Genomic DNA, 72,089 nt, shown 5'->3' on the forward strand with positions numbered 1-72,089 from the left:
GTTAGTTGCTCCTTCATTCAAGTATATTATAGAATACTTTAAATGCCAAATCTTGGACACATTACATGAGAATGAAACATAAAGAGGTTATCTGAGCAAGCCATGGGAGAAAAGGTTTATACTAGGCAAGGAGGAAGTCACACTAGGGTTTGGAGAACAAAATAGTTTGAGCTAGAAAATGAACATCATGAACTCACCTTGAGTACTCAAGTCATTGGCTTGAGTTGTTGTCGGTTATGTGCTCTAAGGCAGAAACCATGATTTCTTCAATTCTAAGATTTAAGGTTCTATCGAATAAGTACTTTGATGAAATAAGTTATATATTCAAATATTATTATGTCAAAGGTAAATGTATAGTGTGTTTCGCATAAGGGTTACAAAGGTTTCAAATATGATGATTTGTAAACTGTCATGGATATTCCACTGGACAATTTGTCACAATAGATCTAATAATATTATATTAAAAATATGAGATTCTACACTATTACGTTCTTATTAAACTTTAACATTTGTATATTTAACTGTAATTAGTGCATGCATGCGAATGGAAATTATACAGAAAAGCAGAGAACAACAAAATAATCTCACACACACACATAATGTTGAGAAATGGAAACAATAAATTCCAATTTAATTTGTCCTTGAATTAAACAATGAATTAAATTCGAATTCTATTATCATAGCAATTTAAAATTAGTTAATTAAGTTTATTAAACTTACTTAACTTAGGAAGTTCGAGTTGGAAGTTTTTCTGTTGTCATGTGTATGTTCTCCCTACTTTGTAGGAGTCCAGTATGAGTTAATTGTGAGTTGTAAAATAGAAGACTCAGTTTCATGAGTCAGTTCAATTAAATTAGTTCTAAAATTGATTCAGAGAACTAATGGCGAGTTAACTATCAGTGGTGTCACTAATGAACTCCACCTGTGCTACTCTAGTTTACTAAATATTTACTCATCACAAACTCATGCATTTCAATTATGAGAAAGACCTAGTTGAGACTAGAGTGTAGGGACAGTGTACTATTTGTTTTAGATTTTTCTAAGTTGCACTGATAGTGCGTGCATTCAAGAACTGATCCTTAAGGAATTGCACAATTTGTAGAGGCTTTATTTCCCTTTAAAAACAAGTTATCCTCCATACGAATTACGCATTGGAATAAAGAATTGGAGAGCTTGTGAAGAGGCTAAGATTTGTCCTTGAGCTTGCTTATGAGTTGGAGATTGAATTTTTTGAGTGCTAGGATTGTTCTAGAGAGAACAAGCATTGTAATTTCATCTTGATTTTCTGGATTAATACAAAAAAAATAGTGGGGTTTTGAGTTGTGGCTTTCCCCGGATATTTATTGTGCTATGTGCCTTTGATTCTCTTCCTCTATTGATTATTGTTTGCTCAATGTTTATGGGCTTCTGTTGTAAAGAGTAGAAGTACATTCTTGTCTCTTGCTTTAGCAAATTGCATTATCTTGTGAATCTACAAGATTTTCTACATGGTATTAGAGCTGAGAATAATATACTAAAGGATATTTCGAAGTTTTGAGTTTCTAGGTTACAGGTGAAAGTCGAATTTGCAATGCATACTTCAGGATCGGCAGATGGCATTCCATGGGTAGAGGCTTGAGTGAAGGAAACTCAAATTTCATAGCCTGGAGGGACATGATGGAGGCTATGCTAGAGGACAATGGCTCAAAGGAATTTCTTGAACAAGAAATTCCTAAGCCAACAACTACTGATGCACAAAACTTGGCTGAGTCGAAGAAGTGTGTGGCGAAGGCAAGGCGGATAATCCTTGAGGGAGTTCAAGATCATACTGTCTTGAGTCTCCATGGAAAGGAAACCCCACATGCTATGTGGAAAACATTGACGGACTTGTATCAGAATAACAGTGATCAAAGGAAGTTGGCACTGAAGGATAAACTTCGTAAAATCAAGATGGAGAAAGGCAAGACGATTCTGAAATACTTGACCAAGTTCACTCAATGTCGGGATGAACTAGGAAGTGTTGGAATCACGGTTTCTGAGGAGGATATGGTGAGCCTTTCTCATCTTGGACTCCTAAAGAGTTGGCATAGTTATCAGGACTCTATCAATGGTCAGGAGGAGCTGCCATATTGGGAACGACTATGGTTGGATTTGATGCAGGATGAGTTTAGGAGGAACACCAGGTTTGGCTCTTCATCAAAGACTGATGATGAAGAGAACGGTGCCTTAGCGATTAAGGCGAGGAAGGGGAAAGGTAAAATTTCCCATTACAAATCAGATTCTTGTCATGGAGGTAAGAAGAAGGACATGCCGAAAGTTAAATGCTTTCATTGTCACAAGATGGGACACTTTGCTACAAATTTTCCATTGAAGAAGTCCAAGGAGAAGTCCTCAGGAGGAGTGGCGAGTGAGGCTTTGGCCTCCCAATTCGATTTGGACTTTTCCCTTATTGCATGCATGGTGTCTTCAATGGTGGGAAGTGTCTGGTACTTAAACAATGGAGCTTCATTCCACATGACTGGCGATAAAGAGTTATTCAGGTAACTAGAGGAGAAAGATCTCAAGATGCATATCGACATGGGTGATGATGGTAAGTATAGTGTAACTAGTGTGGGCACTATTACTTTTCAGAGGGAGCATGTGACTCCACTCACCTTGAAGAATTTTATGCATGTGCTCGGACTGACGAAGAACTTGGTGTCTATTTCCATGCTTGAGGATAGAGGATATGATGTGATCTTTTCGAAAGGAAAGGCATTCCTTTGACACATAGCCATGGGTCAAGTAAAGAAGATAGGGACTTGAGTTAAAATCTCTATAGAGGATTGTGCTGCTTTGAGTTCAAAAGCAGAAAAGATGTTGAGCCAAGATGCCGGCGAGTTGTGGCATAGGCGATTGGGCAACTTGCAACATGGGGCTATGAAGATATTGCAGCCAATCTCTACCTGTCTTCCAAAAGGTACGCTTGAGAAAGTTGATACATGCAAGGGTTGTACTTTGGGAAAATACACCAAGTCTTCCTTTGGAGACACAGACAGTTGAGCAGAGTCTATTCTGGAGAGATTCCATTCAGATGTGTGTGGATCATTCTCGACAACTTCCATGACCAAACACAAGTATTATGTTATATTTGTTGATGACTATTCTCGTAAATGCTAGGTATTTTTTATGTAGAAAAAGGATCAAACTTTCACAAAGTTTTGTGAGTTCAAAGCATTGGTAGAGAAAGAGTCTCGAAAGAAGTTTAAATCTCTACAGAGTGATAACAATGGTGAGTATGTCTCCAATGATTTTAAGAACTTCTATGCAGCGGAAGGGATTAAATGAGAGTTGACAACACCCCATAACCCTCAATAGAATGGGGTTTTTGAGAGGGGGATACAAGGGCGATGTTGCATGATCAGGGCCTACTACTACACTTATGGGTTGAGGCATGCAACACAGAAATTTATGTTCAGAACCGTAGCCCAAATCAGATAATTGAGATGAAGACGCCAAAGGAGGCTTATTTTGGTAAGAGGCCAAACGTTGGTCACTTTAGGATTTTTGGGTCATCGGTTTATTTCCATGTGACCAAAGATGCATGGAAGAAGCTTGAGCCAATAACAGAGCTGGGGATCTTTTTGGGGTACATTGATACACCCCACAACTATCGGGTGTACATGCCGACCAGTCGAACGACAATGATTCGCAGTGATATCAAGTTCAATGAGGAGAAGGCCATGCGAGTATCCCTTGAGAGGGAGCTTGAGCTACATGTGGATGAGTAGATTTTAGCTCCTAAGGTTGAGGGGCATCAAATTGATGTGGAGCAACCACATGCAGAGGTTCAGAGAGTGGAGACATCCACTCAGGCAGAGTCTTCCAGAGAGGGAAGAAAGCACACTAGAGAGGTTGAAAGATTATTGAATGATACACGGGAGAATGTGGGAGCACCCTCTTCTCAGCGTAGATAGAGGAGGTCACCAGAAAGCTACACTAGATACATAGCACTTATGGGTGCATGTGCTGTGACAGAGCCATCTTCCTTTCAGGAAACAATGCAGTAGCTAGTTTGGGTTGATGCAATGGTGGAGAAGTATGACTCCATAGTTCGAAACAATGTTTGGGATGTGGTCCCGAGACCAGAGGACAAGTCAGTTGTGAGCTCTCATTGGATTTACAAGGTAAAGAAAGTTGTGGAAGGTAGTGTGGAGAAGCATAAAGCCGGATTTGTGGCCCGTGGCTTTTCACAGGTAGAGGGGATTAACTATGATGAGACCTTTGCTCCTGTTGTAAGGTACTCATCAATCATATATATTTTGGCACTATCAGTAAAGATGGGTTTGAAGATCCATCATATGGATGTGAAGACTGCCTTCCTCAATGGCATGATTAAGGAAGAGGTGTACATAGAGCAGCCCGAAGGTTTTGAGACCTTGGACTATGAGTTTCATGTGTGCCAACTCAACAGAGCGTTGTATGGGCTGAAGCAAGCACCTCGTGCTTGGTACACGAGGATAGATAGATACTTCACTGGGTTGGGCTTCACAAAGAGTGAAGTTGATACGAACCTATATCACATAATGGTGGAAGGTAAGTTGTTGATCATTGTACTTTATGTAGATGAGCTTATACTGACAGGTGATGAGAAGCTCATCAAATATTTCAAGGAGGACCTTGCAAGATAGTTTGAGATGAAGGGTATTTGGCTCATGCATTAATTTCTTGGCATGGAGGTATGACAGGGAGATGGGGAGTTGTTTGTATCTCAGGGGAAGTATGCCAACGAGATACTCAGGGGATTCCACATGGAGAGTAGTAAACCCATGGAGACTCCTCTAGTTGGTAACTGGAGGAAGGAGGATGCTACTTCAAGGGAAGTAGTGGAAGCTATTGTTTACACGCATCTTGTGGGGTTCACTCATGTACTTGGTGAACACATGACCGGATATGTGCTATCCAATTAACCAACTTATTCAAGTGATGGTTAGGCCTACCAAGCTGTATTGGAAGGCAAAAAATCATGCATTGAGATACCTCAAAGGCACTAATCAGTTTGGGTTATGGTACATATGGGCAGAGGGAGTGAAGCTTCAAGGCTTCACCGATGCATATTGGGTCGGGATTCCATCTGATAGGAAGAGAACATCAAGAGGGATATTCAGTTTTGGGTCAACGACAGTTTCTTGGTACAATAGGAAATAGAGAGCGGTTGCATTCAGTTCGACAGAGGCAGAGTACATGGCTGCAAGTCAGGCAACATGTGAGGCTATCTAGATGAGGAAGATCCTGGTTGGTTTGTTTGGTCAGTAAATGGATCCAACCGTGATTTATTGTGATAATCGGAGTTGTATCAAACTCTTTGAAAATCCAGTATTTCATCATCGGTCTAAGCATATTGATATCTAGTATCATCATCTCTGAGATTATGTATTTAGGCGGATCACGCTGTTAGATTACATTCCCATGGAGGAGCAAGATGCTGACATCTTGAAAGAGGCATTGTCAAGATGTAAATTCGAGTTTCACAGAGATAGTATCGGGATAGTTGATAATCCCTTTCCTGTTGAGAGGGAGTGTTGAGAAATGGAAACAAGAAATTCCAATTTAATTTGTCCTTGAATTAAACTATGAATTAAATTCGAATTCTATTCTCATAACAACTTTAAATTAGATTATTAAGTTTATTAAACTTACTTAACTTACAGAATTCAAGTTGGAAGTAATTATGTCGTCATGTGTATGTTCTCCCTACTTTGTAGGAGTCCAATATGAGTTAATTGTGAGTTGTAAAATAGAAGACTTAGTTTTATGAGTTAGTTCAGTTAAATTAATTCTCAAACTTATTGAGAGAACTAATATTGATTTAACTGTTAGCAGTGTCACTAATGAACTCCACTAGTGCTACTCAAGTTAACTGAATATTTAATCATCAGAAACTCATGCATGTCGATTCCAAGAAAGACCCAATTCAAATTAGAGTGCATGGATAGTGTACTATTTGTTTTACATTTTTTTGAGCTGCACTGATAGTGCATGCATTCAGGAACTGATCCTTAAGGGATTGTGCAATTTTTAGAGGCTTTATTTCTCTTTAAATACAAGTTATCCTCCATAGGAATTATGCATTGGAATAGAAACTTTGAGAGTTTGTGAAGAGGCTAAGCTTTGGCCTTGAGATTTCTTATGAGTTAGAGATTGAATTTATTGAGTGTTGGGATTGTTCTAGAGAGAACAAGCACTGTAATTTCATCTTGATTTTCCAGATTAATACAAAAATAGTGGGGTTTTGAGTTGTGGCTTTCCTCATATATTTATTGTGTTATGTTCCTTTGATTCTCTTCCTCTATTAATTATTGTTTGTTCGATGTTTACGGGTTTCCACTGTAAAGAGTAGAAGTAGATTCTTATCTCTTGCTTTAGAGAATTGCATTAGCTTTTGAATCTACATGATTTTCTACACATAAGACACAAGATATGCTCTTTGGGAAACCCTTTCGAGAGAAAACCCAGTTAGAAGGTGAGTTTTCTTCACTCTCTTTCTTTCTCTGGAAATATGGATGTAGGTACAAATAAGTAATGTCTATGGCCCTTGGACTTCTATAGTGCAAATATCCTCTCTATTTTCTCTACCTCCTATCTCTCCTAGCTATATTTTCTTAGCTACGGAATAAAACACTTTCGAAAGAATGGAAATGCCTCTTCCTCCTAGTGGTATGGTTATAACACATCCTGATAACGTATTAGTGTTCACTTTTGACTACATCAACTCTTAACTAGAGTTACAATATAGACACTTCTAGAGTCTCTTACATCATAATCACATGGCAAACCCTTTTTCCAGGAATAATAGGGGCTGAAGTGACATCCTCCCAAACTATAGGTGTGAAAACATGAAGGTCAACTTCTGAGTGGCAAGATTTTGCATCGGACTCTGATTGATGCTCTTCTTGCACTACTAGAAATATCTTTGTTATTCTACGCACAAAATAGGGTATTGTCAGTAAAAACTTTCCCGTGAGATAATTCCTCCACTTTTTCCACCCCAAATGCATCAAGATGGATGAAAAACAATACAATGATCTAATCCAGATAATACCTCCTCATTTTGGGAGGCTTTTGGTCCCTTAAAGCTTCTACTAAATGAGGTGAGGAAATTTTTCCTCCACCTTCTGTCTGGTGTACCATTTAGCATTGCCTCGAAGTTGTCCCTTCAACCCAATATTCCAAAGGTCATGTTACCCCTATCTTGTAGTTCTTGACCTCTTCTACAAAATGGTATCTTTTGTCAACTCTACGTGACCATCTGGTGCCAAATCCTCCATAAAAGGTAGCACATGTTCCTCTTCCTGATATATCATGGAAGTCTCATAGAGTTTCAAATTATCTACATTCACAATAGAGTAAATGTGCATATGCGATGGTAAATTGATTCAATAGGCATTATCACCCACTTTTTATAGTATCTTAAAGGGACCATAAGATTTTCTTACTCGGCCCCTACAGTCTCTCCTTGTTCAACTGTATCCATACTATGTCTTCCACCTTAAACAATTTCTCTTTTTTTTGTTGATCATGCCTGGCCTTATACTTCTCCTGTGAATTCTGTAGTGTTTCTTGTACCTGTATATGGATTTACCTTATCTTCTCAATCAATTTTTCAAACCTCAAAGCATCTCCTGTAATATCTTTCCTCACACCTCCTTGTTTCCCATATGCAATATCCAAAGGTGAAGGTGGAAAATATCCAAAACAAGTCTCAAATGGGGACTTTCCTATATAAGTGTGTACTACTCTGTTTTAAGAATGTTTTATATATACCATATTTTCATCCCAGGTCTTCAGTGCTTCTGGTTTTATTCCCTCAGAAGCTGCACCAAAGTCTTGTTGAATACTTATGTCTGACCATATGTCTATGGATGGAATGTTGTAGATCTCTTCAACTTTGGGTCCATATTATCCCACAATTTAGTTTGGAATACATTGATAAATATTGTATCATTGTCTGAAAATATGCTCCTTGGTATCCCAAATTGCACCCAGACCTATCCAAAGAAAAAGTTTGTTTCTTCTTGCCCACTGATGGTTTTTTTTATAGGGCATCAAAACACACATCTTGTTGAACCTATCAACTTCCATGAACATATAGTCATGTCCCTTCCTGGTTGTCGGTAAACCTCCCACAAATTCCATGGAAATGCTTCCTCGAGGACAAGTAGGTATAAGTAAAGGATGATATATGCCATGTTTCATGTTCCTAGGTTTGATGGTACAACAAAGCATGTATCCGCTTATGAACCTAGCTACCTTCTCTTGCATCTTTAGCCAATACACATACCTCTGCAAGTTAGCCATGGTCTTCCATACATCAAGTTCCCTGCAACCTTGGAGGTGTGAGCATCTCTGATCAACTGAAAATTCTCACCTTTAGGAACACATAGCTTATCCAACCTGTAGAGTAACCCATCCTAGAGATGGTAGTCAACTGTGTTATAGCCATCGTGCACATGAATCCTACTCTGCAACTACTGATACACCTCCTTCAAGTCCTCATCTTATGAATATGCCTCTCTGTAAGCATCATGGGTGAATGGATCCATGTGCATAAGAGTCCCCAAAGCTATGATATTTTATGTAGGTGGCCTTGAAATCATGTCATCCAACTTGTTTGTGCTTCTGTTCTTATACTTGATCACCAAATAAAATTATTGTAAAAACCCCATCCACTTGTAATGATGGTTTGTTGTAGCTTACTATGGGCCTACACGTATTGTAACAGGTGGTGATTTGTGTGGATTGTTGTCTCCTTTCCCATCAGATGGTGCTTCCACTTCTTCATCGCTTTCACCATGGGATAAAACTCCTTGTTGTAGGTAAACTAATTAATAACTTCCCCATGAAATACTTTAGAATGGTAGCATACATGCCTTCCTCCTTGCATCAAGACAAATCCCATATCATACCCACTCACATATGTCTCCACTTCAAAGGGTCATTGCAAGTTTGGTAATGCTAGAACTAGTGCTTGGTGATATTCTTCTTTACCTCTTCGAAATCCCTTTGCTGGCATTTTCCCCACTAGAAACTATTCCCACTTGTTGTTATGGAGTGGATTGGTGTTGTTACTACTAAAAATGAGGCTATGAATTTCCTCAGGTACTATGCTACCCTACCCTAATGAAACTCCTAACCTTAGAAACATTAGTAGGTACTGACCATTTCATGATGGCTTGTATCTTGGAAGGATCTATATTCAGTTCTCCTCCACCAATCACATACCCCAGATACACCAAAGACTGTTGCACAAACTCGCACTTCTTAATATTTGCAGCAGCTGGTTCTTCTTTAATGTTTCCAACACCTACATCAAATGTGACATATGCTCCTCCTAGGTAGCACTATACACCAGTATATCATCCAAATAGACAATAACAAATGAATCCATAAAAGGGTGCAGTACATCATTCATTAATCTCATAAATTTAGTTGGTGCATTACATAGGCCAAATGGCATAACTAACCACTCATACAAACCTTACCTAGTTTTGAAGGAGTTTTCCATGTATCTTCTTCTTTGACTCAAACCTGGTCATATCCACACTTCAAGTCCAGCTTGGTGAAGTACTTTTCTTGCTGCAACTGATCCAACAAATCATCTATCCTAGGCAGGGGGTATCTTTTCTTGAGCGTGATTTTGTTTAATGCCCTGTAATCTATGCACATCTTCCAATTCCCATCCTTCTTTGGCACAATGATATTGGGTGACCCACATGGTGATGTGCCCAGTCAAATGGCACCCTGTTCCAACAACTTTTGTAATTGTTTCTTCACCTCACTTGTTTTTATAACATACTTCCTATATAGCTCGATATTTGGAAATAGGGAATATGGAAATAGATGGATCTAATGCTCCGCCTCTCTTAGGTGGTAACCTTTTAGGCTCTCAGAACACATCCTTGTATGTCTGTAACAACTCCTCCAATTGTTTTTTATATTTGGTAGTATACCCCTCCATGGATTCCTTGCCTTTTATTGACTCCTCTTTAGATTAACTTTCTCTTAAAATAAATAAAACATACTTCTCGCTGGAGCTGATCAATTTCTTAGCTTAGCTGACACTTTCGAGTGAATTTTTACTTTCCTTTGTGCACGTTGATGATGAACGATTTCCATCCTTGAATAGTAAGTATTGGTTGGTTCTCCTCATGGATATTGCATCACACATGTACATGTATGGACTCCAAAACACGACTCCATATGAATCAAGGGGAACCACATCTATATCTACTTCATCAATAAAGTCAACACTAATAGCATATCTATTTTTACATTGTTTTGTTACCTTCAAATCTGCATCCTTATTTACCCATCCCAATGGATATGGATTTGGGTGATCACGAAATTCTAGCCCCAAATTCTTGACCAACTCTACTGCAATGAGATTTTCCTGTGATCCTGATTCATATAGAGCATCAATATTTGTCTTCTTGGCATGTATCTTTACATGGAAGGGTTTGGTCATTTATTTCTATTCCTGTTGTTGAAGGCTAATCATATTCTCCTCCTTCTACAGTTATGTACAAATGATATTCCCATCCACGTCTGAGCTTCTTTCAACTTGGTTGCTCGAATCAGTTTCCATGAGATTCTTCTTCTTGTTATATTTCTTCTTGTTCTTCAGGTTTAGCTCTGGATGCAACTTCCAACACTTCTCCTTTGTATGGCCATTAATGTTGCAGTGGTTCCAGTGGTTGCTAGTATCTTTGTACTAATGTGTTGTGGCTGCCATTTTTTAATCTTTTCCCATTTTTTCTTCTTCCCCTCATTAGAAACATCTTGTTTCTCCTTCTTATTCGAGCCACTTGATTGCACTTTCTTCAAACCTATGTTCTGTAGGTATAGTGCCTGTGCACAAGCGTCGTCCACTGATTTGGGCTTCGACAACAACAATTTCTCACATAGATGGCAGTGCAGACCCGCCAAATACTTGAGTACATATGGGTTCTTTGGAGAGATACCCAACATTATAGCCATCTTGCTGAACTCTGTGGTATACTCTTGCATGCTTTGGCCCGCCTTTTCCTGAAGTAATGCCACCGGATCCACTATTCCTCCACATACCCAATGGGATAAAACTATCTTAATGAGGGTTTTGAAATCCTCCCACTTAGTCACTGTAGGTTCTCTCTCTAACCTCAGGGTTTTCATGTGGCTCTCCCACCAAGTCAATGCATGGCCCTCTAATTTCAGTCATGTGAATGAGATATTTTTCCCTTCCTCAATCTAATGGATGCTGAAATAAATGTCCAATTGCTACAACTAGTGGTTCAACTTCATAGCATTAATTTCACTGTGGCACGAATTGATATCAACATTTTCTTCCATTTCAAATAGGGATTGTGATTGGTTCACGACACTCGAACTAGGTTGATATTTTTCGGGTCCTTTCCTTGGCTGGTTCTTTGTTTCTCCCTTATCTTCTAATCCCAGTTCTAATTTGTCCTTTGCATTCAAACCCCCATCTTCTCCAAAAATCCCCAGCTTTCTATTCAAGGCATCCATGAGGAGGCCTACATTGTGGTTGATATCTATGAATTGTTGTTCCAACCAAGTATAGCTCACCTCTGCAGGATCACAAGGTTCATTTACAATTTCATCGGCCATGATTAGGGTTTTATGATTTCTAGCCTCACTGATCTAGATCCATGCAATCTCCACAAAATACCCAAAGAAACTGGCTCTGATAGCAAATGTTTCATAAACTTCCATGGATATTCCACTAGATAATTCATCACAACAGAGTTGATAATATTACATTAAAAATATGAGATTCTACACTATTATAGTCTTATTAAACTTTAAGATCTATAGATTTAATTGTAATTGGTGCATGCATGCGAATGGAAATTATGAAGAAAAGTAGAGAACGGAAAATTAAGCTCACAAACACACATAAGACACAATATATGTTCTCTGGGGAACCCTTTCAGGAGAAAACCCAATTGGAAGATGAGGCCACTTCGCTCTCTTTATTTGTCTATAAATATGGATGCAGGTACAAAGAAGTAATGCTTGTGTCCTATGCACTGCTAAAGTGCACAAATCCCCTCTGTGTGCTCTACCTCCTATCTATCCTATCTATCTTTTCTCAACTATGGAACAAAATCTCTTGAACGAATGGAGATGGATCTTCCTCCTAGTGGCCCAGTTATAACATAGTTTGGTAGCCTACTAGTGGTTAATTTTGACTACATAGCTAGAGTTATAATATATAATGTTATAGAGTATTTTACATCATAATCATGTGGCTATACCCTTTTCCATGAATAGTGGAGGCTGACGTGGCATCCTCCCGAACTATAGGTGTGAAAAGACGAAGGTCAACTTTTGAGTGGCATAACTTTTGCATATAGACTTTGATTGGCACGCTTCTTGCACTGTTGGAAAGATCCATATGTGTAGAATAGCATGAAATGGTGCTCTGCTAAAGCCACAAATCCACCCCGCCCCACGCCCCCCCAACCGCCCCCCCCCCCAAAGAGAAGTATATCAAAGGGTTTTTCAAAGTGATATAAGATGTAGAAATGACTTCAAAAGAATATGCCAAATAGAAGATGTACATAGTAGGAAGTCTTTGCAATAAGAGAGGTTATTGATAGGGGGAGATTCGCATGATAGGGAGCAAATTCTTATGGGGAAAATCTTCTCACAAGAAGACAAAGTCCATAAGAGGATGTACGAACAATTATGTAGCATGGATTGTTAGTTTTTAGTAGCATCAGAAGTGCTCTAGCCTTGAAAATTGGTGGAGAGGCTAAGGCACATGAGTTCTAAAGAACCCAAAAATCGTTTGGTGAAATTCCACCCGAATTGTATTTTATTAAAATATTTAATATTTTTAATGGAGTTCCTAAGACTAAACTTAGGGAAATTGAAATATTAATGGGTATTAATAAAAATATGGGTGAGAATGATCTAGAAGGAGTATCAAATCTTGTTTTAATCTTAGCCATGATTAAAGACTTAATCTCGGTCATTGAAGACTCAACAGGAAAAGTATAAATAGGAAACACACACAGAGAAAACAAATTGATCTGAAGTTCGATTTCTGGGGCTACAAACATTTAATTAGTGTAGGCTGTAGAAGTAATTTTCTCCAGTATTCAGAACAATATATTGATAATTAAAAAATCAAAATCAAAGTCAAGTAGGTGAAGTAGATTCAGATTGCTGCAGTAGGGGTTCCTTGAGCATAGGAATTTTCACATGGTATCGGAGCATTGATATTGAAACAGCAAGAGCAGATCTAGTGTTGAGTAGTGAGGACGAAAGCTCCACTTGGCAGCAATTTGAATCCCCTTGGAGGGATTGCGTAGTCCTTGCCAGGAAGTAGATTTGAGGAAATCTCTCTCTGAGTGAGACAACGGAGAGGTACTATTTCTAGTTTGTGAGGCAGAGGGAGTGACGCAGAGCATTAGCACGGTGCTTGAAGGGCGTAGTTTCTGTCGGGTCAGAAATCCACTGGAAAAGAATGAAGACATGTAGAAGGGGAATTTCCTCCTCAGAGAATTTTCTGCCAGAAAGTTCGAATTTCTCACTTGCTGAGCAGCTGAGAAGTGCTAAGCAATGACTATAGGAGTCAGTTTGATAGTTGGGTGAGATGGCATTGCATGGGCTCAGAGATCAGGAGATGATCTTTGTTCCCACTCACAATGATCAAAGGAAGAAGTAAAATGCAAGGCAGGGGAAGGAAAAGAGGCTCATTCTCAATGGAGTTCAAGATCATGTGGTCTCACACTTGTAGGGCAAGGATACAACCCGAGAGATGTGGGAAGCCTTGTCGTCTCTGTATGAAGTCTCTTCCGAGCAATGAAAGATGCATTTAGATGGAAGTTGTAGCAGACTTTGATGCAAAAAGGAGAAGGGGTGAACCTCTATCTTCAATGTCTTTAGGACACTAGAGACCAACTTGGTACAGTAGAGTCCACTCCTCACTCAACTGTGATGGTGAGTATAGCCTTTAATGGAGTCTCGGATGAATGGAAAGTCTCCATGCCTTGCCGTTCATTCCGCAGCGCATCTGTGACCTAACGATAATGCCAAAACGCTCCGGTTGCTGAACCAGGTGATCTGTTTTACCCTTGCTTTTGTTACTGCCTCTGCCATCCTTGCTTCTGGTTTTGGTTAAACTCTATCAATTGGAGAAACATAAACTGGGACTGGGTAAAATGCAACTCAATATGCTTATGCCTTCGCTGGTGAAACTCCTGCCTTTGTCCCTTATGCTGTGGGGTATCAATCTCGATTTGTGGTATACGCATCTATTGGTGCTTAGTCTACCACCGGTTCAAGTTTATTGGCTTGGTCACTTCACATTGTTGCCACCCTTACTTCTTTTTGTTGTCTATGCTGCCGCCGCTACTGCTGAGTGTGTAAAAAGCACTGGCTATCTCGCTAGCAGCTGGGCATGGAAAAAGGAATAACGCCATGGGCTCTGCCTCCTTTACAGGCGTTGGTCCGGGGTCAATTGAATCTGCTACGCGGTCATTTTAAAAAGGATATGAAATAGGCTATCGACCTGGAAGGGACACTACTAGCTATCATATTGGGGGAAAGCAAACTGGTTAGGCAAAGACTATCATCATGGGAGGAGATGTGGGCGGCTCTTTAATAGGAGGAGTTAAGGAGGGACCTAGTGAAGGTCAACCTCAATGGCAACAGTGGGAGTGGCACAAAGATGAAGGAGGATGAGGAAAACATAACTCTATCATCGTAGGGATAGTAGAAGCTGAAGTGGAAGAAGGACATTTTGAAGGTGAAATGTTTCAAATGTGGCGAGATGGGTTTCTTTGCATATCAGTGTCCTTTGAAGAAAAATGATAAGGATGAGAAGCATGATCCAAAGGTTGCAACTGTGAAGATAGATGAGGAAGAGTATGCCATGAGTGCCCACGCATCTCTAGGAGGGAGGTGGGAGATATTGAGTTGTAGTTGGGAGGACTACATGTGGGAAGGATCCTTAAGGAGTCCACCTCTTGGATCAATTCCTTGCTATGGGAGCCCAAGATTCATTAGTAGCGAGATGGAATTAGTATCAGATGATGCGGTGGAGTGTTTGGAGAACAGATGCAGTAGCTTGGGACCAAAGACCGATCAATGCAGAGTAAGGTTAGCAGCAATGTATATGGCACAATGCAGAAGATTCAGAGGGTCAGTAGAAGTCAAATTCCAACATTCATTGTATTAGTTGAACAAAATTAAGTTCAATTAATTTTGGATGTTTTTCAGTTGCTTATCTCAGCAACTGAGTTGCATTACGGATGTAGTGTTAATAGCGTTAGTTCTATCATCATAGTAGATGCAGCATTTGAGAGGGAGTTGTGGTATAGATGTAGCAATGGCAGTGGCAGTGTCATGGGAAGTAATACAATAGCAGCACCAACATAATGTTGGTGATAGCAACATTTTAGAAAAGAGGTGCTTCAGAAACAAAGCAGCATGTAGGTGGACATTGTTGCTAGAGCACTTTTCTCGCTAAGAGGGAGTGTTAGTTTTCGGTAGCATTAGAAGTTCTCTAGACTTGAAAATTGGTAGATAGGCTAAAGCACATGAGTTCTAAAGAACCTAGAAAATTTTTGGTGAAATTCCACATGGATTGTATTTTATTAAAATAATTAATATTTTTAATGGAGTTCCTAAATGTAAACTTAGGGAAATTAAAATATTAATGGGTATTAATCCAAATATGGGTGAGAATGATCTAGAAGGCAGATCAAGTCATGCTTCAATCTTAGCCGTTGATTACAGACTTAATCTCAACCATTGAAGAGTCAATAGAAAAAAGTATAAAATGTGTTGGAAATACTAAGCAAGGGTGAATCAATATTTCTTTTTAATTGTTATTTTTACCAGTTAGATCACTTATATTTAGAACCCAAAATGAACAATAAGAATAAATGATTTTATTAAGTTCTTCTTTACAATAAATCAAGTATAATATATGTTGGGCTCCAACCCTAGGTGAAGACACTGATCTTTAATCCCTCATGATCCAACCTGTAATATGCCAAGAACCGACTTGGACTTCCAAGGCTCCAAACTTTTCATTTTTGAGGCACCATCCTTAAGGGCTCCAACCTATATTTGTTTCAGGCTCCAACCTGGTTTCTTGAGGACTTTGATCCTCTAGGGATCCAACCTTATCTTCCAAGGCACCAACCTTGTCTTTTTGAGGCTCCAACCTCTTGGGCTCCAACCCTTAGCTTTACTTTGTCAAGATATATTTGGTTATACTTCACAGATCCCAATGTCTTCTTCAGCGAGTTCTGTCAATCTTCAGCTATCCCTTCACTTTAGTCTCCACGTCTTGTCATCAATGACAACATTGTTCTTTACATGAAGGTGTCACCACTACTCTTCATGTTACCCAAACAAAAATTATTTAAGGTCACCTCATGATGGCTTCAATGTATCATGGTCTTCAACGATCTCCACAAATCTTCAATATGATACTTCACAAAGTTCTCCAACTCTGCCTCATTCTGTTCTCAAGATAAGACTTCAACAAGCTCTATTTTTCCAATCCCAATAAATCAACACTTCGACCACGACAACTATGACAACTTCGACCATGACAACTATGACAACTTTGACCATGACAACTTCAACCATGACAACTACGGAAACTTTGACCACGACAACTACGAAGGTTGTGACAACTTTGACCACGACAACCACAAAAACTTCGACCACAGTAGCTTCAACCACAGAAACTACGACAGTTGCAACCATGAAAACTATGGCAGTTGCGACCACGGAAACTACGACAGCTTTGACCACAGAAACTACGGCAACTTCGACCATGACTTCCTTAAAAAGTTTCCCAAATAGTAAACTTCAATGTCCTCCTTGGCCTCTTATTTTCTCCTATAATTCTTGTTTGAATTTTGTGCTCAATCTCAAAAAATATCATCGAAATATGATGGCTATAATGAGGAGACAGACTTATATTTATATTGGTTTTTCTTTAAGGTGAGGAGACACGTCACTTGAATGAGAGGCCAAGTTGCATGAGTCGGCTCATGTTGGCTTGCATTAAAATATATATTTCACAAATTAAAAGTTCATTTTCTCAGCAACCACTAGGAGTTTTAGGGCAAGTAAGGGCTCATTAGAAAGAGGAAAAAATCCTCTTTAAGATGGTCTAGGTCCCATTGAGAAAATATGCCTCTAAGGTGGAAAAAATATTTTTTCTTTGTGACTATCCTTAAATTTTATGCATAAAAAGTTTGGGACAACATGAGGAATGTTTGGGATAGTATGGCTTCTCCATTGTTTGGCTTCTTCATCATCATAAGATCATGTAGGACATCCATGTCATCATGATAGTATCCAAAAATGAGTGTATCATCCTGTGTCATCATATAATGGTGCAGTGATATGTCATAGGCAACATCATTAGGAAAGTTCCAAGGTAGTCTTCCAACCATCAAATGAGATCTTCCACATCATCATCTAGTCTTCCAACCATGTTATCAAGACCTCATCAAGTGAAATCCTCAAGTGTGGTCATTCATCAAGTGTAGTCCTCCATATGTCATCAAGGGTTAAGGTCTAGATATGCAACATTATAGTTAGTTCAAGGGCTCCTTAGGACTTCTTCATTAATGGTTTGACATCTTCATGGCTTGACATTTTCATTGATGGTATCCTTGTCAAACAAGAGTCATGACATCATCATATGGAACCAGGCATCTCAAGAATATTGACATCTCGATCAATGCCATATTGACATCAATGACAACCGTGATTAACAAAATGGAGGTTTGGGGTTCATTTGGAAACACACATGGAGAGAATGAATTGATCTGGAGTTCGATTTTTGGGGCTAAGAAGTTGAGAAATTCAAACTAGGTGATCATTCAGAAGCAGAGGGGCAAAGAGAATCCAGGATAAGGACATTCTGAAGAATACCGACAAAGAGGTGGAGAGAGCTTATGGAGGTAGTGCAATAGTCGAGAGAGTTGATCTGTTTTTGTATGATTAATTTTGTTGTGCTAATAACAATTACAGATTTATAAATATGTGCTTGCTTATTTCTCCTTCTATTGAGGTTTCCTTAGTTGTTTGTGCATACAATCAGTTAAATTTCCTTAAGTTTAAAGTGAAATTCATGAGAAAAATAGCTTCAAAAATAAATATTGAACAGAAAACATGTACAATGCAACAAACCATCAAAGAGACACATTAACGTAGTGTTTTGATGAAGGAGTTTGTTAGGATATTCCGACACATAAGATATAGTTAAGTTCAACTTGGTCTAGCATAGAGTTAGGTTAGAGTTAGGTAAAGTGTGTTTCTTTACCGTTGTACATTTTGTAACTTACAATCCGACGGTCACGATATGTAGTGATCCGACGGTTCACTCTCACCTCGGTATTACCGACACTTGATCCGTGGCTTGACACCCGATTGGTCCATGAGTTCTATTTAAAGCGCATGGAGGGTCATTGTTCGGGTAATCCGTGCATGAGAGAAGCTTATGTAAATTTTCATTCTTTGATTAATAAATTGCCTGTAGTACCCATGTTGGGACAGGCCGTGGACTGTTTCCCTCCTTGCACTCTGAGGGTTTTAACCACGTCAAAAATACTGGTGTATTGATTTGAGATCTGGTTGTGAGCGGTGTCCTTTTGGTATTCTTTCTGTGGAACTTACCCTGTAAATTCCTACATGGTATCAGAGCTATTTGAGGGCCGCGTCCGTTGGTGATCCAAATCTGAAGCTGGTAGAACTGCATGCGGCGGTCGTTTCCTAGATCTGTTGTTTCTGACTGCTTTCGGGCCGAGAGGACTGCTCTGTTGCGTTCGAAGCATCTGTTCCAGTGAGGAACCCCTTTCGTTTCATGCGAAAAGGTTTCCGGTAGCCCTAGCTGCGTCATTTTTCAGATCGGGAGGTATACAGTGTTTTTTTTTGCAGTTTACTGTTAATTTCTCTCTGCTTATTTCGGTCTCAGTTTATTTAGCCTTTTTTTTAACCGGATCTATACCTTTCATTTCTGCGTATGCTCTTTGCCCTGCGACTCTGTGCGATCTGGGCAAATCAGAAACAGAAAGGAAGGATTTTTCTCATGCGTATGCTCTTTTCCCTGCACCTTAGTGTGATCTCGGAAAATCAGAAACATTGAGAAAAATATTTAGTTTTTCGGCTAAAGCTAACCTTGAGATTTTTTTTAAAATTTCTAGTTTTTTGGCTAAAGCTAACTTCGAGCCGCAAGGTTCATTTTTCTTTGCATATTCGTGTTGGGTTTTGTGTTTTGTGTTTTGTAGGGAAAAAGAGCTTTCTCAAGGCAAGCACGCAAACCGAGGCCCCCCCCCCCCCTCTCTCTCTCTCTCTCTCTCTCTCTCAAATTTTTTGTATAGATCAATTGGTTCAAAGCTATTTTTAGAGAGTAGAGGTCTTGGGTTCAAGTCTCCATTTTGTGGGGGCGGATTTTTTCATTCCCGCACATTCGCGCACTTTGCCGGCAACGTCAACAATTTTTTTTCAAAAAGCCATAACTTCTTCATCCGGAAGCCTTTTTCAGAGCCGTTTTTTTTAAAACCGCCTATTTTTTCGAGATCTATCCGTTGGTACATTCACTTTCAGCATCTTCAGCTTCAGTTTTTAAAAAAAATGGAAAGTCCATGCCAAGTCATTCTTGACAGCACTAACTACTTCCAATGGGTAGAATACATGGAAGATTTACTTAGAAGTAAAGGTCTCTTCAGAATAGCCACAACCAAGAGAAGAAACCAACAGATGAAGACAAGGCGGCAAAATGGGAAAATAGACAAGATCAAGCACGTGGTTTGATAGGGATGTCTATTTCTCCTGATCTTAGATTCCACATTGCAGGACTTGAGACTCCTCATGAAGCATTAGAAAAACTTGCTAAAGTTTTTGGGATTAAAAATGAAATTAGATCCCATCAACTTGAAAATGAGCTGCTTACTTTGGATCCTAATAATTTTTCTTGCATTGAAGATTTCTTGTCCAAATTCAAGACCCTTAGATATCTCTTGGAAGGTGTTAAAGTTAAGAAAGATGATGGTAACCTTATTTATTCCATCCTTACTAAGTTGGGACCAGCCTACTCTGTATTTGTTTCCACTTTCCATTCTACAAGGGAAGCTTTCATTTGTCAAGGACAAGACTACAAGGCCCCTTCCTTTGACTCCTTTTGTGATTCCTTAATAAGAGAACAAGAAAAACTCTTACACCTTGGTCTTCTTAATCTTGGAAACTCTTCCACGAAAGCGTTAGCCGCCCAGCAGCACCAAATTCAAAGAATCCTAAGAAGTCATATCCTCAAAAGAATGGTCCTAAACCATCTCAGCCTCAAAATGAAAGATCATTTCAGCAAAATGATAAGACCAATAAAAACAAATGGAAGAAGACTGATAGACATTGTAACTTTTGTAATCGAGATGGCCACTTAGAATCTAAATGCTTTAAGAAGATGGAAGCCTTGGAAGCCGCAATGAAGAAACATAACATCCATCTGGAGCCTACTTCAACTTCAACTTCCGGAACGGCACTTTCTGCATGTCATCGTCAATCATCTCAGTCTGGTTATGCATTAAATGTATCTTCTTCTTCTTCTCATTCTCATGAGTGGCTCATTGATTCTGGAGCCTCTTGTCACATGGCCAAAAACCAAGCCATGTTTTCTTCTTTAAATGATTGTAACACCAAAAATATATATGTTGGTGATGATAGATCTCTTAATGTTGTAGGGACTGGAACTGTTCATCTAGACAATGGTCAGTTCAATGATGTATTATGTGTTCCAAACTTATCCTGCAACCTTCTATCTGTCTATCAGATAACTCATTCAGGTGAAGGTAAAATTGTTGAATTTTCACCTCATGATGTTGTAATCAAGGATCTAAAAGATCCTAAACAGATTCTAGCTACTGGTCTTGCTGATGATTCCAAAAGGTTGTATAAGTTTCACAACTTTGGGTCATCCCATCTTCCCTCAGTATTTGTTGCTCATAATGATGAAGTGAGCAAACTTTGGCATGAGCGGTTTGGTCACTTAAACTATCGCTCCCTTCAGCATCTATGTAAAGAAAATATGGTGACAGGTCTTCCTATGGTATCTTGCAAAGATGGTGTTTGTTCCGGATGTGTACTCGGAAAACATCATCGGGACAGTTTTGACAAACGTGCCTCTTGGCACGCCTCAGCCCCTTTACAGCTTGTGCACAGTGATTTATGTGGTCCTCTTCCTGTTGCTTCATTCTCTGGCTGCAAGTACTTCTTAACTTTCATTGATGATTTCTCCAGACGCACTTGGGTATACTTCTTAAAACTCAAGAGCGAAGTATTTACCACCTTTTTGGCCTTCAAAGCATTTGTTGAAAAACAATCTGGACATCAAATTCTTAAGCTAAGAACTGATAATGGTGGAGAATATGTTAAAAACGCATTCATCAACTTTTGCACCGAAAATGGAATTCAAATGCAACATACTGTTCCATACACTCCACAACAAAATGGTGTAGCTGAAAGGAAAAATCGCACCTTAAAGGAAATGGCTAATTGTATGCTGCAATCTAAAGGACTCAGTCTTAGTTTTTGGGCCGAAGCAATTAATTGTGCAAATTATATAATCAATCGCACTCCTACTAAGGTTCTAGAGAATATCACTCCAGAAGAAGCTTGGAGTTCCATTAAACCAGATGTAAGTCACTTTCGTGTGTTTGGAAGTGAAGCATGGGCCCATATTCCAGATGAAAAGCATAAAGCTTTAGAACCTAAGAGTGAGAAATGTACTTTTGTTGGATATTCTGAAGATGTAAAAGGTTATAGACTTATTCCATTTAAGTCCAAAAATGTTATCATTAGAAGAGATGTAAAATTTGATGAAAATAAATCGGCCTGCGAGCCTAGTCCGGCGGATGTGCCACCTCTTCCTATCTCTTCTATCTTTGAAAACATTTCTTCTTCTGATGATGAAAGTGAGGATGATAATCCTCCCCCACCTTCTCAGGATCCTCAACTTCCAAGATGGGTCCGTGCTACTCGGGATGCAGCAGGTGATCTTGCCGGTGATCCTACAGATCAGCGACGTACACGTTCTCAGTTTGAAAGAGCCTCTTCTTTACTGGCTCAAGCTCCAGTAAATCATGATCCTGACACTTTTGCAGAAGCTTCAGGCCATCCACATTGGGAAGCAGCTATGAATGAAGAATATCATTCATTGATGACAAATGATACATGGGATCTTGTTCCTCTACCAAAGGGACGCAAACTTGTTAGATGCAAATGGGTTTACAGAACCAAGTATGGACCAGATGGGAAAGTTGATAAACATAAAGCTCGTCTAGTTGCTAAGGGCTTTTCACAGGTTGAAGGCATTGACTACACTGAAACCTTCTCTCCAGTTGCCAAAATGAACTCTATCCGCCTTGTTCTTTCCCTTGCTGCCTCTTTAAAATGGGAAGTCCATCAAATGGATGTTAAATCTGCCTTCTTGCATGGGGACTTGCAGGAAGAAATCTATATGGAACAACCCATTGGCTTCATACAAACAGACTCCAGCCTCGTTTGTCGACTTAAGAAATCCCTTTATGGCCTCAAGCAAGCTCCTCGGGCTTGGTATGCCAAAATGGATAGCTTTCTTTTAGAATCTGGCTTTTCTAGGTGTCATTCTGACAATACTGTCTACACCAAGAAAGTGGGCAACTCTCTTATCATCCTTGTTCTTTATGTTGATGATCTTATTCTTACTGGTAGTGATCCCAACCTTATAAACCATGTGAAGTCCAGCCTTAAAAAGAAATTTGAAATGACAGACTTAGGACACTTACACTATTTTCTCGGTCTTCAAGTCTTGCAATCCCAAGAGGGTATTTTCCTTTCCCAGTCCAAGTATGCTTGTGATATTCTTCGTCATTTTCACATGGAAGACTGTAAGCCAGCCCCTTCTCCCTTTCAGTCTGGAGTCAAACTTTCAGTCTCTTGTACTTCTCCTGAAGTTGATGCTACCTTATACCGTCAACTTGTCGGAAAACTCTTGTATTTAACCCATACTCGTCCTGATCTTCCCTTTGCTGTTGGCCTTGTTGCTCGTTTTATGCAAAACCCCCGTGAAAGTCATTGGAAAGCAGCTAAAAGAATACTTCGTTATGTTCGAGGTACAGTACAGTTTGGGATTCATTACAGTGCCAAAGCAGCTCCTCTGTTAGTTGGTTTCACTGATTCTGATTGGGCTGGTGACCTTGATGATCGGAAGTCTACTGCCGGTTATGTCTTCACTCTTGGTTCAGGACCTATTACATGGGCTTGTAAGAAACAGGCTGCCATTTCTCTTTCGTCAGCAGAAGCAGAGTATCGTGGTGCCGTGGAAGCTAGTAAGGAAGCCTTGTGGCTTCGTCAGATCCTATCAGAGTTTGGCTTTGAGCAGCAGCATCCAACCACACTTTGGTGTGATAATCAAAGTGCCATTCAGCTATGCAAAGATCCAGTCCAGCATCAGCGCAGCAAACACATTGAACTACACATGCACTTCATCAGAAAGCTCATTCATGACCATGTTCTTGAAGTGCAATATTGTCCAACAGATGATCAGGTTGCAGACATCTTCACAAAGGCTCTCACAGAGGCGAAGTTCACTAAACTTCGATATATGCTTGGAGTTCAGGAAGTTGTCACTAAGGGGGGATAGGCTCTAGTGCCTCCTTCCTTCTCCTATTGTGTCATATTTGTAAATCCTTCAATCCTATCCCAAGTTGTTCTTAAGGGGGGATGTTAGGATATTCCGACACATAGGATATAGTTAAGTTCAACTTGGTCTAGCATAGAGTTAGGTTAGAGTTAGGTAAAGTGTGTTTCTTTACCGTTGTACATTTTGTAACTTACAATCCGACGGTCACGATATGTAGTGATCCGACGGTTCACTCTCACCTCGGTATTACGGACACTTGATCCGTGGCTTGACACCCGATTGGTCCATGAGTTCTATTTAAAGTGCATGGAGGGTCATTGTTCGGGTAATCCGTGCATGAGAGAAGCTTATGTAAATTTTCATTCTTTGATTAATAAATTGCCTGTAGTACCCACGTTGGGACAGGCCGTGGACTGTTTCCCTCCTTGCACTCTGAGGGTTTTAACCACGTCAAAAATACTGGTGTATTGATTTGAGATCTGGTTGTGAGCGGTGTCCTTTTGGTATTCTTTCTGTGGAACTTACCCTGTAAATTCCTACAGAGTTCACCCCTTCTAGGCTACATCTCATTGGTCCAACTTCCATGTCTTAGGCCTCTATATTAGCTCAATGTGGTAAAAATTCTATTTAAAAATCTATATGGTTCCTGATACCTAAACCAATGTGTTCAGAATGCCCATATTAGCCAAAAATGACTATTAGATCTCTGAAAGTTGACTCTGGATGATCTGGGCATGACCTCCTTCCTTGGTGGCCCTAGGCTTCCCTAAACTTCCCTATGTAAAAATCACTTGTATAAGTCTTCTATTTCCTCTCAAACATGTAAAAATGAGTTCAGAAGGTTCAAATTAGCTAATAACACCTCTTTCTAAGCTCAATTCGGTCGAAAATTGCTCAAGATATGCTTCATTCAATTTTTCCCTAGGAAATCCCGCTAAAACTGGAGAAGACTCCAGCTAGCACCACCAAAACTGGTAGTCCCACCGAATTTGGCGCTCCTATGAATCTATCACCAACCTTAACAATTGTTTAATTAATGTTAAGCATGATTAGGGGCACTAATCACGCTTAGTCGTTTGCGCTGGCCCGCAGGGCTGGCTCCCTCCTCTCCCGCTGTCGGCTCGCTGTACGCATTAAATAATGTTTAGTGGCTACAGTTTAATACTACATGTGCTTGGTCGGATGGTATTGTAGCGGAGTTGGGAGAGGGAGGTCATGGGTTCAACCCGCCCTCCGCCCAACCCATAATACAGTTTGTTACACAGAATAAAAACGTTACCATGCCTTTGGATGTATCGAACTTTGACCATACCATATTAAATGTGCCATTGTATTATGCGGATTTGGACTTAATGCGGAATTAAATAAGGTTTATATATAATATAATATAATATATGAATTTAAAATCATATAAAATAGTATAATATATATATATATATATATATATATATATATATATATATATATATATACAATTTCCACATCATATTAATCATAAACTCATAATTCCACCTTGGAGGACATTAGGCAATTTCACCTTCACACAACCAAACTAGTGAATCCTAAATTGACACTTGTCACAGCCTCATTTGGAAAAAATTGAAGAAGATTCCCATCATGCTAACTATACTTCCATGTCATCATTCTGTCATGTTCTGTAATTTTTTTCGTTGTTTAGGAAAATAAATAGCAGGCCTTTTCTCCTTCATCCGTACTCGGTTTTCAATGAAATGAATTGCGTTGTGATCGTCTTGACGAGATGGACGCAGTCATATAGGTTTCAAGCCAATCTGAGAACTTTAATTTTTGAGCTAAATACTGAGCACTTGATCAAGAGATGATGTTGGGCTAGTCTAGGTCGACGCAACCTTGACGCAGATCTAGAAGGGCCAATGCAAAGGAGAAAGATGCCTGTTACATAGAATCTAGAACTACCGAGAACTGCCGGAATAACCAAGATAGATAACGCATAGGGCAGAAAGGCTGACACAGAACCTGAAAGGCTGACGCAGGGCCTATGCAAGGCCAGCGCATAAGTAGCCAGGGTTAGCTAGACTTGTTTCCTAATTAGTTGGAATTCTGTCGAGTAAAGTGAGGTAAAACTCACTCATATTTTCCACTAGTATTTTCTCTATAAGGTATTGCTAGATGAGCATCCTAGATTTGTATTCAAATATTTCTCTTGCATAATAATAAACCCTTAGAACTACTACATCGGTTTTCCCGCATTGGGTTGGGGACTGTTGTGTCCAAAAATAAGTGTGTCCTATGTATCTTATTCTTTTTTCCGTTTTCTATTTCACGAGTTCAAAAATTTAATTATTGTAGGTTGCAAAAGGAATTTGCTTCAGTATTCAGAAGAATAACTTGATAATAAAAAATTAAAAAAAATCAAGTAGATGAAGTAGATTAAGATTTGTTGTAGTAGGGGTTCCTTGAGCATAAGAATTTTCACATGGAAAAGTAGTCTCCTTATAAGCAACCATCCTCAACATGTCCCTTTACCATTGATGTCAAAGGGGGAGAGAAAGAATACATTGAAGTAGCAAGAGGACTTTGGAGAGAAAGTAGACATTCAAGGAGAGAGAGAATATATTTAGGAGGAAAAGAAAGACCAAGCACAAAGAGTTTTCACAATTAGTAGCATGACAGGGGGAGTTCCTAGTAGCATGTCAGGGGGAGTTCAGTCCATTTCCATCAATGACCGTCAAATTCTAGTGGTGTTTCCATAAATGAAAAAGTGGGATATTTTTGGAAATAGTATTTTGATTGATGATAACATGTGTCATTGATGTCAAATGGGAATCCTACGAAAGAAGAAGTGTCATTCATGAAATAAAGGAAGTAGTATGATAGTTCAATATCTTTCATTCTCTCATAAAATGATGTCAAATTGGCCAAAAATTTATTTATTTTTTTCCCAAATTTATGATGTTCAAATGATTCTATGGATGCAATGGTTTGATATTCCTCTCCGAGACCTTTCCACTGGTATATCACACTTGGTTGAACTCTTCCCAGATGAGAAGATATGCTAGTTTGAAATTTGAACTCTTTCCCAGATGATAAGATATGCTAGTTTGAACTCTTCAAGTCGGATCTATGGTTTTGTGGTGCAATCTAGGTAGATGGCACATGAACTTGCTTACTATTTAATCTTTCTAAAGTTCAAGCATCTTTTGAATAATTTGGTCATTGAAATTCACATGAACAATAGATGAAGTTTCAACATCTCTAAATGTTAATTAGGGTTTCCACCTCCATGATGGCCCAGTCCCATTATGATACGTGGCAAGAGTTTTCCATACCCCTCGATCAGATGCCACTTGGACCCATTAGCACAAACGACTATGACATGGCTATCTTGACATGGATGTTGACTTGGAAAGTCACGCAGATAGGTGGACGATAGTGCCACATGGAAATTTTAGGTTATATTAAAATGATGACATGGTAAGTGATGATGACATGGAAAATGAGGCTGGCATGGCAGTCTGTCATGATGCCACAAGGCATGTTGATATGGAATTTTCTGCTAGCTAATAGGGGAAAATCTTGGTGATCCACATGACACCACTCATAGAGTGCCATGTGGTAGGTATGATGTCATGATGAAGTCAAAATTAGGGTGTATAATTACCCCTAGATATAGGTCCTAAGATGTGGTCCTATAAGATGTTTCAAAGGTTGGCCCATTCCCCAAAAGGGGGATCCCATTCATCTTTAAATAGCGTCATATACTTTGTGATTGAATGGGATTCTGGGAGAGTGTGAAGTAACAAGTTAAGGCTTCGCCTTTGTGGCTATATTGAAGTGATGTATGTTAGGTGGTTGCAAGTTTTAAACTTTGTGGTTTATGACTGACCCCTAGTTGTGATGTGGAGAGTGAAAACACTTTGATTGGTTTGTTGGTAGACCTGGCCCTTAGTTGTGATGTGGACAGCTAAAGAGATTATGATTGGTTGATGATGTAGAAAGCATAAATAGTTGGTTTGCTCCTGGTATTGATGTGGAGAGTGAAAATAGACTTGGCCCCTAGTTGTGATGTGGATAATGAAAACAAATTGATTGGTTTTTTTGTAGACTTATCCCCTAGTTGTGACATGGAGAGTGAAAACATTTTGATTGGTTTGTTGGTAGACTTGGCCTCTAGTTATGACATGGAGAGCACAAAACATTTTTATTGGTTTATGACATGGAGAGCATAGTCAAACCTGGCCCATAATTGTGAAATGGAGAGCACAAACAATTTGATTGGTTTGTTTATAGACCTAGCCCCTGGTTGTGATGTGGAGAGTGTAGACAACTTGATTAGTCCATTGGCCCCTAACATGGTGAGCATGAACAAGCTCTGGTTTACAAGGTAAGTATGACTGAGCAGACATCTTAGTGGTAAGTTCAAAAATAATTTGGCTCTTGATCTTGTATGAACTATACTATAGAAAAATTTGTGTAATGTGTAGTGGCACCCCTAGGAGGTTGAGGGTTCGAGCTCGGTCGGAAGGTTGATTAATTTTTTATTATTATTTTCCTAGAAAGAGTTCTTTTGTCAAATAATTAGGTAAGCCGAAGGTGAGCATTTTGTATAACAACTTCTAGAAATAATCCAATTTGTAGAATGTGTGTCAAAAAGAACCATTTGTAGAAAAATTAACCTTTCTAATGTTTTATGGGTCAAATTGAGAGCAGATTGATTTTTTGAAAAGGGGCTTTGGTTGGTTTTTTTTTTTGTAATTTGAAAGAGGGAAGCTGCAAATAGTTTTTGATATTAGGGAGGTCATGATTATTGTTAATATGAGTACATTAACATGTTTTTGTACATGTGAAGGTGCAAATGAACAAAATACGGGATGATTTGGTTGTGATTTGACTCTTAAATCTAGTTTGAAATATTTTGAGAAGTGGTCCACATCATTTTGAAGAAGGGGTTAGGTGCCTCCACCGAGGTTGGTGCCTTAATCAGGTTGAAACCTACAAGTCAATGCTTGCTCATTTTCAAGTTTGGTGCCTCAATCAAGTTGTTTCCTATAACAAGTCAGTTCTTGCATCATTTTCAAGGTTGGTGCCTAAATCAGGTTGTTTCCTACAACAATTCGGTGCTTGCATCATTTCTAAGTTGGTGTCTCAATCACGTTGTAGCCTAAAGCAAGTCGATGCTTGTATGTTTCACGGGATGGGTTTCTCCTTTCGGTTGGTGTCACTGAACATTATAAAATGAATATTGAAGATTGAAGATAAGAATATTTGTGGTTTTCACTCCACACAGGTTTCCGTGTAAAATTTGGTGTTCTCATGTGTTGATGTGATTATTGTTACTTGATGCATTGTTTTATTCACTATTATGATGCAGGGTACTTACTAATGCACTATTATATATTCAATTATTGAAAAAATGGTTATGAAATGTTAAATTTTCCATCACATTAATTCACCCAACCCCCCTCTTAGTGTAACCTTTATTTTATCAACTAAAGAATGGAACCCCTTCTCCTCCTTGTGTCCTAGTATTTAGTGTAGCCTAACAGTCATCTAGGGTTAGGGTTTTTGGATCCTCGACTCTCAATTGCTAATAAGGTTTTAGACATTCTAAAATATTCTATAAATTCCACACATCATTATCCCCATCTATGAGTTCTGGGATTTGGCATGGCATCTAGTTCGTACCATGGTGTATAATAATGTTGAGGTGTTGGGATATATGATAAGAAATTTTTGACCCCAAAATGTGTCATTGGATTCCTCAAATGGCTCTAAATGCTTCCAAACCCCAAATCTCCAAATTGGGACCTGCTACTAAGATGTGACCTGCAAGCCAAATTCCTTCAAATTTTCCAACCAAAAAGTACCAAGATGGATGAAAACTTATATAATGATCCATTCTACTTCAGAGCCACGCAATATGCTTGTATATTCTTGCAATAGGGAAGAAAAGAGATGATTTTTCCATCCAAATCCACTCTAACTCTTGGGATACCAAGCAACCAAGCTAGAAATTATCATTAAAAACCAATATATATAGTTTATTCTATTGCAATAAAATGGGTCATAAGGATGGTAAATTTTGACAATCTAGAAGGCCAAGCAACACATGCAAGAGTTATTTTCAGTACTATAGATTGATTGGACATTGGAAGTCCAAATGTTGGAGGCTTCACTTGGAACTCCATCCAAGGAATTGAATATCTAGAAAGAAAGCTCAATGATTCAAGGTTATGGGGAAAGATAAGTTTCTTGCACTTGTATTCCATGGAGAAATGATTGTCCAACGACCTATTCCAATAATGAATATCATCTCTAGACATGAGATGAGCAATATGATTATGCCAAAATCATGTCTTATTTAGCTCATATCTTCCATCTTGATGTGGTGTCACCTTTCCTTAGAGGATGCTTAAATGGAGAGAAGAATAAAATTGACATGATTTGAAGCTTTTTGAGACCAAAGCTAGCAAGTTTGGGAGGCATGGTTTGAATACAATTTTTTTTTTTTCTTTTGGTGGGGGGTGGGGAGGGGAAGTTGGGGAAATTTCTAAAAGTTCACTTTGAAGTTGAAATCCGTTGTGATGGTTTCCCTTCTAAGGAAACCCATTGAAAATGAAGTTCATGGAGAAAAAGGGCATTGAAATGGAAACCAAGAGGCCAATGACTAAAAGAAAATGAAGAAGGGAATTTCTAGAGGCGAGAGCTCTAAGAGGTAATCATGTCAAAGATTGTAGGAAAAGGGAGACATTGTGTTTGGCCATGCATGAGAAAATATTGTTGTCGAATTAATTAAATTTGTAAATAAAAATGCATAAGCTTTTCTATACATAGTTCACTCTTTCTTAATTAATTTATCTTAATGTAAAACTCCTAGAACTTGGTTGTTGATTTGGATTTACAGTGTCAAAAAATATCTATTATCTAATAATTCCAGTGTTTGTGTATATTTTATATAGTTTGGTTTTAGTATGTTATTGCATTATATGTAAACCATGAGACCTATAACAAAGCAACATGGAAATCCAAACTCCCTTCACTAGTTTAAATTATTGCTTTAGTGTTCAAATTGGTTGAGTGTATTGTTGGTTCATTGTTTAACCACATTGCATCGCTAATCTTGCAATTTTTTCTTGTTTAGGTGTTTATTATTTTGTGGTGTGGTATGAGCACACAAAATTTCAATAACTTCTAATACTGTAAACTACAACATTATCACATTCACTTACTTGATTAATAGAATGATAGCTACAACCTTACCGCACATCTTCCATTTAATGTGTGGAGAGAACTAGTCACTTAAGTACAAATTTGGAGAGACACTATTGAATCAAGGTATGTCTACTAAAGCAAAAAACCAATACTGAACCAGATATGAAAGTGATTAATTTTTTTATTCTCATTGGTGATTAGTAGAAAAATATTTATTTTTGTAAAAGATATGTTTGATGAAATAGAGAGAACATCAAGCTAATACACACACACACACAATGTTTATTTTAAATGATTTTTAAAAATTGGATGATATTTAATTTAACTTCTCTCTATATAAAATTTCCCACTAATTAAATCATTAGTCGAGAGAATTCTTCTAAATCTAGATTATATGAGGAGTGTTCTTCTCTACTTTCAATTCTAGAGGAATCAAATTTATAATAATAATATAGGTCATGCATTTAGTATATAACCAAATAATAACCACGCTAACATTACCTCTAGTTTAAACCATAACCAAAAAAATATTATTCTATTCAAAGTCATTAAGAGAGTAATAAATATACTTATAGGCCTTTAATATGCATGTCTTCTCCTTTCAACCATGAGTTATGGTTCAATTTCACTTCAATAAAAAGTACATATGGATCTATAGTCGTATTTCTTATGTGACCATGAGTTCTTTGGTTTAATCCTAGATCAAGGAAATCACATACAATTGCTGTGCTCCTTAATTATGACTTTAAACTAGTTCTAATTCCTACAGGTCGTGTTCACAATTATTTTGCATCCAAATTAAAATGAAGAACCTGTTGTGCAAGGTTTTTGCTTTGATTTTGAAAATTTGAAATCATTGCACATTAAGTTTGCCTCAATCTCCTGACAAATCTACTCATTGGTTTGAGTTTCACTCTCAATTTACTTGGAATGGAAATTTAGACAATTTTGACCTCCAGTTACACCTTCACTCAATTTGTATATAACCATTCACTCACCATCAACATAACTATGCATGCTAGAACTAATTTTAACAACTAAAACCATTTATTTTATGCATACCATAATAATAATGAACCAACAATATGTACATACAAAGATCATTAAAAAATTATAAACATACTCAACCTCTCATGTTCCAAAAGTCCTCACCAACTTAAGAAAAAAATTCTTAAATATTGATTTTTTTATACATCATAAGGAAGATGACATAAGAAAAATACACTCATTAGAATCTTCTATTATGAGGAATATCCAAGCTAATTCCTAAACTTGCTCTAACCTCCTAGATACATGCCAAAACAAGTATATTTTTCTAATTGTTGCCTCATTATGTGAAATTAAAGAGGTAATGTTTGTAACCAGCTCACAAAATAGAAGAAAGAGATAGATCAAAGACTTCAAAATTAGCCTCTTCGAGGGGAAACCTCCTTTACATTACAAAAATGAACAATTATTGGATGATACAAATGACAAGACCTCCTTTCTATATATAGGAGTTTAAGGGGCCATAATAAAATTAGAGCCGACATAACAATAATAATGTAAATGCACAACAATAACAATAGTGGGCTTCTATGGGGAACAATAATAACAGTATGGGGACAACTTGGGCACACAATAAAAATAAGGGGCTACAATGACAATAATAATAAGGGAATACACTAGTATTATAAGGACCTAACATTCCCCTCTCCTTCAAAAAAGTGTTGTCCTCAACATTGAGTAGTTTTGGATGTTTCAGTATAAAATTCTCATCCTCCCATGTGGAATCTTCAGCGGGTAAGTTCTACCACTTGATGAGATACTCTGAAATTGATCAATTTCATAGTTGTCAAGTTCTTGTTTCTATGCTTGCTTTAGGTTCCAATATGATTTTTCCTACCTTGTTAAGTTTTGGAAATATTGTTTGAACTGGGAGCTTTTCACCTATAACCTTCTTTCAACATGAAACATGGAAAAATGGGTGCACTCGGGAAGCTGCAAGAAGTTCCAATTTGTATTCCATATTACCAATCTTTTGCAACACCTTGTACGGACCATAATACTTTGGTGATAATTTTTATCCTTCTTAGCTTGCTTTAGGGGCATTTGTTTATATGGTTGTAGTCATAAAAATACCCAGTCACCTACATCAAAACTTATTTCACTGCAATGTTGATCTACATGTTGTTTCATTCGATTTTGTGCCAAAGTGAGGCTATCCTTTAAGAGTTGGAGAACCTTTTGTTGATGCTCGATGTGATCTTCCACTGCTTGAACCTTAGAATTTTCTCTTAAATATGATGCGATGGATGGTCGATGATATCCATAAAGTGCCATAAATGGGGTCATGTTTGCTACAATATGGAAGGAAGTGTTATACCACCATTCAGGTAGAGGCAAAAATTTGACCCATTGTGTTTGTTTATTAGATACAAAGCAACGAAGATATCCTTCCAAAAATTTGTTTGTTATCTCAGTTTTCCCATCAGATTGAGGATGATAAGATGAGCTATGAGCTAACTGAGTACCCCAACAAGAAAATATTTTTGTCCAAAAAGTTCTAGTGAAAATAGGATCTCTGTAGCTTACAATAATCTTTGGGGTTCCATGTAACTTTTGAATTGTTTCCATAAATGAATTAGAAACTGTACTGGATTTAAATGGATGAGATAATTCACAAAAGTGTGCATACTGGGCAAGTCTATCAACTACCACCATGATGACACTCTTTCCTTCAGACTTGGGTAAACCTGTGATAAAATCCATTGAAACATCCTCCCAATGTTGACTTAGAATGGATAAAGGTTTTAATAGACCTAGGGTCTTAATTGTGTCAACTTTATTTTGTTGGCAAACCAAACATTTTGCCACAAACTTTTGAATATCATATTTAAGGCCATCCCAAAAAAATCCTTCTTAACCCTGTAGTAATTTTTTTTAAATCCTGAATGCCCTCTTAAGGGAGAGGTGTGCAATTCCAGAAGAATCTTTTGTTTCGGTTGGGAATTCTTACAGAGGTATAAGCGATATTTGTACCATAATGAATCATTTTTCCAACTAAATGTATCAAATGTACTGGGATCTTGCTGCAACTTTTGAACGAGTGCCCACACTTCTTCGCCATTATCCCTTTCTTCGTTTATCCAATCTGGTTGGATAATAGAAATGCCACAAAGCAATGCTTCCACATCCTCATCCTTTCTTGAGAGTGCATTTGCAACAACATTTTGCTTCCATTTTTTGTAGATTATTTTAAAGTCATAACCCAACATCTTTGTGACCCATTTTTGCTGCTCTTTTGAAGATAATCTTTGTTCTAAAAAGTATTTAAGACTATCATGATATGTTTTTACCTTGAAGTGTCTTCCCATTAGGTAAGGTCGGCATTTATTAAGTGCATGTAGTATTGCCAACATTTCCTTCTCATAAATAGCTTTTTGTAAATATTTTCCTTTGATTGGACAACTTTCAAAAGAAATGGGTATTTCTTCTTGCACTAAAACAACACCAACTCCATTTTCTAAGGCATCACATTCAACAATAAAGGTTTTTGTGAAGTGTGGCGTAGCTAAGACTGGTTCTTGGCACATTGCCTCTTTAAGATGTTCAAAGGCCTTCGTTGCTTGTGGAGTCCAAGAAAATGCGTATTTCTTCAGTAATGTTGTTAGAGGTGTTTCTATTCTCCCTTAATTCTTAACAAACTTGTGATAATACCTTGACAACCCGAGAAATCCTCACAGATGCTTTATGGATGTGGGAATTTTTCATTCCTTAATGATTTTAATTTTTCTAGGGTCTACCTTAACACCTTCATGAGATATAATATGACCCAAATATTCCACCTATTGTACTCCAAAGAAACATTTGGAGGTTTTTTCATATAATTGTTTCTCCTCCAATAGTTTGAGCTCTCTGTCAACATGTTGAAAATGATCCTTCTAAGACTTGTTGTAGATTAGTATATCATCAAAACATTCTAACACAAATTTTCTAAGAAAGGGTTTGAAAATGGAATTCATCAAACCTTGAAATGTAGAAGGTGCATTGGTAAGGCCAAAAGGCATGACCAAAAATTCATAATGACCCTCATGAGTTCTAAATGTTGTTTTCAGAATGTCTTCAGTGTTCATTTTGATTTGATGATATCCTGAACGAAGGTCCAACTTGGTGAAGTAAATTGTTCCATGTAATTCATCTAATAATTCATCAATGATAGGAATGGGAAATTTGTCTTTAATAGTGAGCTTGTTGAGCTCCCTATAACCCGGAAACATGCGCCATGATCCATCCTTCTTGCGCGCCAATACTATTGGAGCAGAGAAATAACTTTGACTAGGTTGAATTATACCAGCCTCTAGCATTTGTGCAACCATACTTTCAGTTTCACTCTTTTGGGCATAGAGATATTTGTAAGGCCTGATGTTTGGAGGAACACTTCCTGGAATCAAATGAATAGCATGACAATGATCACGAATAGGTGGGATGCCTTTGGAAGTCTCAAATGCCTTGGAATGATTGTCTAATACTTTTTGGAGATCTGGCGTAATAGACAATTTCAATGTGGGAACCTCTAGTGAACATAATTGTGCAACTATGCCTTGTTGTTCTTTATTTAGAAGCTTTGTCATGCCATTATAACTTATTAGCTTTCCCGATTTCCCTACGATACCCCTTAATTCAACTTCCTTTCCTTCCGAAAAAAATTAAAGAAAAGTTCTTGAAAATTAAAAGCTATCATACTCAAAGATTGTAGCCATTAGACTCCTAGTACAACATCAGCACCACCGATTGGAATGGAAAGAATTGGACTATTCAACGCAAATTCTCCCGCGGATAGCTTGATATTATGGCACTTTCCAGAGCAATTTATGGTTCCTCCATTTGTAACCATCACTTGACACTCTGACGTTGGATATATGAAGAAATTCAATTCCTTGACCATCTTACAATAAATAAAAATATGGGTACTACCTAAATCAATCAACACTATTACCTTTTAGTTCTTGATATGTCCTTTTATCTTGATAGTTTGAGGGGTGGTAAATTCAGCCAATGCATTACAAGATATGGTCGGTTTAATTTCTTCTTTCTCTAGGGTTTGTTCCTAGTGTGTATCCTCTTCTTTTGATGTTTCTTGTTCCATCTATTCCTCCTTTTCACAATCTATGTAAAATAATTTCTTCTCATCACACTTATGACCTTTAGTGTATTTGCTATCACAACTATAACAAAGCCCTTTTGCTTTTTTTTTTCTTCCGATTGTTATGGTGTCAACCATGTAGGTTGTGGAAGGCTAGGGGAAAATACACTTCCATCTTTATAGTTGTGAGTGGTAGGCTTCCTTGTTGCCATAATTTTGTTTTAAAATTTTCTTGTCAACCCGAATGCCTTCTCCAATGAATCAAGTTCCCAAAGGTGAACCTCATGTTGGATGTTATCCTTTAAAGTCCCTGTGAACACATCAATCCTATGCTCCTCTAGAATATCTTTTACCCTTATATTCAATTTTCGGAAGTCCTCAATGTGCTCCACCATTGAACCATTTTGTTGAGATTGATCAATTAGCTAAAAAAAGTGTTGCTTCTGGTATCCTTATAATGTTCTATCATTTATTCCGTAAAAATTTCCAAAGTGACAATTTGTGTACGAGAGCAAAGCCATCGATACCATACAAACTGATTGGGTTCCAAATATAAAGTTGCAATGCGTACCTTTTGTGTGTTTTGCACATTATGGAGATCGAAATATTGCTCCATCTGTAGTATCTATGTTACGGGATCCTTGCCATCGAACTTCCTCATATCAATCTTTGGAACATGGTGGGTCTTCAATCCAACGTTAGAGTCTATGAAATCATGACTAACATTTCTTTTGTTCTCATCATGAGTTTCCTTTACCACCCTTTCACCATTATTAAGCATTTCTTGTAGCAAATTTATCAAATCTATCTTCAAATCTTCCATGTTTCCTTTCAGTTTTGCTTCTATACCATCCATTTTAGCTTCCATACCATCCATATTAGCTTGCATTCCATTCTTTAAATCATTCATCTTAGCTTCAGTTACTTTTTGTGAGAGCAAAATTTGTTGCACTTGGTCTCGTAATTTTGATATATCGTGTTGCATTTCTTCCTCTTCTTCATGTGTCATAGTAGAGATTCTAGGTTTCTTACTAGGTGTTTCTTTTTCTTTTTTTGGGTCATCAATGAATGATAATTATGCTTCACAATTCCCTTTGAATCACTTCAAACTACTTTCTCAAACAAAACTTTTACAGTTTTTAAAAAAAACACTACACACCTTTTTGTTTTTCACTTTGTATGAGGTCACTCTTGAAATGACTCTAACTCTGTAATTACGGATCTCTAGGTTCCAAAATTGTGGCTTGTGATATCCCTTTGTGTCCTCTTTCCATCCCCAAAATTCTGATCATGATTGGATTCTCCAAGGTAGAGTTATTCCCACTCTCTCGCGATGACCTAATTATAGACTAGTTTAGTATAGTGAACTTGTACGATGTGCCATGTGTCACTGTTTCGACCTTCAGCTTTGAAAATGATACCCAACAAGTTATATTCCATACTATTTCTATCACTTTTTACGAAATTTGAATCTAATGCTTAGAGAGAAATTTATGACGATTTTCCCACGATGACCTGTTTGAGATCGAATTCGGGAGCCTACAAAAACCCTAACTTTCTTAGTCCATATCTTTGAAATGTAGTGATAAATGATCTGAAATTTGGTCATGAGCTTCATCACGATTGTGGCTCAAATGGGTTTTAATTTCAACTTCTTAAGCTTTGTAGAAAAAATGTTATAGCGAAAATTCCATGATATTTTGTTTGAAGTAGTGAAACCCTAGAATCGAAAGCTTTGATACCAATTGTTATGCAACCAACTCAGAAAATAGAAGAAAGAGATAGATCAACGACTTCAAAAGTAGCCTCTTTGAGGGATAAACCTCATTTATTACACAAATGAACAATTTTTGGATGATACAAATGGCAAAACCTCCTTTCTATATATAGGAATCTAAGGGGTCACAATATAATCAGAGCTGACATAACAATAATAATGTAAGGGCACAACAATAACAATAGTGGGATTCTATGGAGCACAATAATAATGGTATGGGGACAACATGGGCACAAAACTAACAATAAGGGGCTACAATGACAATAATAATAAGGGAATACACTAGTATTATAAGGACCTAACACGTTTTAAATAAATTTCTTCACACGTGTAAGAACCCAGAAGTATATATAACATATGACAAAATGTAAAACAAGAAACAATTTACCACTAGTGATGTACTTGCACTAAGCTACCAAGGAACAAAAGACTTCATCATGGCTCTTGTCCATGAGTTCCTTAATTCTCTGCCATGCTTGGATATTTCTAAAGTTGTCATCCATGTAGCTCCTTCAAATGGATGATATTTCCACTTGACCAACTACTGAAAATACTCATTGTCCCTAGTCTTCTTCACCACTTTCATTCAATTTCCTTTGGTTATGCTCTAAGTAGTTGTTGTTCCCAATTTATAATATGATAATATTTAGGTTTAAGTCAAGCTTGTTCCATCTTCCATATCTGGTACATGTTGAAAATCCAACCACTTCCAATCCTCCACACATAGGTCCATCTCCAAATGTTAAAATACATGTACATGCCAAAATGTTGCCACCAAAGGTTACCCAAGGACTAGCTCCAATTTCCTTCACTTGTATTTTTCTCATGATGCCATTAAATTCTATTTTGATCGCTAACAAGAGATATAAAAGATAATCCTTAAATACATTATTATTCACAATGATACATACTTATAATGCATTGGAGTGACTCTTGGTTTCATATTCCAAGTGGTCTCTTGGACTCACTTTGATTGTTCAGCTTCCACACCAACCCTTATAGGATTAGGTGTCCAACATTCCCCCCTTAATCCGAAGGGGTATGTGTGAGTCCAAGAAGAGAGCTTAAATACAAAATGTGCAAAAATTCATGGCAGCACTAGGTTGAATGTGCTATGTGAAATGTTGGTATGAGGTGATGTTTTAAGGATGACCACTAACACTAGAACACTTAGTGCAGTTCTCGTAACTCTTCCAAATCTGGAAAGAAGTTGAAATCTTTTGCTAGAGGAAGTGTCTCTAATGCTTTGGAGAGAGAGACCTTCAACCTGGAAAAGGGATGTCTATAACCTACATAAAAAGGGAGAACCTCAACCTAAAAAGGGAGGTCTTAAACTGTGGTGGTTTAAGGATGACCACCAACTCCGGAATGCTTAATGCAATTCCTGGAACTCTTCCAAAACTAGAAAGAAGCTGAAGTCTTTTGCTAGAGGGAGTTTCCCCAATTCTTTGAATAAGGAGAAGCTCAACTTAAAAAGGGAGGTCTCAACCCCGCATACATGGTTTAAGGATGACCACAAACCAAAGGCATGTTCAGGGGAATATTTGTCTCTGGGTAAAACTCTAAATCTGTTATGGCGGTTTGTGTCTCAGGCTCTCTTGAACTTTTGTATCTCTGGCTAAAACTCTGAATTAGACAACATATTCATGTTGTGGCTCACACTCGATTGATGTGACTTTGAAGCTTGTAGATGCCCATCAATTCCCCCCTTGTTAGATACAAGGTGAAATCATGGAGAAAACTCAACTACAAGATTGTTCAATACTCTAGAATAAATTATATTATATGACTGAAATATCTTCTTGGTTGTTGAAGTCCATTTCCAAGAGGCGATCCATCCAAGTTGAATCTTTGTTCTTGTAGGAGGTTTGTTTTTAAAGCATTTATTTGAAGAATGATTGGTTTTATGACAATGCTCACATGGATGAAGAACAAAATAGTGATCTTTCATATGTCCAACTCGGTCACAATGTTGGCATTTAACATTTTGTTGTTGGTGTTGTGGAAGAGGATCAGAATCTGGAATATATGAAGTTGTACTATCATGAAGGAATCCAACACTCTGAAATTGAATGGGATTTGAATAATCTGGAATATAAAAGGACACATCCTTGCCATATCCAAGACCAATTTTGTGCTTGTTATGGACAAGCTCCTCCCAAGGTGTGATTATGGGCTTAGGAAATGCAAATTTAACTTTTGCATCCGCATGGAAATATGATCTTGAACTAGGAATTGAATGTGAATCAACCTGAACTTTATATTCTTGTTGTTGATGGGACCCTATCTCAATGTTCTGAACAGAAACAGGGTCATAATGATGACTCCACTATTGTAATTCTTCTTGTTGAAGATGAGATTCAAGTTGCAAAAATTATATCTTTTCTTGTGCATTTTGTATACATTTTTGAATGTCAACAATAGTGTGTTTACTGATTTTGACTGTGCTGTCAACAATGGATACAAGGAGAGTTCTCAATAACTCTAATATTCTTTCAATCTTAGCCATTTTTCTTAACAGCTGGCAAATAAAGAGTGCGAGCTTCAATTCTATCACTAGAAATTATGCAATATCTTCTTCTACAAACAATATCAAGCCTTGATGGTAGGATTTGGAGTAACCATTAAGACCAAATTTAAACATATACCACTTAACAATTGGGCTAAAAATAGTGAGATTAAATTGTCGAAAATAAACTCAAAAGATAGATTCCCAATGCAAAATGGTACATGTAAAGACATAAATGAATTCTACCTCAACTTGTTTAAAAATTTGAATTCATGTCTTGCATGAGAACTTCAACTTGAGCTAATCCTTCCTTACTCACAAGGCGCAACTGTTATTCTTAGTACCTTGATTTTAGTTTCTGTCAATCTACATCGCTCTCTTCTTGGAGCAGGTGCTCACTACCATGTTTCCTTCTCCACAATGTACAATATATTTGAAATAGGAATGGTTTATTGCAAGTAGATCAATTGACAGGAGCAGGCTCAGTCGACACAAAGAATAAAGGAGGGGTTGCTGATTCGTTGCAAAGGAGTCTCCCTTCGATGAAATTTCTCCAAGAGAATCAATATGGTCAACACACTAAACCAATCCAAACCTTGGAACAACCTTGCCACTTTTTATTCTTTCCAAATTATCTTTAAAACCTGCAAAATTCATATGCATTGCAAATTATTTCCTTAAAGCAGCCCTGAGGGAGAGCTCCAACAATTGGGTGGCCAAGTAAACAAGAGAGAAGCAACTCTCAAGCAAGCCCTCTTTCAACAATATGTTTTCGATCAAATATTCATCAGCACTGACAAAGATACTTAAGTTTTTGTAAATAATAATTGACCAAAATTCACTTGACGATGTAGTGCTCTCCTTATAGTGATGAGAAAATATGACGTTTCAAGCACCATAAATAAACCTTGCCACTTTTTATTCTTTCCAAATTATCTCTAAAACCTGCAAAATTCATATGCATTGCAAATGATTTCCTTAAAGCAGCCCTGAGGGAGAGCTCCAACAATTGGGTGGCCAAGTACAGAAGAGAGAAGCAACTCTCAAGCAAGCCCTCTTTCAGCAATATGTATTAGATCAAATATTCATCAGCACTGACAAAGATACTTAAGTTTTTGTAAATAATAATTGACCAGAATGCACTTGATGATGCAGTGCTCTCCTTATAGTGATGAGAAAATATGACATTTCAAGCACCATAAATAAGCCTTAGAGTAGAGTGGTCGCATGAGCCTGACCAATGGCGAGCCCCTCCAACACTAACTCAAGCGGTAATACAAACAAGGACCCGAATCTGGAAACCGCTTCGAACCACACAGGAAGTCCCCATGACTCTTCCAACGCTACTATTTCCTATTACACTAAGCCTCCCACCGTTCTCCAATCAAACTTAAAATAAGGAAGTTCACCCCAATGCCACAGATAAATCTACGAAATGTCGAGATTTTCAAGCTGGTTTTCCTGGAACAAAATTCACAACACTGAATGAATATTTCTATTGGATTTATTCGATGACAAATCCACTGCAAAGACCCCTGAAGTATACAAGGAATATAAGGACTTTATTATTAGCAGATACTGGGCAAATCTACACAAGAGGATCACTTTTATGAAGGTCAGAAAAATGTTGGTGGGGGACATTAATTCGATAAGGAGGCGAAGAGGACAACAAGGTAGACAGAGTACACAACAATGGATGAGGTGTGTGGGAGGTATAGATGCAGGAGACCAACCGACGGTGGTATGGATCGTTGCACAGTCTCCACACTAGTATTCAAACACACCAATGCAAGAACTGGCCATGAGTAGGAGTCTTCAACAAACACCGTAAGCAAACACACCAATGCACTATACGCAAGACACGACCAATGCATAGTAATGATTTCAACCAGTGTTTTGACCAGTGTTGCAAGAGTTTCCACCAACATTTAAGGTTAAGTCATGGTCTATGTCAATCTTCAACACAGTGCTCCAAGGCCATTCCAACAATACCTCGCATATACCATTGAAAGCAATAGTCACGACCCTTTCAATGAGCAGTTAAATAGAACCAACCACGAGCAGAAAATTCTAAGAAAAGTTCCACGTATCACAATTCGTAGTCTTTAGCCCAGATGAATGGTACTATAATGGTACCGTGTTAAATGACCTTAAAATAGTACTAACAAGTGCTCATAGCAACAAAAAATGATATGTCAGCGCTAGCAAGAAAATAATGGTGTTTCTGAGCGGCGCATGTAGGAGTTATAACAGAGGAGGAGCACTCAAATTCACCGAGACCATAAAGACAAGTGGCTCAAAATGGAGCAAGGCCAGCAATCATCCTCTCTAATACCATGTTAAACATAACCATGGTGGATAGGAGATATGAAAGATAATCCTTGAATGCACTATTATTCACAATGATACATATTTATAATGCATTGGAGTGACCCTCGGTTTCATATTCCAAGTGGCCTCTTGGACTCCATCTGACTATTCAGCTTACACACCAACCCTTAGAGGATTAGGTGTCCAACACTTTCTCCTAAAATATCCAAGTGATCTACCACCAAACATTCAGCCTCGAAGGGATCAATTCTTCCCTCAAACATATGAAGAGAATGAATGCTTTCATGGCTTCTTACCATGAAGTTTTGCACCTTCAACTATAACATTTCTCATCAACCTTTATTGCACTAATAATCCCTTCATATGGATCAATTCCTATGCAAAAAATAAAACTAAATCTATTCCTTACATTGTGTCAATAGTAGGATCTTTGCTTTCCAATAGTAGGATCTTTGCTTTCCAAAAGATTCCAAACCATTGTTTCAATTTTCTGGGAGAGAAGAAACCAATACAATTTATAGAAATTTCATTAGTACCACCAATAATTTTGTTGGGAAAAGAAAACAAGGACATTATTTTCTTTACCTCATTTAATTGCAAATCCTTTTCAATATCAAATTAATCCATTCTTCCATCACCACCCTCTAATCTAGATATCTACCACTGTTGAGAAGGAACATTTTTTTACAAAGATAGGGGGAGGTGAGGGAATTTTGTTTGTATAGGTACATGACCATCTATTAAGGAAATATGATGCAAGAGGCTTCAAGAAAATAAAGTATGCCCACTAGAGTTGAGAGTTAACTTAATGCTAATTAGAGGTGGTGGGGAATAATACACAGTGAAGGTCATGGAGTGTTGTTTTGTTATTGGGAACCGAGGGAAAAGTTGCAAATCAATATGCAAATGCTAAGAGAAGAAAGGAAGAATTGGATCCCAATGCCTATTAATTGAACAATTGTAGAGGAGGGCTTATTACATAGCCTCCACAACTAGGTGCAAATGGAAATAGATGATGGCATAATAGAGTGAGGTATGAGGCATGTTAGAAAGGTTGAATAAAGACAGTGAAAAAAATGAATTGTTGGATACCAAGCTTACAATAGTTTCTTACCATTATCCCCTAAAATTTCAACAAATCAAAAAGTTTCAAGCTGATTTTTACCTTGAGTTTTACCTCAACATTGAGCTAATCCAAAGTAGAGTGTTGATCTATTTCAGCTACTGTGTTGAAAAACCAATGACTATTTATCGTGTGAGGTTGACTATTGTATTGAACTTGAGACCAAAATGATGAAAATTTTGATAAACCTTGTTTCATAGGGAATATTTGCAGAGTAAACACACCTATGGAGTAATGAAAACAGTGGAATAATAGCACATATGGGGTAATGACACATATCTAGTAACAACACTTGCAGATTAACAAAACTTACAGAGTAAGAACACCTATAGAGTAACATCGCCTGGGTAGTAATAGAGCTTGCAGAGTAACAACAACAACACATTAACAACGCCTAGAAATGATTGTTGAAGCTTCTAAGAGGATGAAAGCTAAACTTGTTTCTACCTGGTTGTCCAACATTTGGTCAACCCTTCTTATTTGAAAAAATGAAAGGTTGCAGCTGTTGTTTAGTTTTTCATCAAAACCCAACTCATGGTACAACTCTCTCCATGCAAATGAATGTGTTAAAGTTGAGCATGTAAAGAGATAATTGATTATTGGCCGTTGATGTATATCATTAACCAATGCGAGAAAACTTACCATTGATGACAATGAGTGTTAAGATACCTTTGTACATCTTTCTAGGTATGAATGAAGAAGGTGAAGTCAAATCACTTGCAAGATCTAAAAATCAAAGGACATTGTTGTATTCCCACTATTGTTCAGTAGGAGAACCTACCATTGATGTATGCAAGCCTCAAGGTACTAAAAGGAGTCTCTAGCTTTGAATCCAAATTAGGTGTTGAGGTTTAAGGGTCAAAACTAGTTAACTAGAGAGCCTTAATGCTTCCCACATCGGCTAACACAAGAATATATAAAGATTTGTAATATTTTAAAGGACCAACAACATGATGCAAAGAATATTAGAAATGTTTCCAACTAGTAACCTAGTTCTCAAGCAAGGTCTTTGTCTAACTATGCCAGTGTCTTGGTTTTGACAATTAGGCTTATTTTTATCTTTACTCTTTTATTTATTTCTATTTGTATACTAATTCCTACTCTAATTGAAAGAGGAAGCATCTTTTCAAGTGTAAGATGATTACCAATGAATCCATGTGCACAAAAAAATTACAAGTATACTCATATTCAGATTTGGAAGATATCCTTTGAATACCAAATTATGAGGATCCCACTGCTCTAGTTGATTTGGATCCAGGAGATGTTGGATGATGGAGGAACACTCTGTGCTAAAAATCATTTGGAACCAAGCTTAAATTTTATCTATATATACTTGGCCCTATGGTTCACTAGAAATCATTGGCATGTCTACCTTTATCATGCTAAGAAGATATTCTAAGTCTTGTTGATTTCTCTCCTAAATGTATAAAAGATATGATGATAGGTATGAAAGAAATTCCTTGATTTGAGGTTCTAGTATATGATCTCCATCGATGGTTTGTTGTGACTCTTTGATCTCTCGTACAAATTGGTAAGGATGATTAAGGAATATTATTGGGTCTTCTCCTTGATGTTGTTCATCAACTTCTACTTCTTGATATTTCTCATGAGTTTCTTTCTCTTATCTTCTTTAAGTTGCAGATGTGTCTCTAATTATAGCCAAGATTTTTTCCTCCTAAGACATAAGTATTTCTTTAATTTCAATAAGGATCTTCTCTACTCGAGATGCAGGTAAGTCTTTGATTTCTATCAATATTTAAGATATTCCTTGTAGTACAATTTCTTCATTATTTAACAAGCTATTTTACTAGCTAGTACATCTTATCCACACATTGATTAGTGCACGGGGTAATAAAAACTTTTCTACTTCAAAAACTAAGTGCATGAAATAAATCAAATTACCAAAACCCTAATCTCTTTTAGCACCTCCCCAAAAATGGAACCAAAAATTTTGGGTTGAGGTATACTCATATAAATAAAGGTCACCTCATTTATCTTTTCATCATCACTCGTGGATCAATTCAGCCCCTTTGAAGGATTTTGACCTAGCTGAAATAATCTTGTATACTTTTTGAGATGTGATCTTTTGTAGATATTTTTCTTTTGGGGACATTCTCTTATTGTGGAGACATCATTTATGTTGACGGTGTTGGACCCACCAACATGTCAAGGGGATATCCCCAGTAAGAATTCCCAATTAGACCTCAGATCGTTTGGTGTAGGAGTCCCAGTAGTGGGTCGTAAGGTAATGCCTAGACCGCAGTGTCGCACAGTGGCAAGTAAGATAACTCTGTTAGTATCAAGGGTGTGACTGATGGAGTGAGTCAAGGAATGAGTATGAGAGGTTCCAACACTTCAAAGGGAGAGGAAGGTGAAGGTGAGTTCCAAGTTGAAAGGGATTAGTCCCAACTCGACTAGGAACACACAACACAAAGGACATGCACAACTTCTGGCAGAGTAGTCGACATGGATGTGGTAATCCCAACATACAAGGTAAGATAGCACGAACAAAACTCACGGATCAGTCTGAGACGAGTGTGATGGTTGATATAACAAGGTTTAGAGAAAGGCTTGTTTGATGTCCGACAGAGTAGTCGACACGGATGGTGACAACATTAACAACATATGCAACACATTATCAACAAGATTCATATAAGTGCATACAAATCAGTTCATATACAAGTATGTAAGTTAAACAACATATATCATTAAGGCAACTGGAGTATTCCAACTACAATAACAACATATGCATGAAAATGTGCTGGCTTTTATTATATAAAGAAGTGTAAGTCACAATCATACAATACACCATGTAAACCTGTTAGCCCCATTAGTGGAATGTTATAGCCACATACGCCTACTCCTCCAAAGAGATATACTAGCTCTGTGGAGTGGAGAAGCCTTCTTCAAGATAGTCTTAGTAGAAGCTTGGCTGACCAAAAGCCTATACAATGAGTTATGAGGGACTATTTATAGCAAAGGGTGGGGTGAACCTTGACAGTCCCCTTTGCGACAGTTCAACTACCCTCATGACTCTTCACCTACTCTATGACTGTTACATCCAACTGTTGACACTCGACTTACACTTGACATGACTCAACATTACAATGCACATGCTCAAGTCATGTGAGACAACATGACTTGAGCAAGCCTTGCAAGACGTCACTGACACTCGGTCATTATGGTGAGACCAACTCTTTTGCATGCTTGTGATGGTGAAGTTGGTGCACTGATTCCAAGCTTGGTCATCCATGATGGTGTGCATGCACCTCATGGTGATATCTTGCTGAAGCGAACTCTTGCCTCCGTTGCACACAATGCATTGGTTTGACCCCTTCATCCAACTCATATGCTAACATGTGCATGGTATTATTGGGTACATTTGAACCAGAAACACACTGATGCATAGTGTCTGTGTTGATCTTCAAGTGTGTGTTGTTGGTCATGCGCATCAACTTGCTGAAATGCATGTTCATCCCCAGTTGGACTTGCTTCTTGTCTTCACCTTGGTGAGTGTGTTGAATGGGTTAGATTTCATGTGTGTGCTCAATGACATGTATGATGTTGGATCCTTTGCATGCGATCAAAAGCACTTCTCGCCATGTTTGCTCTGTTTCAGCTGCTGGGATGGATCCTTAACTTGTACTGGCACAGTTTCATCCATGAGTGGATGTTGCGCCCACTTTTATTCATGTTCCTGCTGCAACTCATTGGTATGTCTATGTAGCTTCATGTTCTTCCTAAGTTGTTTCTTCAGCACATGCAACTCCTTTGTTCCATCTTCTGCCTTCGTGCAATCTTCATGTCGCGCCGTCACTTCATAGCCTAAGTCTCCACAGTTGCTTTCATTATCAGTGGATCTGCTTGATCTTGTAACTTTGCTCTGCCTCTATGTTGTCAACAACATTCCTCTTGCATTCGTTGTGTTCACTTCATTCGATATGATGCCTTTAGCTATTGTTCATGATGTTTCTCGTTGTGATGTTGTTGCTTGACGTCCTTGTCCACGAACAACTTGATGTCTTCGTGAGTAAGCAAGCTCATAGACACTTGATTGATGGCATCCCCAAGCATGCTCTGAACGATGTCTTTGTCTCTTCTCTCTTGGAAGCCATTGTACCTGTATTGTTGAGAGGAAGATGAACACCTGCGATACTTGGAGACATGGAAACAATCATAGCAAGCAATTTTTCAGTCAAAAACCAGAATGAACAGGAGAACTGACTTGTAACATACCTGGGTGAATGATCATGAAGGTTGCGCAATTTCGGCCGGGATGTCAGGAGACCGACTACCAAGACTGTAGAAGGCATAGTCTGGGCTACTGAGAGAATGACTGACTGCTGGAACTGCGCAATGCACAGCCCAGTCGGGCAGTTGGCTGTTGGGATTGTGCAATGAGAAATCTCAACTGGGAAGGACTACTGGCCTAGGGGCAGATTTGCACAAATTTTTGGGCCAAGCAACCACTGACCTCCAAAAATGTGCAATTTAGTCCATGAGGCCAATGTTGGGCAAGAATGCACAAATCTAGAGAGGAAGGTGAGCCTTCCTTCTCCAGATTGCACAATGCAGCCTTGGTGAAGGCAGAGACCAAACCAAGGTTGGCCCAACTCGCCCATAAGCAAGTAAGTCGATGAAATGCATGATGACACTAAGTGATAGCAGAAGTGATTAACAGTGCATGAAAAACATGAATGAAAGATTCAACAAATTGATCAACATGCATGTGGGTGAGGCAGTTCGCCAGTTGGGCGAACGTCCGTGAAAAATAGTTTCATGCATGCAACAGCAATGAGATAGCAATGAAAACTAAAACAGATCTAGGACAAGTTAGTATACATGTAAACAATGGCAAGTGATCAAATAAATCAAGCAAATGACACTCACACAAGAGAAAACACAAAAAGCAACAAAAATGCTGAAAAATACAAGTTGAGGCCACTTACCCGTGAATATCTAAGTCGATGTGTCGAAGAGTCCTCGATGTGTTATGGGATGTCAGAGCTCCAAGATATATGTGAATGAATGAGCTCTTATGTGTCGAATGAATAAGTTTGGTCTCATGACGCGCATGCCACAAATCTAAGAAAAAGCGACACTTGGAGGGAAACTTCTAAAACAACTTTGCATGTAACCACCGGCTACTAAAAATAGCTCCCTGAATCATGGGATGTCTTTTGCATGTTGCGTCTTACTATTTTGGGAAGATCTAGTCATGCATACATGCAAGTCAAGTTTCCTCGGTCCCGGGTGGAACTAGTCAACAGACTGTCCATGCATGCCAGTGCTCAACTTCTTGGAAAAAATGTGAATTCCTGACTGTATGTTGGGATGACTACCCAAGGGGATTGCATAATTTCTAGGCCCAACAGCTGACTTCTTCCCAAATTTTCGCAAATCCTAGGTTGAAATTCCTGTTGATGGGAAAAATTGCGCAATTCCTGCTGGGAGGGTTGGCTAGCAAGATTGTGCAATCCTGGAGCCCAGCAGGCTCTCAGAGGGAATTGTGTAATTCCTAGAGGGAAAGGCTAGTTTCCCTCTAGAAATGCACAAATTTCACTGGGAATTTTCTCAACCTACAATTGGACCAAGTTTGGATGAGCAGCCTGTGTAGGGAAAAGATCAAACTGTGATCGATAGTTTGCCTTTGAGCAAGAGAGACACTGAAGTTTGAGGACTTGACGAAGCAAGGCAAGTTGCTGTGAGGGTTGGTAGGGAGGCTCCAAAACAGGCTAAGGAAAAATTTTGGAGGGTGGTTGTAGCCGCTACAACACTTGGTGACACACTGGTAGAACTCCAGCTCTCTGAAAGGACCTTGTTCGTGAAAAAGAATCTAACACCTCAAGAAGTATTGTTTAGTTCTTAGCTCATCTTGGCTTCGTACTAGCTTGATGTAAGATGTAGCATCTTCCAGAATCTTAGTCAATTGACACACATTCCAAGCCAAGGCAACACAGTTGTTTGTATTGGAGTTGAGGGGCATATAAGTGCACAGGCAATATAGTCATCAGAGTCTAAGTTTCATCTCTGGTGTTGCTCCACTTCCAGCAGGCCTGGACAGTACCCGGTGGAGTCACATTGGAACACAAGCATGGATCCGTTGCCAGCGAGCCTGGTCAATACCCTAGCGGAGTTACTTGCATCACCTCCCTGCACAAGAAGCCTTTCTCTTCTTTCGCCTTGTTCATTTTTCATTTTGAATTTTTTTTTTGACTTTTCATTTTGAATTTTTTTATTTTCATTGTATATAGCACTTATTCATTTCAGAGGTGGAAGAGGGGTCCCGAATTATTGAGATCAGAAGAGGTTGTTGCAGTAGAGAAGTAGTTTATCATATCTCTGACGTGCTTGTTAAGGTTTCCCCTTCACCTTACTCTACTTGAATGAGCTGACAAGGGTTAACCCAAAAACAATCGACTAGAGAAGGTGACACTAGTTAGTGTGCAAGTGTTGTGCTTATACCAAGGTTCACTTTGAAGAGTATGTATTTTCCTTCGACGTATCATGGACTAAGATTAATAAGTTCATCATACAGAGGCAAGATGGCAGATAACCAAGTAGTGATAGCTGTACAAACACTCTTGTACTTTACCCAGCTCATTTCATGAGGCACACATGGTTTCATGCAAAACTAATCTATGAACGAAACAAGCGAATGAACTAAAAATCAACAAAGCAAAGAAAGGGCAGAAGAAAAAAATGAAATTGAAGCAAGTAAACAAACCAGCAAGCAGACAAACAAGCAATCAAAACATGAAATCAAACAAGCATGCAAGCAAACGACTGAAAGAAAACAATACTCCTACTCCTACACTAACGATGCATGGGCCTGATCACGTGAAGTGATACTTCGAATGCAGCCATCAGTGTATTGGTAGACCCATGTGGGTGGAGGCTTGGTTTGCGAGTAACCCAATTGTGCGGACAAGCATACAAGAAAGATATGACAATGGAGACAGCAACACTTCGTGTTTCAAAGTGCCCACAAGACATAAGTGAGTGCATGTGCATGACGAAAAGTCTGTGGACTTATCATGGTGTTGGGTGACACTACGTGCAACTTTGAACCATAAGCACACTCTTGACTGTGACAGGAAAGCAAACAAGAGAAACAAAGATAACTTGCGTCACGAACAAGTGCTTGCAATGTAAAACTCCTCCAATGCATGAGAAATGGGATCGCATAGTTCAAGTGGAGGAAGTGTGATTTTTGTGTGAGGTGGAACTTCAATGCATACAGATGAGCGATGAGGAGCCTTGAGCGTTTGAACAATTTCCTGATCGGAAGCGAAACCAACCTCAGTACAGTGAGGGTCCGACATAACCATCAGCTTGGGCTGAAGTGTCTCAATGGTTTATGGGGTTTCGACTTCATTAACAGATGGATCTTCGCAAACCAGCGGCTTAGATGGATTAACAATGAGTGAATCAACATCATGATTGGATGATGAGGTGAAGAGATCATGACAGCCAAGATAAAAAAATTCAGGATGTTGGTCGGCATCCTCATGATTTAACGAAACATATAGAGTGGTACATGAGAAGGAAGGATGTTCACCCTCTGCATTTCCGGAAAGAGTAGATGAAAGATCAAGTGGATTTTCAATGAATGATTGGTCCTCTCTATTTTTGGATGATGGGCTAACATATGGTGTGTCCTGCAAAAGATAAACAGTGGGTGCATCCGTAGATGAAGACACACATGCAAAATCATGGATGGCAGGTTCACCAACGATGTTAGGAAAGAACAGAAGGGGCTTGGATGGAAGGGATTCAACCTTCGCCGAGTGTTTATGCTCAAGATCCCACTCATACTATTCATGAATGACAACGCATGTTTGTTTTGTAACACTAACTCCGTCTTTGGGTTGTTCCTCATTCACAACAAGTGTAGAGTCCAGAATGGAAAAACACAAGACAACATCATCCGGAGGAACACCTGGTTGTGAAGACAGAGGTCAAAAAAAGGAATGCATATGAGAACTCGAAGGAGTCACAACCAAATTTGCATGAAAATTGTGTGGAGTGATGTTGGGAGGGTGTGAAGGTTGAACATGTGTGTGAACATGATCCTCAACATCATAGGGTGATGGTGGAACTATTGAATGAGAGGGAGGCGGATAGTCCGTTGAGACAGTGCCTACTCCCACATGAGATTGCGCAGTTCCATCAATGAAGAATGTTGAGCGAGGCTTGATTTCAAGCTTCCTCTTGGGACAGGCTAATTTCTTAAGACAGTACTCGAACTGGTCCCAGAGATAAGCGAACTTCATCTGGCTCCTCAGAGCTTGAAACTGTAAGTCATGGAAGCACTGCCAAAATTCAATAACAGATTCATGCAGAGCCCTCCATTGTCGTAACAGTTTACGGTCAATAGGTATGGATAAAAATGATGGAACGTGTCTTCAATAAGATCATAGAAGTGCTCACATGAGTGCATGGTGTCAACCGGTAGTTTGAGCACCCAACGAAATGGGGATTCGCGTAGTGTGAATGCCAGCAACAGACCAAGTTGTTCGTCAGTAAACTCATATTCCTCATAAATCATGGAAATTAAGTTATGTAAGTGCTCAGGCTAGGCCACTTCACCTTCACCATCATATGTGTGAGTGGACAAGAGATTGAAAAGATTCCCCGAGATGGAGACATCTTCACGATTTGAAAAACACCTTGGGAAAAGAAGAATGCAAGACTCCATGAAAGATATGCAAAGGTTAAAAATTGGATGAGAGGACATTGCTTGTCATCAGGCCCTCCTTCTAGCACCAGAAATGTTGACAGTGTTGGACCCACCAACATGTCAAGGGGATCTCCCTGGTAAGAAGTCCCAATTAGACCTCAGACCATTTCGTGTAGGAGTCCCAGCAGTGGGCCATAAGATAATGCCTTGATCGTGATGTCACACAGAGCCAAGTAAGATAACTCTGTCAGTAGCAAGGGTGTCACTGATGTAGTGAGTCAAGGAATGAGTATGAGAGGTTCCAACACTTCAAAGGGAGAGGAAGGTGAAGGTGAGTTCCAGGTTTAAAGGGATTAGTCCCAAATCGGCTAGGAAGAACAACACAAAGGACATGCACAGCTTCCAGTAGAGCAGTCGGCACAGATGCAGTAGTCCCAACATACAAGGTAAGATAACAGGAACAACACTAACAGATTAGTCTAAGATGAGTGTGACGGTTGATATAACAAGGTTCAGAGAAAGTTTTTTTGATGTCCAGCATAGCAGTCAACACAGATGGTGACAACATTAACAACATATGCAACAAATTATCAACAAGTTTCGTCTAAGTGCATACAAATCAGTTCATATACAAGTACGTAAGTTAAACAACATATATCATTAAGGCAACCGGAGCAGTCCAACTATAATAACAACATATATCATTAAGGCAACCGGAGCAGTCCAACTATAATAACAACATATGCATGAAAATGTGTTGGCTTTTATTATATAAAGAAGTGTAAGTCACAATCACACAATACACCATGTAAACTTTGTTAGCCCCATCAGTGGAACATTACATCCACATCCACCTGCTCCTCCAAAGAGATATACTAGCTCCGTGCAGTGCAGAAGCCAAGGCGCGTTACAATACTGTCTAAGCCTTCTTCAAGATAGTCTTAGTAGAAGCTTGGCTGAACAAAAGCCTATACAATGAGTTATGAGGGATTATTTATAGCAAAGGGTGGGGTGACCCTTGACATTCCCCTTTGTGACAGTTCAACTACCTTCATGACTCTTCACCTACTCTATGACTGTTACATCCAACTGTTGACACTCAACATACACTTGACATGACTCAACATTACAATGCACATGTACTCATGTGAGACAACATGGCTTGAGCAAGCCTTGCAAGACATCACTGACACTCGGTTTCTGTGGTGAGACCAGTCTTTGACATGCTTGTGATGGTGAAGTTGGTGAGTTGATGCCAAGCTTGGTCATCTGTGATGGCGTGCATGTGCCTCATGGTGATATCTTGCTGAAGAAAACTCTTGCCTCTGTTTCACTCGATGCATTCATTCGGCCCCTTCATATAACTCGTTTGCTAACATGAGCATGGTATTTTTTGGTACGGTTGAACTGGAAACACACTTATGCATAGTGTCTGTGTTGATCTTCAAGTGTGTGTTGGTGGTCATGCACATCAACTTGTGGAACTGCATGTTCAGCCCTAGTTGGACTTTCTTCTTGTATTCACCTTGGTGAGTGTGTTGAATGGGTTGGATTGCATGCGTGTGCTCAATGACATGTATGTTGTTGGATCCTTTTCATGTGATTGAAAACATTGCTCACCATGTTTGCTCTATGTCAGCTGTTGGGATGGATTCTTAACTTGTACTGGAGCAGTTTCATCTGTGAGTGCATGTTGCCCCTACTGTTTTCATGTTCCTGTTGCAACTCATTGGTCTATCTATGCAGCTTCATGTTCTTCTTGAGTTGTTGCTTCAACACATGCAACTCCTTCTTTGTTCCATCTTTACCTTCGCACAATCTTCACATCGCACCATCACTTCATAGCCTAAGTCTCCAAAGTTGCTTTCATTATCAGTGGATCTACTTGATCTTGCAACTTTGCTCCGTCTCAAAGTTTTCAACAACCTTCCTCTTGTATTCATTGTGTTCACTTCATTTGCTGCATTTGGTATGCTGCCTTCAGCTACTGTTCATGATGTGCTCATTGTGATGTTGCTGCTTGATGTCCTTGCCACAAACAACTTGATGTCTTCATGAGTAGGCAAGCTCATAGACACTTGATCGACTGCATCCCCAAGTGTGCTCTGAACGATGTCTTCGTCTCTTCTTGTGGAAGCCATTGTACCTATACTGCTAAGAGGCAGATGAACACCTGTGATACCTGTTAGGTACCTATATCAATAGGTTTCATATTTCATGATTGGCAAATTCAAGGGCCAAATATGCTCTGCTTTGATGGTACAAAGATCCCATATTTTCAAGACAGCAAGGTATGTGAATAGGTTCATGTTTACTCAAATTTTGATGGAGGGTCCAACAGCCTAACCTGGACCATGCCATGTTTAAATTTTCTGTTGTAGAATAGAGAAAGAAGTCTGTCCAAACAATCTAATCTTGGCAGACAAGTAGCTAGGTAGAGAATTAAGGTTCCCAACTGCTTAATCTGGGGCCTTGGAAGGAATAAGGGCAGTCTTAGATAGATGATCAAAGGAAAAAGCCAAAGGAAAAGAAAAGGCACACAAAGGGTCTGCAAGTCTAAATGCACCCTCCAAGAAGAAATAAAAATGCTAGGCCAAGTAGCTGGGTAAGTAGATGGGGTTGAAGAAGTGATATTCATTTCAGATTTAACCTTGATGGTCAAGATGAGAAAAGCAAAGCAAAGAAGCATGTCTAACCTCCCTTCTTCCCCTTTTCCCATTTGTTACTAACATCCCCTCATCAATCGAGATTCATGGAAGGACTTATGGTTTCATAGAGGTTCTTCATCCTTTAAAGGCCACATTTCTTGTCTAAGATTCTTTTCATTTTGATCTACTCCCTAAACTAAGTGAGTTTCAAATAAACTTAGTGATATCCCCCCCTCATCCACTCATTTCATCCATATTAACCACTAATTTTATTATATAAATCCCCTATCTTACCCTTTCCCTAGTATTATTAACACCATGGTGTATAAACCCCAAACATGGTATAAATATCCTCCTTTTAGCATTATAGCTAAATAACTTTGTTTAAGGGAGACTTTAGTCCACCTGGGACTATGCTCAACCCTGTCAAGGGATTACTCCAACCACTGGTTGGGAGTAATAACCTCTCTATAAGCCCTAATCTCATCTTTGCTAAAACCCTACATAAACCCTTTTTCCACAAAATAACCCATAAAACCCAAAGACTCACGAAAACCCTCAATCCTAAGGTTCTCCGCCCAAAATATTTAATTTAATATTTTAATGGGCCGGCGGGACCCCCCCAACCTGCACGATCCGTCGGAGGACCCGCCAACCGTCCGATCTCCGCCGCCCAAATCTAACGGTGGGCGGTCATTTTCGCTCCCCGACCTGCCGACCTTTAGCGTCCGGGGAAAGTGGTTTTCCGCCCCGTACAGGGACGCGTGGCAGGCGGTGAGGTTGTTCGGAGCCCCCCTCCCCGATACCGCCTTTGCCCAAAGGTGGTGCGGGGAACCCGCTTACCGCTTCCCCATTACCACCCAGCCGGCCACGTCGCCCTCACGTCATCCTGACGTCATGTCGCCTCTGCCCGCCCCCGCGTCCCGTGGCCCTCCACGCAGCCCTGCCACCGCATCCACCCGCCACCGTGTCCTGCCACCCTGGCTTACACCTCAGCAGCCACGTCACCTCCGTACTCGGGCCCCGCCATGACGTCATGCTGACGTCATCGGCGGAAAGGCGCCAATTACCCTATTTTTCCGAATTTTATCGTTAAAGTCATGTTTTGAGTCATTTTCAATCTTATTTTCGCGTGAAAGAGGAGATAGCCATTGCAGCTGCCAAAGTGACTCCAGACCTCCAAATTCAAAATTCAACCGTCCAAATTCATCAAGTTGACCTCCACAGTTCGGCCCGCGAGGTGTCTAAGCGTTTTTTCCAGGTATTCACCGTGATTCCTCTGTTTGGCCCATGCTTACCAATTCTCTGTGAATTGCCATTAAAATACCTGTTGAAATTCATGTAAGCTCCACACCTGTTATCTAAAGTAAGCTAAGACAACCTGCATTGCCCCAGCCCTCTAATTCAACATAAAATACAATCAATTTGCGGGTAAAAACTGTCAAAATTACCTTTGAAACGCCTGGCATTGTTCCCTTTTGCCGGATGTACACACCAGCTGCAGCCTTTCACCTAAATAATTCCTCATACCCTCTGCAAACTTCCCTGAGCAGTTCACAATCCCTGGGAACTTGCTAAAAACTACAGAAGCAAGACTGCGTGTTCTTTCATTATAAGACACAGTTCAGACATTGACTGCAGTTGACCTGCTACTGAACCTCTTGAAGACACTTTTCAAACCATTGCCACTACCTATTCAAATTTAGATTATATCATGGCAGCCTCTGCATCCTCATCCCTCAGTGTTGCTCCATTAAATCAACCAAATAAGGAGCTGGAGGCCTTGGCATTTGTTGACAAGGACTATCTCATTGAAGACTTTGAGGGTAACAAGGATTTCTTGCAGACCTTCACTCAACTAAGAGAGGACTATAAGGATGGTCATGGTACACATGGGATATGGGAGTCAAACCTGCCTTATTACTGTCTCCCAGCTGTAAATGTCCTCCCTGAAATTATTCACCTATGTGCTGAAAACTATGATGTGCAGCACAGAGCTGTCAGCACTCCATCTGGGAGGATCCTTTTCTACATCAATGCTGAGTCCATCAACAAGATGTTACATTTTGATCAGATAGAGTTGTTGATCCCATTCTCCATGAGCTATTTGCTGGAAGCTAGTGACAAGATGACCAGTGAAGAGCTTCAAAAGGTCACCAGGACCTTCATGAGACCTGAGTGCCAACCTACAGGGCCACCTCCTTACCTGGATGTCCATTTCAATGATGTAGGCAGGCTGTTACTAGACATGATTGCCTATGTGTTGGGATACAAAAATAGTGAGCATGTGGATAAAACAATGCTAGTATTGCTGTCTGTTTACAGCCCACGCCAGCCCCCTGCCCGAAAATATAACTTTGCTAAGTTCATAGCCAACAAGATTCATGATCAGTTGAGCAAAGTGGACAGACAGGGGGTCTTCAAGTACTCAGCCTACATTTACCACCTGTTCATGTTCTATCATTCTGAAGCCTTCCCATGCTACATCAAAAGGCTGGATCATAGAGGGGAGAGAAGATCTGTCATCTTCTGGACCTCTGTTTATCACAAAGTCACAAATTCACCCTATACCTACTGTGAATTTGTAGACCAATTTGTATACCCAGTCTCTTGCATGTTGATGAAGTCCCCTCCTCCCAGAATATCAAATGAGATCAAGAAAGCTCTGCAGCTCTCCAAAAAATATAAAATAGGTGACTGGTACCTATATGAACACCATACTGTATTTAGGATCTATGGCTGTGAGCTTTGCCCATATAGGCTCCCAAAATATGTACCCATGAGGTTATTTTCCTTGGAGTATTACAGGCAATTGATTCAGTCAGACCTCACCCATTTCCACAGCTCCAAGAAAAAGGCCCACCTCAAGTTCAAACATCAGTTGGGCCCCTTCATCATGAACAAGAAAGAAGGGTGGGAAGTTGCAGACCTGATCCTTAAGGATAAATACAAGCTATCCTATAGTTTTCGGTGGGTCCATTATGACCCTCAAGGTTTCATCACTGCTAGGAGAAATAAGTATAGGCTTATAGGTGTTAAGCATTGCCAGTACCCACACATTGAAAAATATGCCAACTTGCAAGAATGGCAGCTGGATACTCTAGTTGAAAATTTAAATGAGGAAGAGAGAATGCTTAAGAATATGAAGGAGCTTGAGAAAACTATTGACTTGGACTATGTGCAGCAAGTACCTTTCAGACCGCCTAATACAGTGGGAGAAGGGACCTCGACTACAAGGACTGCACCACAGGCACCCTCTACATCAGCACCGGTGACAGACAAAGGCAAAGGTATAATGGGTGCAGAGGAGGAAGCAGTGAAGGAAAAGTCTGCCCCTGTAACAGAGCAGCAAACAGAGCAGCAGCCAGAACAGCAGCAAGGACAAACTGTCCTACCACAAACTGGGCTGCCAGCAACCCCTATAGCGCGAACACCACCACCTCAAACTGAGCCATTGACTGCCCCAATTTTGCAAACCCCAGCACATGAAGAAAGGGGGACGAAAAGAGAAAGAGAAGAGTCCACTCCTCCCAGTGGATCCTCCCACCAGCCAGAAGCCAAAAGGCAAAGAGCAGAATCCCCAGAGGTGGAAGACATTACTGAAGATGTCTTGAACAATGCAGGTAAAGACAGGGAGGGCAGCCAGCATACAGGTACAAGCTCCTTTCAGCAGGAGCAAACTTTACAGCTTGGTTTGGAGGTGTCCTCTCCTTCACAACAAAGCAAGAAGCCCAAGAGCACAAAGGCTTCTTTCAAACAAATAAAGGCTCAGAATGAGCTACTAAGGGCTGAGGTTTACAAGCAGTTTATAGATGCTACACCAGCCCAGCAAGAGAGATTAATGTCTGTTTATGACATTAAGGAAGAAAAGATGATATTCAGTCATTTCAAGCCCAAAGGGCCGCAGCCTAAGACAGCTGTAGATTTTGTAAAAACAAGGGTGGAGGTCCTAGCCAGAGATTTACATCCCATGGATCAGATTGAACTCCATAAGCAAGCTGGGGAGATGGTCTATGCCACCTTGGTAGAAAAGGCCACCATGGCCCATGAGCTGAAAGAGTCCCTAAAAAACACCAACACCCAGTTGGATTTTGAGAGAATGTCCTCTCAGGCTAAGGACAATAGAATAAAGTCTCTTGAGGAGATCATCATTGATCTATGACATGATCCTAGTGATCCAACAGGTGTAAAGGCCCTCATGAGGAAGAAAGATGATGACCTGAATGCATTGAAGAAGAGGTTGAGGCTGCATTCCACAGAGCACCCTCAAACAACAGAGATTCAAAAGCAGAAACAGGCTGAGGACCAACTAGACCTCCTAATGTAGCAAGATCAGAGGATCCGGGAATTGGAGAAAGAGCTGGAAGGAGCACTACAAGATAAACAGGGAGAATCCACTTCCCAAGCTCCTCCAACCACTTCCACAACAGCAGCAACTTCAGGGGCAGCAGTGACCCCCACAACAGAAGCAGCAGGAACAACAGCAGCTCCAGATGCCAACCCAAGTGTAGAGGAATTGACCAAGGCTGTCAAGGCAATGGAGCTCCAAGCTGACGAAATAAAGAAAGCAAAGGAGAAATTGGCAGAACTGGATGCCAAGTATGATAAATCCAAAGTGACTATAGCAGAACAGGGCAGAGAAATAAAGGCCCAAAAAGAAAGGATCAAGGCATTAGAGAAAGAGCTGAACCTGGAGACTGCTATGGCCGACATAAAGAGGATCCTATGGGCCAAGATTGGCCAATCCATCAGACAGCAATGGAGGTCAATAAAAATAATGCATGAGCAGATGGATTTAATGGGCCAAGCTCATGCAGAAATTCAGAAGGCCAAGACAGTGCTAGGGAACAGAGCAGAACAGGCAAACAGAATGATTGATTTCCTGAACATGCAAGAAAGGGAGGAATTGGCAGCCATAGGCATTCCCAACAGAACAGAGGCTGTCCTCTCTGCTAAGAAAGTGCTTACCCTCAAGAACTATATACAAACAGTATAGAGGAAGTATTATGAGATGCAAGCAGATGTGGAGGAATACAAAGCCAAAATGGGAGTGCTGCAAGGAAAAGGCCTGCCCAGCCTACTAAGTGGTGCAGGGAAACTGATCTCTCCAGATCAAATGGCCAACAGAATGGCAACCACTATTGAAAATCAGATTATTGCATCTGGCAGTTCATCTGAACAAGCAGGGCCTCCCACAGGACAGAGCATATATGAAAAACTTGAAGGCCTGTTCTTCATTGAGAATGAAGTGAATCACCTGTTTGAGACCCCTCCCAATCTTTATAAGCATATAGAGGCCGAGGAAACATTGATAAAGATGCGCAGACATCAAATGCCTAAGGAGGATTGGTGGCAATTCATGCTTCAGATTTTGCCACGATAGCTTCAGTCATTCGGCCACTGCCAGCTCCAGGTCACTACAAGACAAATGACATGACAAATGTCAGCAGTTAAAGCAGCTAAAAAGTGACTCATCACACAGACATGACAACTAGCCAAATTTGGACAACGCATCTCCAGCCGACTCCAACAGCCATAAAGTCCAAATATTTTCTGACTATTTTGACAGCTGAAGCATTAAGGAATTACTGCTGCATTCACTCCTTCAGCTACTGAATTTCAGAGATTAGCATATCATAAATGAGATATTAACTCATTCACTGATATTTTTTGACGTAATTTTTGTATATATACCCCCCTGAGTAACTCATAAGGGGTTGGTAATTTTCTCTATGAGAACACTTGTATTGTACACTTTTAGATTTATCTAATACAAAGGGCTGGATGAACTCAGTGATTTCCTAAAATATTTGATGTCTGGAGGATGCTCCATGTGTTAATGCAGAATTCCTGTGCTGTCTGATGAAATAACAAGTTTTTTTCTTCAATCTTTGTTCCTGTTTTCTTATGTTTGTCAGATCATAATCATGTTACACTAAGCTAGCAGTAAAGGAAAAGAATAGTACAAGATTTGTTTTACTACACCTTGCACTCAAAATTTACTGCTATGAATGTTTTGTCTTCAGGATTACTATGCACATGAATTCTTAACTGCTCATGTCTGTATTGATTCTATACGTATGAATATTGCCTAGAAATTCTTAATTGCTTCTAGGATAGTATCCCCTTTGTGTTTCTTCAACAATTCACTGCAAGATTCTTCATTGCCTTGCATTGACTGGATACACTCCACTCAATCACTAAATATAAACGTTGTTCTCAGACACTAATCTGGCTCTGCAGCATCACTACAGTATCAAAGCAGCACACCAAAGACCTAAGGACCACTGACTCCATAGCCCAATGGACTAGAACACTTTGGAAATTGCATAAGAACCTGGACTGAAATTATCACCCAACTAAAACCTTAAAACAAAACTGAACTCATAGCTAGCCTAAGATCATTCAAAAACAAAGATAAATCATAAAGAGAGAGCCCTCTCTGATTGCAGTTTGGCTAGAAGCTGTAATCCAAAGATTGGTTAGTGGTTACCCGGCCGTATTCCCTTAGAGTCAAAGGGAACAACCTGGGTGATAACATAAATACCTAGAGACATGGAAACACTCATAGTAAGCAATTTTTCAGTCAAAAACTAGAATGAACATGAGACCTAACTTGCAACATACCTAGGTGAATGATCATGAAGGTTGTGCAATTTTAGCTGGGAGGTCAGGAGACCAACTGCCAAGACTACACAAGGAACATTCTGGGCTGCTGAGAGACTGACTGACTGCTAGAACTATGCAATGCACAGTCCAGTCGAGTAGTTGGCTGTTGGGATTGTGCAATGAGCAATCTCAGCTAGGAAGGATTGTTGGCCCAGGGGCATATTTGTGCAAATTTTTGGGCCAAGCAGCCACTGACCTCCAGAAATGCGCAATTGAATCTAGGAGGCCGGTTTTGGGCCAAAATGTGCAAATCTGGAGAGGAAGGTGAGCCTTCCTTCTCTAGATTGCACAATGCATCCTTGGTGAAGGCAAAGACCAGGCCAAGGTTGGCCCGACTCGCCGACGGGAAACTGAAAGCAACTAAGTCGATGAAATTCATGGAAACACTAAGTGATAGTAGAAGTGATTAACAGTGCATGAAAAACATGAATGAAAGATTCAACAAATAGATCAACATGCATGTGGGTGAGGCAATTCACCGGTTGGGTGAACGTCTGTGCAAAATAGTTTCATGCATGCGACAGTAGTGAGATAGCAAGGAAAACTTAAACAAAGCTAGGACAAGTTAGTATACATGTAAACGACAGAAAGTGCTCAAAGAAATCAAGAAAACAACACTCGCACAAGAGAAAACACAAAAAGCAACAAAAATGCTCAAAAAGACAAGTTGAGGCCACTTACCCGTGAATAGTTGAGCCGGATGTGTCGAAGAGTCTTGGATGTATTGTGTGATGTCAGGGCTCCAAGATCGATGTGAATGAATGAGCTCTTATGCATCGAATGAATAAGTTTGGTCACATGACGCACATGCCACAAATCTAGGAAAAAGCGACACTTGAAGGGAAACTTCTAAAACAACTTTGCATGTAACCCACATTTGCTAAAAATAGCTCCCTAAATCATGGGATTCCTTTTGCATGTTGTCTCTTGCTATTCCAGGAAGATCAATTCATGCATGCATGCAAGTCAAGTTTCCTCGATCCCGGGTGGAACTAGTCAATCGGATTGTCCATGCATGCGAGTGCTCAACTGCTGGGAAAAATGTGCATTCCTGACTGTAAGCGGGGCTGACTACCCAAGGGGATTGCATAATTTTTGGGCCCAACGACTGACTGCTACCGAGATTTGCTCAAATCCTGGGCTAAACTACCTGTTGATGGGAAAAATTGCATAATTCCTGCTGGGAGGGTTGGCTGGAAAGATTGCACAATCTTGGAGCCCAGTAGGTTGTCCAAGGGAATTGCACAATTTCTGGAGGGAAAGGCTGGTTTTCCTCCAGAAATGTGCAAATTTCACTAGGAAGTTTCTCAGCCTACAACTGGACCAAGCCCTGATGAGCATCTTGTGAAGGGAAAAGATCAAAGTTTGATCGACGTGCTGCCTTTGAGAGAGAGAGACACTAAAACTTGAGAACTTGACGAAGCAAGGCAAGCTGCTGTGAAGGTTGGTAGGGAGGCTCCAAAACAGGCTAAGGCAAAATTTCGAAAGGTGGTTGTAGCCACTACAACAGATAATAAAGGATTGTTTCATGCATTTCTTGTGACTATTCCATGTTGTTGAATATATTTTTTATGGTTATTGCATGGAATGGTTATTGTTAGGGTTTTTATGTGTTATTTTTTTGAATATTTTTCTATGAAATATTTGAAAAGTATTGTATGAAATACCCTAAAGAATGTGTGACAATCCCTTGAATGAATATTCATGTTATGCTCTCTTCAATAGCTTTATCCCCTCATAAAATGATAGCTAGGGTCTTGAAAATGAAGGTTTTCTTTGCCCTTACTCCATACTAAGGTTTAATTCTTCGAAGATTATGTCTCCCTTTAGACTCCATCACCTAAGGATCAAGCATTGGCCTTCCACATAGGTGATCACAACTAAGAAAATTTCCTAAAAACTTATATCTCTTTTCTCACATTTTCGGCCCTTTAAGGCAAGTTGTTAGGCTAAGGCTATGGTTGAATTCAACTAGGAGGATTGTGTTTTCTTTTGGGAGGGTTCTTCACGTGGTTTAAGCCTCATTACATCAAGTTTATCCTTTTCCACATACATTTTTTCCATATTAGGGCTAATGTCACAAGCCCTAGGTAATTTTGTCCTAGGATAACCCTAACCTAACCCTAGGCTTCAACTTGGGGCTTATTGAAGGCTTGTTGCTCCAATTATTGATTTTATATATATGTGTGTGTGTGTGTATTATCAAGCCTTCTCTTAGCATTTTGTGCCTTGGTGAGCCTTTCTCCTTTTTTATTCTCTAAACCCTAGGTCACAAGTGCCCTGGATAGGCCTTTGGAGGGCACACATTTCCTTATATTTGTTAGATTAATCCTTGCCCTTAAGTTTAGTGTCATTCTCAAGCCTATCCTTATCACCTCTAAGCCTTATAATTTGAACACCTATTAGGTCACCTACTTGGGAATGCGAAGATATATGAACAATCATCATAGAAGGGGAACATAGATTGTAAGCTATAATAATCTAAATGAAAAGTGAAACTAATCTAAGTTATCTAACTCGTTAAAGGATAAATATGAATTAGGAAGCGATGGGAAAATAAACACACAACTACACAGTCAAGGAAACATTTCATCGATATATGGGACAACAATGAATGTTTAATGTACTACAACAAATCCATAATAGTCAATATTTTTATATAATATGTGTTCAATAATGAAAGCTATAAAATCGAAACAACAAACATGCGAGAAGATACTATCTATTCCACATATGATTCCATGACCTAGAGAAAGACATCTCACAAATTAGATACATAGCAATTAATACATAAGTACTAGCCTTCTAGCTCTGGTCTGTAGGGATTTCTAGAAATTCAAAAGTTTGAAACCTTTCATACTGAGAATTTTTCAGTATTTATAGATTTAGTAATTTTACCTTGTGACCATTGAACTCCTCTTCGGTTAGTTACAACTCTTCAACTTCTCACAATTTACAACTACAATAAGAGAAAATGCTCTACTGCTCTAAAAAATGAGGCGAACAATTATTACAATATGATTGGATCTTTAATTGAGAGCTTTAGGATGTCCTAAATATAGGTCACACGTACTTCATAATATATTTGGATCATCTTAATCTATTTGGGTCACAATCTCTCCATGACTATGTGATACTCTATAGTATTCTAGGCCCAGAATGGGCACATCCCTCCTCAATGAAACTAGGAAAGAGTTCATGATGGTCTCTTGCCTACTAGGATCAATATGATGTTGCTTCAGATTATCCTTAGTGAACTTACTGGTGAAGACATTAAAATAAAATTCCTTTCAATAGCTCCTCCAACTATCTACCTACTTCTTCCCTCATCTTTACCTCTCCTTGAGCCCCAATCAATAGAAGTTTATTGATTATGATGATCTTCTTAGCCAAGGAGTAAATTTGTTGATATTGTACCACTAACCAATTTATATCCTTTCCTAATTTCTCTTGTATCTTTAGAGCTCAGTTGATAGCAATAGAATCATACATCAATACTTGTGTGTTGATTATAGGAACCTATGTTGGGGCCTAAGGATATTCTTTGGGTTAGACAGATTGAAATAATTTAATACTCCTTGCAACCGAGTCCATCACTCTGTGGCTAGCTACCAAATTTGTAACACCCTAGCCAAAATTTCCTGCATGATCGATAGGAAAGGGTACACTTGTAAGACCAAATAATTGTAGACCTCATTTACTTTTGAAGCACGTGCCTTATAGTCCTTCACCCTGATGCTTGCTTGTTTCATTTTCTTGGTCTCTTCTTTCACCAATTGGACTTGTTTATTTAGCTCATCTATTTGTGTATCTTTCTTCTTCATATTCTCTAGGACATATTGTACATTTATCTTAGTAGCATGAGAGAATATTGTGCCTACTAATGCCATGGAAAGGGGATCCTTTCTTATGTTAGGCATTATGGACCTCTTAGTGGTAATCTATATTAGTGACAAACATGACATGACATATGCCTTTTTCATTTGCTCCAAAATCCTATTCAAGTTTTGATCGAACTTAATCTTATTCAAATTTACCACCTTCTTCCTCATGGATGGTGTGATACCCTTTTTTGTCATAGATAGTTGGCCTCATATGATTTATGGTACTACCAATGACATTGAATCAATCTCCATAGCGATTGAATCTTGTTGAGATTCTAATTCTAGTTCTTCTTTCTCAGGATGGAGAGTTTCTTCCCTCACTTGGTTTTTGCATCATCCTGCATGCTCCTTTTGGGTTTCTTCTTGTTGAGTACCTTGCTTCTCGGGTGATGTTTATGTATTTTTAATGAGCCTTTTCTTCTATTTTGGGGGCAATATTGCAGCCTATTCATGAAATGAAATCTATAAAATTTAAAGTATCCTTTAATTTTTCTTCCTATGCCCAAGTCTCTAACTAACACTCCCACCTCTACTTTCATGATCTGTAATGATTCTTCACTGTGGATCTTGGATCATACCAATGGAACATCAAATCCCCAAAATGGAAAAGCATCTGGCCCTCTAAAACTTCTTTAGTTGTCTTAATATCTTTTAATTCATATACTTCTAGGTGAAAAGGCATGTGTGGCTAGGGATGCTTCCTATTCTGTGAGATATCTTCACCTACCCATGTGCAAACAAAATAAGTTATTTCTTGAAGCACTACTCTGACGATTACAAATCTGGGTAGTAGGTGGGGAGGTTTAGTTGCTTCAGCAACTAATGTAAATGCCATCCTAGTCCATAAACCAATCACCGAATGAGGGAACTAACTATCTTGGTCTTTCTGGCATACATTGGGTATCCTCATACAAGGGCACCAAAAAATATTAACAAATATGTGCATAACTTGATATATAGTGATCTTCCCAAGGTATCTTGCAGTAAATATGAACCAACTCCTTGTGACTTTTCCATCTCCAATTCATGGTTGGGAATGTCATCTTAGCAGAGACTATGTTGAGGATATAAATGTTCATGAAATATTGAGGTTGTTGGCCTTCCTTAGGGTTTTGATCCCATTTGATACTATCCCTTAGAGAACCTAATAAGATTTTTGTCAAGTTGAAAAGCATGCCTTTGATTTCTAGAGTGTACATGAGAAATACCCAACCTTTATGGAAGGTCTTGACATTAGGCCAACCATACAATAGACACATCATGTTAGCCACTATGGGGTATTCATCATATTCACTGGATATTCTTTATTTTCTTGTGTTTAGAAAGTACCCATGTTGGTCCACCATGCCTTGAGAAATTCTCTAGGAAGAATCCTAAGGTTTTCTAGCTAATATTTGTCAAAGCACATTTATACCCTGGGAAACTTGTGGTACATTTCTATGTTAGAGGCATTGAAAGAAGAAATGGGCTTCCCACAACTACCTTGATCATGGCTTCCGTGTTGGAAATACTGAGAGGTGGGGGGGGGAGGGGCGCGGTTGAGTCAGTATTCCTTTTCAATTGTTACTTTTACCAATTAGTAGAACACAAAATGAACAATAGGAATAAATGCTTTTATTAATATAATCTTTACAATGAATCAAGTATAATATATATAGGGCTCCAACCCTAGATGAAGACACCGATCTTCAATCTCCAAGGCTCCAACTTGTTTCCAAGCACCAACATGGACTTTTGTGAGGCTCTGACCTCTAGGGCACCAACCCTTTCTTCTCAAGGCACTGACCTTGCATTTAGAGGCTCCAACCCCTAGGGTACTGTTGTGGCCACAACCACCACCCTATTAAAATCCGCCTTGGTAGCAATTTTGAATGGGTCCCCTAAAAGTTGATCTTTCACCTCTCCGAATGATCTATTTTATCCCAGAGACTTTAACTCTTTACCGAGTCAGATCTTCAGTTCCTAATGGTTAAGCCCCCATTAATAAATCTCTGTCGCATGATTCATCTATCACCCTTTCTAGCCCTTCATTCATATCCTCCAGCGGGACTATTTCAACCCTCGAAGCCTCCCATTGCACCCTTATTTCTATATCAATGCTTTGATAATAGAAATACTCCACAAACATGCATAACTCACCCTTTTTCATCGATCACAATCAACACTACACACCACTATACACCGGACCCGACAACATTATTAACCATAATATATATATGTCGGGTTCAGAGCCCCATCACATACCGTAATCGGTGGGGTCCCAGGGCTTGTATACACCGCATACCATGAGGCACCGGACCCGACGACATTATTAACCAATATCTATATATATATATATATATATATATATATATATATATATTTCGGGTCTGGAGCCCCATCGCATATCGCAATCGGCGGGGTCTGGGGATTATATATAAGGCATACCGCTATCTACCAGACCCGATGATGACTGTAGGCTTGGATGCATAATGTTTGAAGTCTGACCTTATGGCCAGCCGCAGGTTTTCCCGTATATTCCTGTGTTTTTTGAAAATGTATTGAGGTCGGGGTTTTCAAAGGAAAGGCTTATATGGCGGACCCGAGGGGATTACTAACCGCAACACATATATATTTCGGGTCCGCCTCCACCAATCGCAAATCGCAGTCGGCAAAGTCCAGTGCTTATACATAGGGTGCGATACCATATGGCGGACTCGACGATAATTATATGCCCGGGTGCATAATATTTGAAGTCCAGCCGTGGGTTTTCCCTCGTTTTCCCATATATTTTGCTAAAATGGTGTGGTCTGGGTTTTCAAAGGAAAATCTCGTAAAGTGAATAGGTCTGCCCTTGAAGCATTAAGGAGGCAATCCTTGAGTAAAATGAATATTAGGGGCAGCGAGAATACGTGTCACATCAAGGCTTGGTGGTTTGATAATTATAGTTGCTCTGCATTGCAAGATTAAATAGAAACTTGGTTGAATTCAAGGTTTGTTTGTGATCATGTGTGATGTTATATAATCATAAAATTAATGTTATTTATCTCTGCAGGCGAGGAGTAAAAAAAACACATGAGCAGATCTGAAGAGTTCATATATGCGGATGTGTTCCATTTAAAGATCCAGCCTAGGCATTCTCGGTCGGGTTTCCACGCATTGCCTGTGTATTCCGAAAGTGAGATTTTCCCAGATTTCATCATGAAGAGATGACACACAGTCATCCTCTTCTAATCAACATCTATTCATTTCCCCAGGAAATGAAGCGCTCCTGTAGATATGCCTTCTATGTGTCAGCAGTTACACCGACTGTTCTATGTTGGCATATTTTTTATTTGTATATTGAAAAGAGAGGAGAGGGGAAAAAGGGAAGGGGAAGACTGAGGATCATTTCTTTCAGCATAAATATTACCTCCAGAGATAAGGGGAGGACTTTTTTTTGGGCAGAACAGTTTTGATTTATTGTGAATAAAGAAGACTGTTTGGTCGAGAAAGAGTCTTTTTCAGATTCAACTGCCTCTCCTTTCATGTGTTTAGAATCAGGATGTTGTTGTTGGCATAAATATAAATGTGATTTTTTTTGTGCATATTGATAACAGACAGTTTGTGACTAGTCTTGGTTATTCAAATATGATTTGTTACCATGGTTAATTCATGAGCGATTGTTGATTCGAGACCTTGTTAAACTTCAATTGCAAGCTTTATTTGTATGGAAAGGAATGTGTATTCTTGTATAAGTAATTAGATTGCAATTAAGTTTTAATATAGCCTCGTTCATCTGTGAACCAGTAATTGATTCATTAGAACTTGGAATTTATACATGATGTTTAACTTCCTTTTGTTATGCTCCTACAGGATAGATTAGAATATTTAGGACTAGAATAAGTAGTTAGGATTAGTGTAGATAGGATCTTATACATATAGGTTAGTTGTTTCGTTTGTTGATTTAAATGAAGTCTTCCTCCAAGAAGCAATCTTTCAACACATATAACATTTTACGGGATCCTTTAAAAATCGTTGGATCTAGCCACTCTAGTCACTCAAGAAGAACCAGTCAGAGTACTTACTTGTGCTTACGCTTGTTCCCTATCATAGCTTTGTATCTTTTTGTCTTTACCTTCGACAACTAAAAGAAATCCAAGGATCTATCACATAAACAAAGAAACATCTGCATCGCCTTCTCTTGAAGATATTGTGCTAGAGTCTTTGCAAAGTATTGACTCTCCTTGGGAAGAAATTCCTAAGGATCCCCCTTCTGCAGGAAATCCCTGGCCTGATTTGGAAAATCCTAATAAAGAACACCTCGAATAAGCCTTCAACCAAAACCTCTATATCCATAATATGGCTAACGTTCCTCTTCTAGGTGGGAATCAGCTTCAACCAAGTGGGAACCAACTCCCACCTCCTCCGGGAGCACTCCCTCCTTGGCTTGCACAGGATGCTGTAGCGATACCTGGGCAACAACATCCCTTACCCAAGAATGCAGAAAGAGTACTGCCTAAATTCGACTGTGAGTGGGGAGACACCGTCGATAACCATATTCACTCTTTCTTCCTGGCCATGCGCATGTTGGGGGTAGCCGATGAAGATATAGTATGTCACCTATTCCCTTTTACTCTGATTGGTGCGGCCTCCACATGGTACTTTAGCTTGAGAATAGGATCGATCACCTCATGGGCTTCCTTTCAACAGGCCTTTTTAGACAAGTATGGCGATGACAAAACACCTATGGCCTTAGTTTTAGAACTATCCTGTTTGAAAATGGAAACCAAAGAAAAGGTTAAGGATTTTAACATCCGGTTCAACACTTTGTTCAACAGAATCTCGGCTAACGCTAGACCTACTGAGGAGGTGCTCATGGAATTCTACATCACTGCTCTTCCAGTCCCTACTGCGATGTGGGTCAAAAGGAGTAACGCACAAACCTTACAGGGTGCTATCAATGAAGCAGTAAAAATCGAGAATGAAATGATCGTCCCACAACATGTCATCATACAACCGGAGAAAAGAAAGCCAGTCAAGCATCCAAGAAGAATAATGGGAGTGATAAGAAAGGGGCTAAAATCAAAGAAAAGGATACCACAGATGTCGAAGGTTTGCATTGGATCATTAAGAAGTTGAAAAACAGAGTCATTGATATGAAAAGGAATTCTGGAGAGAGTACAAGCGGGAATGGAGGAGAGTATAACAACAGAAAACCCTTCAAACCTTTCTATCGTAAGAAGACAAAAGGTGGTAATGGTCAACTCACGTTTCCTACTCCAGCCAATGAAGGGAATTTAAATATGTAAGAGTTGGCTCTTATTGGATCGCTCCTTAACAAAGAAGAACCTATAGTGGATTTGGCGCTAGAACAAGAAAATAAGGAAGAATACCAAGTAGAAGAGCCCTTGGATGAAGAATCTCAAATAAATGTACTGTGGGATTTCTATACAAATGAGAATGATGACAACAAAGAAGATAACACGGTAGAAATCCACACTAATGAAATCCACACACGAAGTAAAGGGCCACTTGCGGGTGTGATGAAGCCTGTAGACTAGACAAAGAAAGATGTTCTCCCTATGAAGGCATCCGCTCCCAAAGTTCCTATTGAGAAGGGTAGACCTAGTGGTGAGTCCAAGAATACTCCAGTTGCAAACTATCCAGAGAAAGAGAACACATCTCCGCCTGTGACGAAGGCGACTCAAAATGGTAAACTCCCACCTAAGAATGGCAAAACCAGTATGTTCACTCTGCCCTACCCTATTTATAACATTGATTACAACATTGTGGATGATCTTAAGAAATCTCGAGCTAACATCACATACTTCAATTTGTTAAAGTTAACTCAGCAAAGAGATCTCCTTTTGAAAGCTATGAATGAAAGAAATTGCAAATATCCCACCAATCCGAGTAGCCAAACCAAGAAGTCGGTGTCCAGACCTGTCAGTACCTCTAGTACAGCCCAAACACCATCAGCTATGGAAGCCACTCTGTCAAAAATGAATCGAATCCGCCAAGATGTCAGTGCGGCCATGATAGGAAGGAAATCAAAATCCATGACTCCACCTTTCCTTATCACATTTGAAATCTTTAACATGAATGTATACAATTGCTTGGTAGATTTCAGTGCCTCATCCACTGTTATGCCTTACGCTATTACTAAAAGACTTCATGCAATGCCCAAGAAAACTGGAACTCGAATTATGAAACTAGACAGAATGAATGTGAAAGTAATTGGAGAATTGAAAGATGTGCTAATTCGAATGGTTGCCAAACCATAGTACACACAAGTCATTGACATAGTAGTAGTCGACATACCTGAGGCTTATGGAATGTTGCTTAGTAGGGACTGGTCAGCAAAACTAAATGGATATTTCTCAATTGATTGGTCCCATCTCTTGCTGCCTCAAAAGGGAAAAGGTGATATGCTGAGAGTTGATCGAGAAAGATACATGAAGTATGTAGTGACAGAACTAAATGGTCCTAATGAACCTGTAATGTTTACCAA

The sequence above is a fragment of the Pinus tabuliformis genome, chromosome 8, assembly GCF_031772625.1.
Source record: "Pinus tabuliformis cultivar Carrire ecotype Pingquan chromosome 8, CPIR1, whole genome shotgun sequence".
In the NCBI taxonomy this organism is placed as follows: Eukaryota; Viridiplantae; Streptophyta; class Pinopsida; order Pinales; family Pinaceae; genus Pinus; species Pinus tabuliformis.